General features: G+C 46.2%; 1 protein-coding gene and 1 long non-coding RNA gene across 5 annotated transcripts; one reads left to right on the top strand and one right to left on the bottom strand.

Moving 5' to 3' along the window:
* Positions 1-14,141: 14,141 nt before the first annotated feature.
* On the bottom strand, positions 14,142-49,578 carry GOSR2 (golgi SNAP receptor complex member 2). Of its 3 annotated transcripts, XM_048829833.2 has the most exons (7): positions 49,444-49,556; positions 45,256-45,320; positions 39,868-39,932; positions 37,123-37,231; positions 23,608-23,740; positions 18,047-18,187; positions 14,142-14,822 (listed from the first exon to the last, which is right to left on the bottom strand). In XM_048829833.2, the coding sequence occupies exons 3-7, from the start codon at positions 39,905-39,907 to the stop codon at positions 14,661-14,663; spliced, it is 585 nt and encodes a 194-aa protein (XP_048685790.1). In that variant the 5' UTR covers positions 39,908-39,932; positions 45,256-45,320; positions 49,444-49,556; the 3' UTR covers positions 14,142-14,660. The 3 variants fall into 3 exon arrangements, with proteins under 3 accessions (XP_048685790.1, XP_048685791.1, XP_074979826.1); XM_048829834.1 differs by lacking the exon at positions 45,256-45,320 and having other exon boundaries at positions 49,444-49,578; XM_075123725.1 differs by lacking the exons at positions 18,047-18,187; positions 45,256-45,320 and having other exon boundaries at positions 49,444-49,578.
* A 336-nt stretch (positions 49,579-49,914) lies between these two features.
* LOC125626631 (uncharacterized) lies at positions 49,915-70,092 on the top strand. Of its 2 annotated transcripts, XR_012666216.1 has the most exons (4): positions 49,915-50,724; positions 53,865-54,004; positions 62,481-62,563; positions 69,556-70,092. It is a non-coding gene; the product is annotated as an uncharacterized LOC125626631 (long non-coding RNA). The 2 variants fall into 2 exon arrangements; XR_007353810.2 differs by lacking the exon at positions 62,481-62,563 and having other exon boundaries at positions 49,917-50,724; positions 69,887-70,092.
* Positions 70,093-71,575: the final 1,483 nt, after the last annotated feature.

The following is a 71,575-nucleotide window of genomic DNA, read 5'->3' as shown; positions in this document are numbered from 1 at the left end:
CGGGAGACTGTCCACAGTAGATGTCGCAAGAAAATGTGGGAGCCAAGAAAGAGCTCCTGAACACTGGGAAAGGAAAGTACTGAAGAGCCCATTGAAAATAATGGCAATGAGATTAACCCACTCAAATTCTGGCTCGTTACAATAATTTAGCAAAATGATTACCCTGGCTATTTACAGGGTTGTAGCCTACTTAAACTCACAGAAGGTCTATGTACTGCAACATTTGATCACTCTAAACACAGCAGGAGAAGCAGCACTTATTCAGAATCAAGCAAATAAAAGGCATAAAAGAATAAGCCCTGAGAGCCACACATGACCCCGGGGGCTTGAAGCAGCTACAGCAGAGTGAGATCACACAGAACATGGTGGGCTACTGCCTTAAAAAGCCAGGGTCTGCCTTTCATAGAATCATAGAATATCAGGGTTGGAAGGGACCTCAGAAGGTCATCTAGTCCAACCCCCTGCTCAAAGCAGGACCAATCCCCAATTAAATCATCCCAGCCAGGGCTTTGTCAAGCCTGACCTTAAAAACTTCTAAGGAAGGAGATTCTACCACCTCCCTAGGTAACGCATTCCAGTGTTTCACCACCCTCCTAGTGAAAAAGTTTTTCCTAATATTCAACCTAAACCTCCCCCACTGCAACTTGAGACCATTACTCCTTGTTCTGTCCTCTTCTACCACTGAGAATAGTCTAGAACCATCCTCTCTGGAACCACCTCTCAGGTAGTTGAAAGCAGCTATCAAATCCCCCCTCATTCTTCTCTTCTGCAGACTAAACATTCCCAGTTCCCTCAGCCTCTCCTCTTAAGTCATGTGTTCCAGACCCCTAATCATTTTTGTTGCCCTTCGCTGGACTCTCTCCAATTTATCCACATCCTTCTTGTAGTGTGGGGCCCAAAACTGGTCACAGTACTCCAGATGAGGCCTCACCAGTGTCGAATAGAGGGGAACGATCACGTCCCTCGATCTGCTGGCTATGCCTCTACTTAGACATCCCAAAATGCCATTGGCCTTCTTGGCAACAAGGGCACACTGCTGACTCATATCCAGCTTCTCGTCCACTGTCACCCCTAGGTCCTTTTCCGCAGAACTGCTGCCTAGCCATTCGGTCCCTAGTCTGTAGCTGTGCATTGGGTTCTTCCGTCCTAAGTGCAGGACCCTGCACTTATCCTTATTGAATCTCATCAGATTTCTTTTGGCCCAGTATTCTAACTTGTCTAGGGCCCTCTGTATCCTATCCCTGCCCTCCAGCGTATCTACCACTCCTCCCAGTTTAGTATCATCTGCAAATTTGCTGAGAGTGCAATCCACACCATCCTCCAGATCATTTATGAAGGTATTGAAAAACCGGCCCCAGGACCGACCCCTGGGGCACTCCACTTGACACCGGCTGCCAACTAGACATGGAGCCATTGATCACTACCCGTTGAGCCCGACAATCTAGCCAACTTTCTACCCACCTTATAGTGCATTCATCCAGCCCGTACTACTTTAACTTGCTGACAAGAATACTGTGGGAGACCGTGTCAAAAGCTTTGCTAAAGTCAAGAAACAATACATCCACTGCTTTCCCTTCATCCACAGAACCAGTAATCTCATCATAGAAGGCGATTAGATTAGTCAGGCATGACCTTCCCTTGGTGAATCTTTAAAAGAGGCACTTTAATTCTGTGAATAGAAAAGGAGTACTAGTGGCACCTTAGAGACTAACCAATTTATTTGAGCATAAGCTTTCGTGAGCTACAAGTGAGCTGTAGCTCACGAAAGCTCGTGCTCAAGTAAATTGGTTAGTCTCTAAGGTGCCACAAGTCCTCCTTTTCTTTTTGCAAATACAGACTAACACGGCTGCTACTCTGAAACCTTTAATTCTGTGCTGACAGAAAGCTCAAGTCTCATCTTAATACAAAGGCTATTCACAGGTAACTACACATAAATGCAGAGTTCAGGCTGCCCAACACTGCCTCGTGCCCTTCCAGAATGTGGATTGTGGCTAAATTTAAAACTTCTGAAAACCAGGGATTATAAAGTTCTGTTACACACTGTCTCTGCCCTGCAACCTGAACTCTACCCCTGGAGCGGGCACTGGCCACTCAGAATAAACGTTTAGTTCAGCTAGAGCTGCCCCACAATGAACAGACATGAGGACTGACTAACCCAAATGCCCCACACACCTGCATTCCCTCCTGCCCTCCGCTCTTAGGGGGACCTCTCTGGAATGGTGCAGGTGCCAGACATCTGAAAAGAGAAGCAGCTGCACCTAGAGGGATCCAGGATTCCTCATTTGTGCACTAACTTGGCTGTGTGAGAAGCACAATGGTAGATTCTTGCAGTGGGGATTTCTAGCCGTCTGGTAGCAGACATCAGAGGGCGATGAACATGTCCCAGAGGGAATCCTTATGCCCAGGGTCAGGGGCCAGTAACACCTGACCACTCTGCGGTAGTTTGTTGGCATGGGGGAAGTGGCCAAGTGGCCAGGTGTAGCCAGCTGGTGTCATTCAGCTCAACCCAAATATGATTTTTGCTTCAGTGAAGACAAGGTGTAACACCTTGGAGCAGGGGGTTGGACTAGGTGACCTCCTGAGGTCTCTTCCAACCCTGATCTTCTCTGATTCTATGAATTCTCCTACAGTGCTCCTGATCGGTCACTATTGTGCTCCACATCCCCTGAAGGGTAGAGTGCAGTCTCATCTGCCACCGCAAATTGTGGGGTCCTTCGGAGAGGAGAAAGTTCAGGTTGTGGGGGAGGGGCGCGGTACGTGCATTTTAACAAGTTCCTGGGTTATAAATATTTCCATGTGTCTACACTTGACATTCTAGAAGGGCACGAAGCACGTACATTTCTATTGCTGCCTAAATTTCCACTGGGGGGCACGTGCAAACCGCCTCAGTCCTGACAACTGGTGTCTAGCTCAAGTCTGTGCCCTGGCAGGCTCCCAGACTAGGTGTCCCCTTGTAGATCTCACCTGTGGGGCCTGATCCAGTAGGTGTGCTCAGAGGAGATATGTGCAACCGACGGCCTCAGCACAGTTCAGGAAGCCACTCCCTCAAAGCCTGCTATTATTTCACAGACATTTCCAATCTTTCACAGCAATGATTGCCTTGCAAGCCTCCATCACCACAGCACAGCAGTTGACTTGTTGATGCCAAACTGATTAGCCACTGGCCGGTAGCAGTCTTGGGATGCGGGGGAGGTGGTGGGGAGAAAGGGCTCTGAGGTGGGGCTGGCGATGAGGAGTTTGGGGTGCAGGTAGGCTGCCCCGGGTCTGGGGCCAGAGGACTCCCCCATCCCTCTCCCTGCCGGCAGAAGCTAGCTCCAGGGAAGGGGCCTGTCTCTCCCCTGCCGGCAGGCATCACAGGAGCTCTGGGGCTGGGGCCCACAGCAGCCCTGCAGACCCCAACTTGCGTCCCTCCCCAGTTCCAGCCCACCCCCTACCACTCTCCTCTCCAGGTCCCTGCTGCATGGCTATTTATAGCCTCCTCCGCGGCTGCACAGCTTAGAGGGAATTTAGGAGAGCCGCACTTCGGGTCGATGGGAGCCGCCACTGGTTTGCGGGCCTTACAATGAAGAGCACTGATCTAGTGCTTCATACCCTCTGGGGGGTTGAGTCTGTGATGTCAGCCGGGCCGGAGAGTAGAGTCACTCAGAGAGGGCAAAGTAAGACGTACACTTTAACTCAGTAATTGCTGGTTTTGATAGGCCTAAGCTTAGCTGCCTCCAAGTTCTGGAAGAGCATGAAATAGCCCTGAAAGAGCACATGAAAGAGCAACCTTCACTCTAAGTTAACAGAGTTTTCTGGCAGTGAATATACATGGAACGCTTCACATTTCCAAAGCACTACACACCCAGCGACTCACTCGCCACACCACCTTCGTCAGGCCCTGCTTGCCCACGGGGAAACTGAAACGGCCAGAAACGTGAAACGCCCTATTCCAACTCCGCTCAGCCTCCGAGCAGCAGTGCCAGCCTAAACACTCAGCTCAATCCTCCGGGCCAGGCTGCTTCTCTTTCTAATCTTTACTTCAGGTGAGCTGCTCAGCCAGCATCTACAGCGTTCTTAAGGACCATCAAACAAACCAATTGTGGCCAAGGTTACAAACTCGAGGCTAATTTTCACCTTCTCTATACAGCAGACCAACTCTTTACCATCTATTCATTTTGTTTTTCAGATGTCAGGAATGCAGGGTAGTCTAGTGGTTAGAGAAGGGGACTGGAGTTAACTACTCTGTTGGGTTTAGTGTGCAGGGACTGGATGGTGTTGGTAGCCTATGATATACAGATGGACTAGACCAGCAGTGTCCAATACATTCGCCACTAGCCACATGTGGGAATAGGCTATTGAATTGTGGCTAATGCATGCGGCTTTTTTATAATGTGGCTAAAAAGAAAAATTCAAAACCACAGGTGTGGCTTGCATCGAATTTCTATTGGACACCGCTGGACTAGACGATCTGGTGGTCCTTTCTGGCCGTGTACTCTAGGACTCAATCCCATCCATTTTTTTCATGATCCAAACTTGTAGCACAGCATATGGCTCTTTACACTTAACAGGATTTTTATGTGATCCAGTGCTTCACAGGAGCTTCTTACTGGACAGTTCCAATACAATCCTATCTGGTAAGCCACAGTGTCAGCCGGGGGAGGCAGATCTCCCTCTCGCCCAGACGACCGATTGGTCTCACAGGGAATGATCTCCACTTGCTCTTGGTGAGAGGAACAGGCAGCAATCGAACAGAAGCCACCCTTGAGGCACAGTGCAGATCCTCTGCTGTGCCTGCCCCACTACTGCCCTGACGTGCTTATCCTGAAGGCCCAAAGGGCTGCCCCCCAATGTCATTTCATCAGTCTGGATGTAACAATATGGGGCTGGGGCTGCCAGAACTGCCACATCAGGCATCTTGCATGAACCATAGATTCATAGATATTAAGGTCAGAGGGGACCATTATGATCATCTAGTCTGACCTCCTGCACAACGCAGGCCACAGAATCTCACCCACCCACTCCTGCGATAAACCTCTCACCTATGTCTGAGCTATTGAAGTCCTCAAATCATGGTTTAAGGACTTCAAGGAGCAGAGAATCCTCCAGCAAGTGACCCGTGCCCCATGCTACAGAGGAAGGCGAAAAACCCCCAGGGCCTCTTCCAATCTGCCCTGGAGGAAAATTCCTTCCCGACCCCAAATATGGCGATCAGCTGAACCCTGAGCATGTGGGTAAGATTCACCAGCCAGATACCCAGGAAAGAATTCTCTGTAGTAACTCAGATCCCACCCCATCTAACGTCCCATCACAGGCCATGGGGCCTATTTACCATGAATAGTTAAAGATCAATTAATTGTCAAAATCATGTTATCCCATCATGCCATCTCTTCCATAAACTTAGCGAGTTTAATCTTGAAGCCAGATAGGTCTTTTGCCCCCACTGCTTCCCTTGGAAGGCTATTCCAGAACTTCACTCCTCTGATGGTTAGAAACCTTCATCTAATTTCAAGTCTAAACTTCCCGATGGCCAGTTTATATCCATTTGTTCTTGTGTCCACATTGGTACTGAGCTTAAATAATTCCTCTCCCTCTCCAGTATTTATCCCTCTCATATATTTACAGAGAGCAATCATATCTCCCCTCAGCCTTCTTTTGGTTAGGCTAAACAAGCCAACCTCTTTGAGTCTCCTTTCATAAGACAGGTTTTCCATTCCTCGCATCATCCTAGTAGCCCTTCTCTGTACCTGTTCCAGTTTGAATTAATCCTTCTTAAACATGGGAGACCAGAACTGCACACAGTATTCCAGGTGAGGTCTCATCAGTGCCTTGTATAACGGTACTAAAAAATCCTTATCTCTCCTGGAAATACCTCACCTGATGCATCCCAAGACCGCGTTAGCTTTTTTCACGGCCATATCACATTGGCGACTCATAGTCATCCTATGATCAGCCTATACTCCAAGGTCCTTCTCCTCCTCTGTTACTTCCAAGTGATGCATCCCCAGCTTGTAACTAAAATTCTTGTTATTAATCCCTAAATGCATAACCTTACACTTCTCACTGTTAAATTTCATCCTATTACTATTACTCTAGTTAACAAGGTCACCCAGATCCTCCTGTATGATATCCCGGTCCTTCTCTAAATTGGCAAAACCTCCCAGCTTTGTATTGTCCGCAAACTTTATTAGCACACTCCCACTTTTTGTGCAGAGGTCAGTAATAAAAAGATTAAATAAGATTGGTCCCAAAACCGATCCCTGAGGAACTCTACTGATAACCTCCCTCCAGCCTGACAGTTCACCTTTCAGTATGACCCGCTGTAGTTTCCCTTTTAACCAATTCCTTATCCACCTTTCAATTTTGATATTGATCCCCATCTTTTCCAATTTAACTAATAATTCCCCATGTGGCACCATGTATCAAATACCTTACTGAAATCTAGGTAATTTAGATCAACTGCGTTAACTTTGTCTAAAAAAACTGTTACTTTCTCAAAGAAGGAGATCAGGTTGGTTTGGCAAGATCTACGTTTCGTAAAACCATGTTGTATTTTGTCCCATTTACCATTGACCTCAATGTCCTTAACTACTTTCTCCTTCAAAATTTTCTCCAAGACCTTGCATACTACAGATGTCAAACTAACAGGCCTATAGTTACCCGGATCACTTTTTTTTCCTTTCTTAAAAATAGGAACTATGCTAGCAATTCTCCAGTCATACGGTACAACCCCCGAGTTTACAGATTCATTAAAAATTCTTGCTAATGGGCTTGCAATTTCATGTGCCAATTCCTTTAATATTCTTGGATGAAGATTATCTGGGTCCCCCGATTTAGTCCCATTAAGCTGTCTGAGTTTCGCTTCTACCTCAGATATGGTAATATCTACCTCCATATCCTCATCCCCATTTGTCATGCTACCATTATCCCTAAGATCCTCATTAGCCTTATTAAAGACTGAGGCAAAGTATTTATTTAGATATTGGGCCATGCCTAGATTATCCTTGACCTCCACTCCATCCTCAGTGTGGATCCTCAGCGGTCCCACTTCTTCTTTCTTTGTTTTCTTCTTATTTATATGGCTATAGAATCTTTTACTATTGCTTTTAATTCCCTTTGCAAGGTCCAACTCTACTTGACTTTTAGCCTCTCTCACTTTATCCCTACATGTTCTGACCTCAATAACGTAGCTTTCCTTGCTGATCCCTCCCATCTTCCACTCCCTGTAGGCTTTCTGCTTTTTTTAAATCACCTCTCTGAGATGCTTGCTCATCCAGCTTGGTCTACAACTCCTGCCTATGAATTTTTTCCCCTTTCTTGGGATGCAGGCTTCCAATAGTTTCTGCAGCTTTGACTTGAAGTAATTCCAGGCCTCCTCTGCCTTTAGATCCATAAATTCTTCAGTCCAATCCACTTCCCTGATTTCCTTAATTTTTGAAAGTCAGCCCTTTTGAAGTCAAAAACCCTAGTCGCAGATTTATTTTTGTTTATCCCTCCATTCAGTTTGAACGGAATTAGCTCATGATCACTTGAACCAAGGTTGTCCCCTACAACTATTTCTTCTATGAGGTCCTCACTACTCACCAAAACCAAATCTAAAAACCATGTGCACCTCCACTGCCCAGACTGAATGCCACACATCTGGCTGAGTGCAGGAGTGGCTGCAATTGCAGTTCATAGCCGCCTGAAGCTGCTGTTGTTCCTACTGAGTAGTTAGCTAGAACACTACCTCTGGACACCTTCAATCCCCCACCCCCCATTCACCACCTATCCAGCTACAGTTGCCAGGTTCTGTGCAGTTCCACTTCCTTCCTCTGTGACTGCTTGGGGTAGTGCATTAACCTATTCACTACTACACATGCAGCTGCACAAAACATGGCAGGCACTGGCTGCTGGTGACAGAGGGCGGGGTGGTTTTGCAGCCCACAACCAAGCCCCTTGCATTGGGATGCTTGCCATTCAGTTTGCTGTGCCTTGCACCCTGGAGAAGTCACAACATAATTGATGGGACGATGCCTTAAATCAATGGTTTTCAAACTTTTTTTTCCTGGAGACCCAGCTGAAGAAAATTGTTGATGCCTGCGACCTAATAGAGCTGGGGATGAGGGTTTAGGGGTGAGGAAGGGCAGAGGGTTGGAGTGAAGGGTGGAGCCAGGAATGAGGGGTTCAGGGTGTGGGATGGGGCTCTAGGCTGGGGCAGGATGTTGGGGTGCAGGAGGGGGTCAGGGCTCTGGGTGCAGGCTCAGGGATGGGGCCAGAGATTAGGGGTGGAGGGGGCTCAGGGATGGGGCTGGGGTTCGGGGTTCAGTTTTACCTTGGGTGGCTCCTGGTCAGCAGCGCAGCGGGGGTGCTAAGGCTGGTTTCCTGCTTGTTCTGGCACCATGGACCACGCTGCGCTCTGGAAGTGGCCAGCAGGAGGTCCAGCTCCTAAGTGGAGACATGCAAGTGGCCCTGCACAGTTCTCGCCTGCAGGCACTGCCCCCACCCCCAGGTTCCCAGCCAATGGGAGTGCAGAGCCAGTGCTCGGGGCAGCGGCAGCGTGCGGAGCCCTGTAGCCCACCTGCCTAGGAGCTGGACCTGCTTCTGGCCGCTTCTGGGGCACAGCACAGTGTTAGTACAGGTAGGAACTAGCCTGCCAATGGGACTTATACTGGCCCGGTCAATGGTGCTGACCAGAGCCACCACGATCCAGTATTGGATCGGGGGGGACAGTTTGAAAACCACTGCCTTAAATGAAAAACCCTCCCTAGCTGATGGCAGGGCCTTTTCACTAGTGGATCTTCAGCTATTGAGATTTTCCCTCTGGCAATGCAGCAGAGGCAACATTTGGCAAGCTTCAGGAGCCAGAGGCAGGACCATGGAGACCCAGTAGGACTTACAGACCTGGGCATCTTTCAATTTACTAACATACAAAATAACTAGGGCTGTCAAGCGATTAAAAAAATTAATCACGATTAACCAGTTAATAATAGAATACCATTTATTTAAATACTGTTGGATGTTTTCCACATTTTCAAATATATTTATTTCAATTACAACACCGAATACAAAGTGTACAGTGCTCACTTGATATTTATTTTTTATTACAAAGATTTGCACTGTAAAAACAAAATAGTATTTTTCAATTCATCTCATACAAGTACCATAGTGCAATCTCTTTATCATGAAAGTTGATCTTTCAAATGTAGAATTATGTAAAAAAAGCCTGCATTCAAAAATAAAACAATGTAAAACTTAGTGCCTACAAGTCCAGTCAGTCCTATTTCTTGTTCAACCAAACAAGTTTGTTGACATTTGCAGGAGATAATGCTGCCCGCTTCTTGTTCACACTGTCACTTGAAAGTGAGAACAGGCGTTCACCTGGCACTGTTGTGGCCGGCATCGCAAGATATTTACATGCCAGATGCGCTAAAGATTCATATGTCCCTTCATGCTTCAACCACCATTCCAGAGGACGTGTCCTTGCCGATGATGGGTTCTGTTCAGTAACAATCCAAAGCAGTGCAGATCGACACACGTTCATCTTCTGAGTCAGATGCCACCAGCAGAAGGTTGATTTTTTTTTTTTTTGGTGGTTTGGGTTCTGTAGTTTCCGCATAGGAGTTTTGCCCTTTTAAGACTTCTGAGAGCATGCTCCACACCTCGTCCCTCTCAGATTTTGGAAGGCACTTTAGATTCCTAAACCTTGGGTCAAGTGCTGTAGCTATCTTGAGAAATCTCACACTGGTACCTTCTTTGCCTTTTGTCAAATCCGCAGCGAAAGTGTTCTTAAAATGAACAGGTGCTGAGTCATCATACGAGACTGCTATAACCTGAAATATATGGCAGAATGCAGGTAAAACAGAGCTGGAGACACACAATTCTCCCCCAAGGAGTCACGAATTTAATTAACATTTTTTAAACAAGTGTTATCAGCATGGAAGCACGTCCTCTGGAATGGTGGCTGAAGCATTAAGGGGCATACGAACGTTTAGCATATCTGGCACATAACTACCTTGCAATGCCGGCTACAAAAGTCCCATGCAAAAGCCTGTTCTCACTTTCAGGTGACATTGTAAATAAGAAGCAGGCAGCATTATCTCCTGTAAATGTAAACAAACCTGTTTGTCTTAGTGGTTGGCTGAACAAGACGTAGGACTGAGTGGATTTGTAGGCTCTACAGCTTTACACTGTTATGTTTTTGAGTGAAGTTATATAACAAAAAAAAAAATCTAAGTTTGTAAGTTGCACTTTCACAATAAAGAGATTGCACTCCTGTACTTGTATGAGGTGAACTGAAAAATACTATTTCTTTTATCATTTTTACAGTGCAAATATTTGTAACCAAAAATAATATAAACTGAGCAGTATACACTTTGTATTCTGAGTTGTAACTGAAATCAATACATTTGAAAATGTAGAAAAACATCCACAAATATTTAAGAAATTTCAGTTGGTATTCTATTGTTTAGCAGTGTGATTAAAACTGCGATTAATTTTTTTAAGTTAGTTGCGATTAATCTACAGCCCTAAAAATAAGTATCCAATCCTCTCCATTGCTTTGCAAAACCTACATTATTCACACACGAATCACATGAACAAGTGGGATGGCTACTTTTCCTTTTGCTAAGCAGGTAGGGCTGGTCAGAAATGGGGGCAGCAGGACTTGCTTCAAAAGCAATAAAATTTTCATAACAACTGGAACATTACCAAGGCCATGGAACTGGCTCAGAAGCAGGACATCATTTCTGCTGATTAGACTGAATCCTGGGCAAGAAGGAGGGGAATTTTACACACAGCACATGTACGATAACCGCTGTTTCAGGCCGATCCTGGTTTATGATCTGACAAGGGCACAGGAGGTGGTTGGTAAGAGGGCCAACAGGACTGAAAATGCCAGCTCTAGAGCAGCCATCACTACTAAAGCTGGCTAGATAAAATTTTTCAAACACAATACAGGAGAGAAAAAGCTTTAGCTATCATTCTCTTCCTCCTTTAGTGACTGTTTAAACAAGCGCCAGGAGGTTCCACAGGTGACTGCTGAAAGAGGTACAAATACAGAACAGTATTTGCACCCTCCACCCCATGGAGAAAAAAGGAGATTGACAAGGAGGTAGGCAGAAAGAGGAGCCTGGAGTCTAATTTCATTTTTAAAATAAACTGCTACCTAGATGAGCTCGAAGTAGCACCTATTGACCTGCAGAGAGCACAGTCCAGGTTGTGCCTAGAAGAAGGGCATTAGCACACCGATCACGATGAGGATTTATTGCAAGGATTCTTGCCTCCACAAAAAAAAAGGAAGGTCTCCTTAGTAAAACAGAAGGACTCTTAACCACACATATTTTGAGGTCAAAGAACTTCAGTTCCAAAGGATTTTATTTCCACAGCTGCTGCTTCAACCCAAAATAGAACAGAAGCGATTTAAACTAAAGGGAAAATGGCATCCTTGCCCATCTCCACTCTCAGCTTCCATCCCAGACTGCTGGATGGCAGTTGTATATGCAGTTGGACTAAAAAACAGAAAACTGAGCAAGCCAGTGTGCCTGAATGTACAGTAATGATCTAAATGACAGCAAAATGTGCAGCTTGCTGGGGAAGGAGTCCTGCCTCATTATATGATGAACGCTGCCATTTTAGGTGCAGCACTGCAAATTTCATGGCCAAATGGTGCCCATATGAGCATAAAGTCCACACAGACTCAAGCTGTAGTTCTTTCTACGGACACTTTCTTCTCAGCAACAGACCTAGTTCTGCCACCAGTCAGATCCAAGGAGCCCCACTGATCCACAGAACTTCAGCTCATACGATGGCAGAAGCCTCCCCTGTGATTCTATAGATTTGGCCAAAGTAGCTCTGCTGCAGGCCCTTATTCCTTGCTCCTTTCTTCTCTAAGGCTCAAGGGTACACGGAAGGGCTGAACCAATTTTTCATTTTCTCAGCTGCTCTCAAGTTTTCCTGACTTGATAACATCTTTCGAGCACAACGTCATCTGCTAGAGCAGATGAAAGGGCGGACTAGAAAGCTAGAGTGCTCACAAACATAAACAATGCTTGAGAAGCATGGAGCATTCTGACATACACAGCTCAGGGACTCTGGGTTTTTTCCACCTTACTCTGCGGGATGGATAGCCTAATGCAGTGATTCTCAAACTTTTGTCCTGGTGACCCCTTTCACAAAGCAAGCCTCTGCGTGCAACCCCCCATATAAATTAAAAACACTTTTTTATATATTTAACACCATTATAAATGCGGGAGGCAAAGCAGGGTTTGCGGTGTAGGCTGATAGCTCATGACCCCCACATCATAACCTCACGACCCCCTGAGGGGGCCTGACCCCCCAGTTTGAGAACCCCTGGCCTAATGGGATCATCGGGGCAGGTCTCACCTGATCGATCCCCTGCACTGCAGGGGCATCAGGCAGTGGTGGCACCTCAGTTTCTTCTGTTTTCTGCCTGGGGCACACAATGGCTCAGTCAGTCAACTCATTAAGCTCAATACAGGATGAAATGTAACAGCCTGTGAAAGGTCAGACCAGATCCCTTCTGGCCTAGACTGTAGGTACCAGTACTGTGGTAGTTCATACTTTACTTCAGGTCTTTAACTCATTGCTGAAGCCAGTTTTCTTGCCCACAATAACTAGACATTTAAGTGGATATGAAAAATGTATCCTTCTTTTCCAATTTTCAGCAGGCTACCTAACACTGCAGTGTACAGAATGCAATGAACAGAAGTACACCCATTGCATTGGGGGAGAGGAACGTCGTGCTTATTAGTGATTTGTTTGTTTGTTTTTTTTAACAAGGTACCGTTGCATCTGGTACAGAAAACTGAATGGGTTCCCAGGAAGACACAAAACATGTGTACGTTATGGCAGCTCAGAGCATGACGACCAGAGACCTGGAAGTCCGGGAAGCGCCAGTGAAGGTTGTTTAAAGTGGACTCCTCCCAAGTTCCGGAGATGACTATTCTGTGACAGAAACCTGTCAACTGGGGGGAAAAAAATGGTGATGTTACAATGAGACACTGCTTTCCTTACTACACACATTTAAAATTGGGTAAAGTTCTGTGGCTAAATCGTCATCATGTCTCAGCCAGCTGTTTCCTCTAACTCTCCTTCAGGTGCAAAGATGCTTTTCAGAGTTCTTTGACAGGCAGCCGGGGTATATATATATAAGGATAACCCTTCCTCCAAGGCTGGGGGACAGGAATTTCCTTTCATTTCTGGGCAGAAAGCTTTAGGAACAGCACTCTTCCCCTTCCCTCCACCCCAGTGGCTGTAAGTTTGAGGTTTGCTGCTCTAGTTCCATTCATCTCTCTGATGTGTTGTGTGAGGTGCACGTTATTAGCCAGGATGGGCAGTGATGGTATCCCTAGCCTCTGTTTGCCAGAAGCTGGGAATGGGCAATAGGGATGGATCACTTGATGATTCCCTGTTCTGTTCACTCCTTCTGGGGCACCTGGCGCTGTCGGAAGTCAGGACACTGGGCTAGATGGACCCTTGGTCTGAACCAGTTTGGCCGTTCTTATCCCAATGCTAAAAACCCACCAGTCCCACATAGGAACTCGCCAGGCTGCATTTCAATTTCCTTCCAGAAACCTTGTCAAAGGTTTCCTTCCAGAGATCCAACAGGGAGGGAGACTGAAACTAGCTTGCCAGGGCAGACTGGCTGTGCAAGCAAGCAAAGTCTTGTGGTTGTTGGAGGTTGAACTTGATAGAGAGACGACATGGATGAAGCACAGAACTTCTTTTACAGATACAAATCTACTGAGGTACATCCCTACTCCCCAACTGAAGGCAAGGGGATGAGAGAGCGGTTCCTAAAAAGTGGTAGGAAGAGGAAGAAAAGTGGAGGTTAAACTAGACATTTAAAAGCTTTCTACTGAAGAGTATTCTCTGCTTCTGGATTGCAGCACTCAGCATTCACTGGGAAGTCAGCGTGGGAAAGCGAAAGGCCTTTCAAAGACATGCAGGGGGTGTGGAAACAGACTCAGAAACACGGGAGCAGCAGCAGCCACTGAGCCTGAGGCAGGAAGAGCCACGCTGGGTTAAAACTGTTGTTACCTTAAAAAAGGAACTTGGCAGCGGCCGCGGTGATCGTGCCCTTCCTGTGAGAGCTACGCCCCACCTCTGCAGAGGGGTCCGTTTCCATTCGGGAACCACAGAACTCACACTGCACCCCCCTCCATGAGTATATGCTCTGCAGGGCAGGCCCCTGTAGGGTTTATTACTTTCCTCACAAGGCTTCTGCGTGTGGCAAATAACAGAGAGAGCGAGCGAGCGAGAGACCGACCACCAGCACAGGGAAGGCACATCACATTTTTCCTTACAGTTCTTATCTCCTCCATCCCCTCTCCACTCCCCGCTCCCCCATAAAAAAGCAAAGGTTATCACAACCATTCCTAGTAGGAGAGCTGATCAAAAACATTCATTGCACCTAGCTCCTGTGTAGCTAGAGTCTGCAGTATACAGGCAACAGGCTAACCGCATTAAAGGCTGGGCTTCTATTTCCAGCTATGGCATCCTCAGCCACATTTGCTCTCCTCTGCATGGCTCACATGTGATTACATCTGAGTGTCACTTGGCACACACTGCAGTTTACAGAGCAGGACTAACCCAAAGGTCACAATGAACTAGGCAGTACATTTGGGGAGGGCAGTCTGTCGTCATCCAAATGGGTCTCTCCTCTGGCTCTAATTACCAGCTCACGTCAGGTACTGCACCACAAGGAACATGACCACGCAGCTCAAGAGCATTCCGCCGATCATGAAGTATTTGTCCTGGAAAGCCCGCTTCTCAATCAGTCGCATCACTGTGTTCGATAAGCCCAGCATGTTGGCAACATCTAGGATTTTCTTGTGAGTGCCCTGAGAGTGACCAGGAGTAAAAAAACCAAACCCGTTAGTTTTGTGTCCCAGCACTTTTCATACCTCATGTTAAGGACATTTCAGCTCTGGAGACAGATGGCTGCCTATTTGATCCCCACATAGGGGATGGAACTCCCCACTGACCAACAATTCTCACCACTCAAGAGGGAACAGGACACTTGGGAATTAACTGGGACAGAACACATAAAAATTAAGAACAAGAGTGAGATCAAAGGTCCAGAATGAAGGATCCAGAAGGGGACGCCACACTGAGGATCTCAGACAATGTCCACTGCTCCAAGAAGATGTTAAGGGAACCATGTCCTAGAACTTCTGGGTGGAGACCAGATATATGATCTAACAAATACATGCAAGATTTTACAGTCAGACATACCTCCCTAATCCAGCTTCTTCCTCCCAGACTGATGGATGACCAATGCTAGGAGGCTGACAACATCTCAAGACTTGTGGGGGCCATTGATAGGGTGTGTAAAAATGAAAAGGTGTATGAGAAATGCACCCAGAATCTCAATAAGAGGATCTGGAGGAGACAGAAGAGGGCCTGCAACCTGGTGCACCACGCCTGGCATGTCCCACGGATTCCCTCCTGCTGCTAAAGGGGGTTGGACTAGATGACCTCCTGAGGTCTCTTCCAACCCATATCTTCTATGATTCTAAAGGGGCAGGTATGGGGGTATCTGAACTGCACCCGCCACACCCCCATATTCACAGCTATGTGAAGGAGCCACCAATTTAAACTCTTGGAGAGCCCTGGAACCAGGGGGGATTAGTAACTGGCCCACTGGGGATCTTCACCATTGCATGGTGGCAGTATGCTCTGCCACTCAGTGTTAGGCGGGACTGAAGGGCGAGGAAGTGTACAAGAGAATAAAGGGTGACAATTACTGACAATGGTGATAGCAACTTTGGATTTGAACTGGACTGAGACTGAAACAGCCATCTGACAGTAACTAATCTAGCCAGGTTTGAACAGGCCACCATTACTACTCCCCATCATCTGTGTAACAAACAGAACTGCATATTGCAACAGATACCAATGTTATCACTTGTGTACACAGAAGCACTGGTATTTGCCCTATTTGTTGAAATTAGTTTCTTCTCCCCAGCTGATGACACTGCTAAGATTCCTCCTCCCCATCCCTTCGGGCTCACATTAAAATTTGGGAACACTGCACCTTCAAATTCAACCTTCTGTCTGCCTCTGCAGCAGCCTATAACACTTCAGCCTCTTTCAAAGAATCCTTGCTGCATCAGAAAAAACAGAAGGAGCAGAACCCAAAGAAGTATATAGCTTTGCCTTGCTTGGAAAAAACGAGCCTATTAGTGGTCGTTCCTGTCAGACCAACCAGAAAAGGCTGTAGGTACACTAGCTGAGACTACCATGTTCCCAGGGCCACTCCTATTCATGAGTCCAACCCACTTCCCACCATCCGCAGCACAGAGAGGAAAAGGGCTGAGACCAAATGAAAAGACACTAGATATTTATGTAAACTGCTCCCAAGCACTTTCACCCTTTGCAAATTTGAGATGTGGCACTTCGTCAGCTGGTAAGCACATTATGGCTAGACTCCTTCAGAGCCAGGATGGGAACTTTCAAGGTTTGGCCATGAAACCAGTCTTATTTACAGCGCAGAGTGCAAAAATTCAGGACTAATAAAAAAGTTTAGTACTGACACCCTTTGAGTCCTCTGGTCTGCCAGAGAAAAGGCCCAGTATACCCAGCAGCAATGTACGCTTTCCCAAAGTGTTTCTGTGTCAATATGCCTCAATCCTGGAGAGAACATGTCCCTAAGGGTGAGAAGAGCTCTACCACCATGGCTCTTTCAGTTCTTGGTTGATCTGAGCAGAGTGCCAGCAAGAGGGCCAATTCATGACAAACTCTGATGGTGTTTTTGGTGATGTGCACACTCGTTTCCTGGAAATTGGATAGACCACGAGCACCACACAGCCATCAGATAGTAACAATTTTAGGATCTTACTGACCTGGGCTGGATGTGACTCAGTGATGTAGAGGTGAACAGTAATACAGGGACAGCTTGAGTCACACAGTCCCCCAAAAGGAAGCAATGTCAAAACATTTAAGGAGGCAGTTAAGCAATTCTCCCCAAGTTTAGCTAGGACTTTTGAAAGCTGTCATGATACAACAAGTTTGTAAGTGTAAAAGCTTAAAATGTTAACCCATAAATATCATGCTAATGCATTTGAGCGCGCTGCACCCCCCCCCCCCCGCCATCCTCTGCACCGGTCCAGGTTCCCTTGGTCATTCTCTCTCATGTCCCATGAAAGAGTTAATTCTGTATCTTTGAGCAGCTGACTGTCACATTTGAACAGAGCCTGAAAATAAGGGCAAAATGCCCTACTGATCAAGGGACATCAAGAGATATGGCCCCTTTCAATACAGAAATTCAGACAGGGATAGACTGTTCACATGTGCTGGCTCTTTGAGACAGCATCTTTATCACATATCTCAAAAAAAAAGACAATTATTTACAGCAGCCTTAATATAAGTAGCTGAAAGATCTTTCCAGACATTAAGGCCTGGTCTACACTTAAAACATATACCGGCATAGCTATGTTGATTAGCGGGGGTGGGGTCTTTTTTTTTTTTAAAAAACCACCAAACATAGCTATGCCAGAATAAGTTATAATGTAGACGCACTTATACTGGCATAAAAGTGTTTTTGCCGGTATAGCTTATGTCTCTCAGGGAACTGGTATAATAAATATATATAATAATATATATATATGGCAAATAAGCTGTATCTATACTAGAAGGGTTTACTGCTGTACCTAACCAGCAAAACTTTTCTGGTGAAGACAAGGCCTTAGTCTCAGAATCCACCTATAAGGTATGCATTATTTCCCCATTTTAGAGATGGGTAGACAAGATAAAAAGAGAAAGTGACTTGATCAACGCCCCATAGCAATTCAAGAGCACAGCTTCAGAATAGCATCCAGGGGCCCTGATTCCTAGTGTCCTGCTAAGGCATCCTATCTCAAAAAGTTGTTTCAAGTTATTGTCTGTTACTGCCTAAAACAAGTTTCGAGGGTTTGAACTTGCAGGTCAGTTGAAGTGCAGGACTGTTCTTGCCCAGCACTCTGAACCTGAAGTGCTGGGTTTAAACAAACCAATGGGTGTCTATTAGGCCTGGTCACCATAAATGAAGAAACTTGGGGTCTTTTTGGTAAAAGGGATGCCCCACCTTTAGCGTCATTCTCTGGTCCCTCAGCCCATGCAGAATGCTGGTCCCACTGCCAATAAGATCATCCATGCCACGATGGGCATTCTGGAGGGATTCATTAAACTGTAATGTTTCGTCGATCGGTATGGTGGTGTCAGAGTCCTGTGGGGAAATGCAGGGTCTTGGTTACCTCTCCAGCTTGGTGAGTCGCGCTCCTCCTCCCCCAACCCCTAGGCAACTGTTGGATCCAGAATGGACAGACAGAAAATGAGCAGGGTGTGGGGGGGAAATCTTGGGGCAAGTTGTTTTGTTTTTAAGGGAATGAACTACACAGATAGGATGGCATCAACACGAGGAAACTGGTTCAGATGAGCCTAAGCTGACAATGCTTGAGGGAAAGGTTGACCAAAGAGATCAGAGTTGGTCTAACTCTGCTCTCTGACCAAAAAGGGAGCAGAATCAGGCTAAAGCTGGGTGCTTTTGAAACCTCCACTTTAAGGCCATGTAGAGTAGAGTACTACAATATGGAGCACTGAATGTGTCACTAAGCAGCAGAAAGGGGATTTACAAGGGAGTCACTTTATCATGGTCCGTAAGTATCCACAGGGGAAAGATTTCTGACAGCAGAGGGCTCTTTAAAAAAAAAAAAAAAAAAGAGACATAAGATGTAATCGCTGAAAACTGACGCTGACATTCAGTCTAGAACAGGGGTGGGCAAACTACGGGCCGCGGGCCGCATCTGGCCTGCCAGCCATTTTAATCTGGCCATCGAGCTCCTGCTGGGGAGTGGAGTCTGGGGCTTGCCCTGCCCCGGCGCAGGGTCAGGAACTGCTCAGAGTGGCTCCCGGAAGCAGCAGCATGTCCCCACTCTGGCTCCTATGCATAGAGGCAGCCACAGGGCTCCACACACTGCCCTTGCCCCAAGCACCGCCCCCACAGCTCCCATTGGCCAGGAACCACAGCCAACGGGAGCTGCGGGGGTGGTGCCTGTAGACAGGGCAGCGCATAGCAAAGCCGCTTGGCCGTGCCTCCTCGTAGGAGCTGGAAGAGGGACATGCTGCTGCTTCTGGGAGCTGCTTGAGGCAAGCGCTGCCAGAGCCACCCCCTTGTGCCCCAACCCCCTGCCCCAGCCCTGATCTCCCTCCAGCCCTCCAAAACTCTCGGTCCCAGCCCGGAGCACCCTCCCACACCCCTCATCCCCAGCCCCACACCCCCAGCCAGACTCCTTAGCGCCCCCTCCTGCACTCTGAACTCCTCATTTCTGGTCCCACCCTGGAGCCCGCACCCCCAGACACAGCCCTCACACCCTCCCACACCCCAACCCCAATTTCATGAGCATTCATGGCCCGCCATACAATTTCTGTACCCAGATGTGGCCCTCAGGCCAAAAGGCTTGCCCACCCCTGGTCTAGAACAAAGGCGCAAATTTTTTAACAGCAACGATAACTGGAACGCACTGCTCTAGGACTCATCGATTAAGTGTGAGCTAGAACATTTGTTTTAGCAAGAAACATCCAATTTATAAAGTTCTGGGTTTGACACAGGAATCACTTGGTGAAATTCTAGGGCCCGTTGTGGGAAAGGTCAGAGTAGGCGATCACAACGGTTCCCTCCGACACTAAAAAATACATTAAAATACAAAAAAAAAAAAATCTATGAATCCTATCTTCTCTGGACATATGGCAGATTAAAAACAAGCCAGGCAATAGACAGTGAACCATGACAGAGAGATCATGCACTCCCATCCTGTTTTAAAAACAGCATCCCTTGTGGCACTGTAAAAAGTGGGTATGGGAAGACTGTTCCAGCTGCTTCCTTGTACTCTGAATGGCAACAGCATCACCCCTTTTCACTCTAATGGGAAGTGTAACATGTAAGAACTAAATAATAACATGGACCCCTGAGAATGCCCTGTGGCTTTATTGTGTAGGCTTGTGGCATCACACTTGTCCAGAGCGGATTCTGATGATTATCACAGTGATACACTGATATGGTGCTGAAGGTGCTTTAAACATGCTCATCATTTGACCACACTTTTCTTCTGGCTATAAAGAAACAACAACCAGAAAAAGGGGGTTTAATTTCAGCTGAGGTTCTCTTCAGTCAATGGAGACAGAGTTTGGGAGTTCAAATTATTTGTATAAGTAGGGGCATTGCCAGCAGATCGAGGGACGTGATCATTCCCTTCTATTCAACATTGGTGAGGCCTCATCTGGAGTACTCAGTCTAGTTTTGGGCTGCACACTACAAGAAGGATGTGGAAAAATTGGAAAGAGTCCAGCGGAGGGCAACAAAAATGATTAAGGGACTGGAACACATGACTTATGAGGAGAGGCTGAGGGAACTGGGATTGTTTAGTCTGCAGAAGAGAAGAATGAGGGGGGATTTGATAGCTGCTTTCAACTACCTGAAAGGGGGTTCCAAAGAGGATGGATCTAGACTGTTCTCAGTGGTAGCAGATGACAGAACGAGAAGTAATGGTCTCAAGTTGCAGTGGGAGGTTTAGGTTGGATATTAGGAAAAACTTTTTCACTAGGAGGGTGGTGAAACACTGGAATGTGCTACCTAGGGAGGTGGTGGAATCTCCTTCCTTCGATGTTTTTAAGGTCAGGCTTGATAAAGCCCTGGCTGGGATAATTTAGTTGGGTATTGGTCCTGCTTTAAGCAGGGGGTTGGACTAGATGACCTCCTGAGGTCCCTTCCAACCCTGATATTCTATGATTCTATGATTCTATGAAGAGCAGGGCCGTTGACTAGCAAAGGCATCCCTTATACCAAACATTTATTAGGCACTGGACTTCAATTAAGTGTTCATGGCTTTGAAGAAAGAGTCCAACTGCAAATCGCTCAGTGATCAGTCTCATGGATTGTCATTATCCCATGAGTCCATTACGCTTCGGAGCAAAACTACCTTAATTTCCAATGCAAGAAATTTTTCAGGCCACCTTTATACATTACAAATCATCAAGAAGAGGGCATAAGCCTAATTTTTTCTTCTTTAATTAGGACAACAGCATAATGCTAATACGATAAAATCATGTTATTTCTACAGGATGGTGCAGTAGAAGCTTTAAGATAAAGATGAAATTTAAATATCTGTAAATCAAACAAAAGGTCGCAAACAATATTATAGTTTTCAAGAGTCCCATTTTCCATCCTAAAGAGCTTGATTCAGTTTGGTTATATACTTATCCCACACAGTTTTGCTTAACACGACCGCATAAAATACAATACTATGGGTAACAGGAAAACGCAGAATTATGTAGATCATAAACTATCGAATTTTCAGGGACTTTAGAGTCCCAAAAGGTAAGTGCTGCAGCTGAACCAAGAATTTTATCTATTTGTGAATTAAAGGGACAGGCTAGAGCTTTAAAAGCGATAGCCTGAACTTTCTTTTTAAAAATGTGTTGTTAAAAGTCTCACTGAACATGTAACTGAAAAAGTTTAGAGGAAAACAATCTCTCCATATTCCAGTTCACATTTTGCATCTGACAGCCCTTTGTACAGGTAGTGTTACTGTCACTCTATTGTCAGTTTCCTCTTCTGTGGATTTTTCACAAAACCAGGGAGAGAAAAATCAATGTTAGGAAAATGCAATTGTAAAGATATAAGAATTTGCAGGGGAACTCAATGGAAGTCATAGCACCCAAAACTGTAACTTTTAAAAACAGACTACATTTCAAGTTGGCATTCTTCAATGGGACAACCATCTATAACTTTGGGATGGCCAAACAAAAAGCTAAATCCTCGAGAGGTGCATTTACTTTGGCCTTGGCACAACTGTCATGAAAATTTAACAGCTCAGGCCTCTGTTTTGCTTGACCTCCCTTTACAATAGTGAACGAGGACAGGAAAAATCAATGGTATTTTATTTGTCTGAAAAAAGTTACTGGTCCTGGCTCGAAGGAACAGAAATCTGGCAGCTTGACCTAACTCTGTTGTTCAGAGCAGAATTTCTCTGTGTGTTCACATGGTAGTAGATTCTCACCATGTAGAAGCTAAGAACTAAACTGTATTTAACACTTAAAAGCAGCATTTGAGACTAAAAGGCAGCTGCCATCTTGCAAGAAAGTTATGCTTATGGCAGAGGGAGGTAGGGGACCCCAGACTCAAACTTAAGTCTGTTTCCACCTAATTCTTGTTTGAATCAGAAAAGCTTCTGCACAGAAACACTCTTCCAACTGCACAATCTTACCCCAGACAGATGAGAAATAACTGGCAGTCACCGGCACTGAGGTAAGTAAAATACACTGTTAAATGATACCACTTTCCAACCAGAATGCAGCTCAAATGCTATTTTTAAAGGACATTTCAAAGCCTATCTGTGTTGTGGAGTGCTTACATAAACTCTCATATTCCTGTACTGGAAATAACCTTTACATTTTTAACAGTGAGGGTAATTAATCATTGGAACAATTTACCAAGGTTTATGGTGGATTCTCTATCACTGGAAACTTTTAAATCAAGATTTGATGATTTTCTAAACGATTTGCTCTAGTTCAAACAGGAATTATTTTGGGAAGGCTCTATGGCTCATGTTATGCAAGAGGTCAGGTTAGATCACAGTGATCTCTTTTGGCCACTGAATCTATGAATCACTACAAAAAGCACAACAGGGGTGGTTCTTTCTAGAGAAATTCTCTCTTTTGTGCTTGCCATTTTACAGTTTTGACTTTGCTTTTAAAAAGTTGCCTTACATCCAAATCCAGTGTTTTCTTTTTCTACTTTCATAAACATTTGCATCATCTCGCAGCAGATGCTTTATGGCAGGGGGGAGGCAAACGTTTTGGCCTGAGGGCCACATCTGGGAATAGAAATTGTATGGCGGGCCATGAATGCTCACAAAATTGGGCTTGGGGTGCAGGAGAGGGTGCAGGCTCCAGGGAGGAGCCAGAAATAAGGAGTTCAGGGTGCAGGAGGGGGCCCCGGGCTGGGGAGTGGGGTGCGGGGGGGGGTGTGTGTGAGGGCTCTGGCTGGGGGTGTGGGCTTTGGGGTGGGGCTGGGGATGAGGGGTTTGGGGTACAGGAGGATGCTCCAGGATAGAGGGGTTTTTAGAGGGTGGGAAGGGGATCAGGGCTGGGGCAGGGGTGAAGGGAGAGGCTCATGGGTGCAGGCTCTGGGTGGCATTTACCTCAAGCGGCTCCCAGAAGCAGTGGCATGTCCCTTCTGCGGCTCCTACGTGGAGGTGCGGCCAGAGGGCTCTGCTACACACTACCCCGTCCACAGGCACCGCCCCTGCAGCTCCCATTGGCTGTGGTTCCCGAGCAATGGGAGCTGCGGAGATGGTGCTTGGGCCAGGGGCAGCGTGCAGAGCGGAGCCCCTTGGCTGCCCCTACGTGTAGGAGCCAGAGGGGGGCCATGCCACTGCTTCCAGGAGCAGCATGGAGCGGCCCCCGACCCTGCTCCTCGGCTGGAGCGCGGCAAGCCCCAGACCCCGCGCCCCAGCTGGAGCTTGAGGGCCAGATTAAAACGGCCCGCGGGCCGGAGTTTGCCCACCCCTGCTTTATGGTCTAATCCTGTATCCTCCACTCCATCTCCTCCCCAAACCTTGATATAAAGGAAGCTCAAGGGATATTTACATTAGCAGTGAAAGTGCGTGCCAGGAGCTCCTCTCGCTGTTTTTCCTGCTGCTCCCGATTGTAACGGCGATGCTGGAAGTTCCTCAGTGCTGACTGCAGGTGCTGGACATCATATTTCAGCTGGTCAACTCGGCTAGAAAGGATCAATGAGAAAAAGATGATAACCCAAGGAAAATTCACTGACAAAACACATTGTTAATGCAGAGTAAAGGTTACCCAGAGGTATCTCATGCTCTTCCAGAATATCAAATTCAGCAAACGTGAAAACCAGGAAATACAATCTGCTTAAGTTACACACCCACACAACCTACACTCTGCCCTCTTTGAGCAATGCTTCAACATGCTCATAACACATACTTGCACTCTGCCTTTGCACGGTATTAAACAGGAGCTGCCTACACCTGCTCTACACTCAAACACCACACTGCTAAATTTTACAATTCCAAGCCCTTTACAATCTCTTCATTTTTATGCGCTTGATGCCATCTAACAAGATACTTTCACTTACCCTTCATTAAAACTACAGACTGCACTCATCTCCCATCTAACTGCTGACAATCTCCATAGCAAGACCATCCCATGCCCTGCTACTGACACTCATAGGAAAGGCCATGCTGGGTCAGACCAAAGGTCCATCTAGCCCAGTATCCTGTCTTCCGACAGTGCCCAATGCCAGGTGCCCCAGAGCAAATGAACAGAACAGGCAACCACCAAGTGATCCATCCCCTGTCGCCCATTCCCAGCTGCTGGCAAACAGGCTAAGGACACCATCCCTGCCCATCCTGGCTAATAGCCATTGATAGACCTATCCTCCATGAATTTATCTAGTTCTTTTTTGAACTCTGTTATACTCTTGGCCTTCACAACATCCTCTGGCAAAGAGTTCCACAAGTTGACTGTGCACTGTGTGAAGAAATATTTCCTTTTGTTTGTTTTAAACCTGCTGCATATTAATTTCATTTGGTGACCCCTAATTCTTGTGTTATGAGGAGTAAATAACACTTCCTTATTTACTTTCTGCACAGCAGTCATGATTTTATAGACCTCTATCATATCCCCACTTAGTGGTCTCTTTTCCAAGCTGAAAAGCCCCAATCTTATTCACCTCTCTTCATACAGAAGCTGTTCCATACCCCTAATCATTTTTGTTGCCCTTTTCTGAACCTTTTCCAATTCCAATATATCTTTTTTGAGTTGGGGCGACCACATACTGCATTATTCAAGATGTGGGCATACGATGGATTTATATAGAGGTAATATATTTTCTGTAGTATTATCTATCCCTTTCTTAATGATTCCCAACATTGTTAGATTTTTTGACTGCTGCTGGACATTGAGTGGGTGTTTTCAGAGAAGTATCCACAATGACTCCAAGATCTCTCTCTTGAGTGGTAACAGCTAATTTAGACCCCAACATTTTATACTCAATGCAGTCCTGTAATGAGGTGTACATGATCTCTCAAGGTACACATGCACCTCTTTTCTTTGATCTCACACACCCTGGGGTCAGGTAGAGGGGCTCACACACACCCAGAGGGGCACCGCCCCTCCAGATTGCTTCATATCTGGAACAGAGCTCTGCCAAGCTGCTCCAGCTAATCCCATTCAATACAGTTACACCTAACACAGCAAATGCAGCTGGAGTACATGCAGGTAATTCCCAGTGGCTACTGCCAGTTTCAGTGGAGCAGAGTTAAGGTTGTGTGGGCATGTACCTTAGCTCTTCATTGACTGATTTTCAAAAGTTTATGTTTTCTGGTCTTGAAGGGCACAAGAAACCACCAGGCAACCTTAAATCTGCATTAATTTTTTTGGTCAGCAAATCGCTGTGCTTTAGTTCCCCGTCTGCGCTACAGAGACGATACTACTTTCTTTTTTTCCTCATGTGTTGTCTGTGTCACCCCTTTCTAACCTAAGCACTTAGTCAAAACTTGGGGTCCTGTGGGTTATTTCAGCTAGGAAGAGAAATCAATGTTAGAGTCAAGTATTTCCTTTGATACAAGGTGTTTATTTAGAGAAACGTACCAAATCTTGCTTCCCTGTATGCAGCAGAAATCGAACAGAAGATCTTTATTTTATTCTGGAAGGGCATGAGAAACCAGCAGGCAATCTTAACTTTGCGTTATCCAAGTATTTTGTCAATGAATTTCCTAGTTTTTTCTTTTTTTTTTAAACAGAAAGAGAAATGTTGGTAGAAGTTAGTGGTCACTGAGGCAGTTATGTAGGTTTGCAGCTGAGATGCTACTATAGTTCTCAAAGAACTTTACTGTAAGGAGGGAAACATTATCATCCCCATTGTACAGATGGGAAAACTGAGGCCTAGTCTATACTACAAAGTTGACATAATACGTTTTACATCTAGTTATGCATGTCTATACTGAAATCTGTCTCCCACTGCTGTAAGTGCCCCGTTACGCTAACATAGTAACGTCATCTCCCCGAGTGGCGCAAAACCATGGTCGATGTATGGAAGTTGACACAGTGTAAGCGTAGACACTGCGTTACTTATGTGATCCCTAACAGTCCTCCAGCAGCTATTCCACAATGCCTGATACTGACTGCTCTGGTCACAATTGTGAGCCCCAGTGCCCAGGGGTCATAAAGACTGGAACACCCCACCCCCACCCCACTTAAAAACCCCTATGAATTTTTGAAATGCCTTTTCCTGATTGTCCAGCTGAGCAGCAGTCTACTGTTGTGTGCAAATGCCCAGCTGACTATGCCAGCTACACGATCCAGACATGTGCCTGCCTGGAGTAGACAAAAGATATTGGACATCTTAGGCCTATAGGGAGAAGAGGCTGTGCAAGTAAGTATAGCTCCAAACCAGCCGTAGAAACGTCAACATCTACAAGCAGATTGCTCGGGGGATGCCAGAGAAGGGGTATGACAGAGAGTAGCAGCAGCGCCATGTGAAAGCCAAGGAGCTGCGGCAGGCAGACCAGAAGGCCAGGGAGGCCAACAATCAGTTGGGTGCAGAGCCATAGACATGCCACTTTTACAACATGCTGCATGCCATACTTGGCAGAGACCCCCACCACGACCCCACACACCACCATGGATCTCTCCAAGGAGCTCAAGTCACAGGCCCCTGCTGGGAACAGCAAGGAGGTGAACAAGGAAGAGGAGGAGTGTGGGGGACAGGTGACCAGGGGATCCAGCTGTATAGCAAGCCAGGACCGGTTTTTGACGCCATGGCAGTCCAGCCAGTCAAGCACAGGAGAGCCCAGTGCAGGGGAAGGAACGTCAGGTAAGTTTGTAAATAAAATTTCCATTGCAAGGGTGGTTACCCCCAAATTAACAGGACAGAGATTTCAACTTTTCATTAATTTACTCACATCAGCAGAGGTAGTGGTACAATAAAGGAAGGGAGTGTTGCTAACTGCTTTTCATTCCCCTGCAGAGTTTGGCAGCAGGGGCCATGCAGAACAGTTTGTTTATGGACACGGGGATGTCCCTTGAATCCTCCTGAGAGATCTCAATAAAACTTCTCTGGAGGTACTCTACAATCCTCTCCCAAAAGGTTTCAAGGGAGGGCTACCTTATTTCTTCTTCCGCGATAGGACACTTTCTCACGCCAGGTGGCGAGAACTTCAGCAGGCACCATTGCTATTGTCATAAATATAAAGGGAAGGGTAAACCCCTTTGAAATCCCTCCTGGCCAGGGGAAAGCTCCTCTCACCTGTAAAGGGTTAAGAAGCTAAAGGTAACCTCGCTGGCACCTGACCAAAATGACCAATGAGGAGACAAGATACTTTCAAAAGCTGGGAGGAGGGAGAGAAACAAAGGGTCTGTGTCTGTCTGTAGGCTGCTTCTTGCCAGGGACAGAACAGGAATGGAGTCTTAGAACTTTTAGTAAGTAATCTAGCTAGGTATGTGTTAGATTATGATTTCTTTAAATGGCTGAGAAAAGCATTGTGCTGAATAGAATAACTATTTCTGTCTGTGTATCTTTTTTGTAACTTAAGGTTTTGCCTAGAGGGGTTCTCTATGTTTTGGAATCTAATTACCCTGTAAGATATCTACCATCCTGATTTTACAGGGGGGATTTCTTTATTTCTATTTACTTCTATTTTTTATTAAAAGTCTTCTTGTAAAAAACTGAATGCTTTTTCATTGTTCTCAGATCCAAGGGTTTGGGTCTGTGGTCACCTATGCAAATTGGTGAGGCTTTTTATCCAACATTTCCCAGGAGAGGGGGGGTGCAAGTGTTGGGAGGATTGTTCATTGTTCTTAAGATCCAAGGGTCTGGGTCTGTAGTCACCTAGGCAAATTGGTGAGGCTTTTTACCAAACCTTGTCCAGGAAGTGGGGTGCAAGGTTTTGGGGAAGTATTTTGGGGGGAAAGACGCGTCCAAACAGCTCTTCCCCAGTAACCAGTATTAGTTTGGTGGTGGTAGCGGCCATTCCAAGGATAACGGGTGTAATATTTTGTACCTTGGGGAAGTTTTGACCTAAGCTGGTAAAGATAAGCTTAGGAGGTTTTTCATGCAGGTCCCCACATCTGTACCCTAGAGTTCAGAGTGGGGGAGGAACCTTGACATGGTGGCACAGTGGTGGGATTAACCTGAAATCATTTGAGATCCAGTTGAGATTTTTTGAACTAGAAATACAGATTTTAAAAAGGAAATTTTTTTTTCTTTGGAAAGAAAGTCCAGAAAGCAGCTTTGAAACTGAAAGCAGCTTGGTTTCTCTCTGCTTGTGGCCAAGCAGAGACAAAAGGGGATTATCTTGTGAATTGCAGGTTTTCTTTGCCTGGAGGCAGGGTACTTAACTCCTGCAGGGAAATTCACAGTCTTCCAACCCACAGGTTTTTTTTTCTTTTCTTCCTAAAAGTAAATAGGGGGTGTGTGTTCTACCCATTTGCTTTTTCTTTGGGCTGGGTAAGCAGGTTTCCAAGTAGTTGGAAGTTTTTTGCTTTAATTTGGGCCCAGAGCAGAGACAAGGGAATTGTCTTTTTCTGTAGGCTGACAATCACTATCAGAGAATAGGTATTCTATTCCAGCACAGCAAAATTTTACAGCCAAGTTTTGTTTGTTTATTTCTAAACCTCGGGTGTAAAGTTAGTAAAAACAGAGAGGTTAGAATGGCAAAATCCGCGGCTCGACTACAGCTCGAATTAGCCAAATTTCAGGCTGAGGAAAGACAAAGGGAACATGAAAGACAGATAGAACTCATGCAGCTGAAGAAGGAACAAGAAAGGGAGGCAGAACAACACCAAGAGGCTGCCCACAAGAGGGAAATGGAGGCAAGGAAGCATGTGGAGGAGGAGAGGGAAAAAGAGAAGAAGCATGTGGAGGAGGAGAAGGAAAAAGAGAGGAAGCATGTGGAGGAGATGGAGAGGATAAAGGCCCAGCAGAATATACCAACAAACCCTAGCAATCCTTCTCCAGGTACCACTTCCCATCCCAGAAAGTTCCCCACCTACAAGGCAGGTGATGATACTGAGGCCTTCTTAGAAAACTTCGAAAGGGCCTGCCTTGGGTACAACATCTCTACTGACCAATACATGGTAGAGCTGAGGCCGCAGCTCAGTGGACCCTTAGCTGAGGTGGCAGCTGAAATGCCTAAAGAACACATGAACAAGTATGAACTGTTTAAATCCAAGGCGAGAGTCAGAATGGGGATAACACCCGAGCAGTCTCGTCGGAGGTTCAGAGCCCTAAGGTGGAAACCAGACATGTCATTTACCCGACATGCCTACCACATTGTAAAACATTGGGATGCCTGGATATCAGGAGCAAGTGTTGAATCTCCAGTAAATTTGCCCTTCCTAATGCAAATGGAACAATTCTTAGAGGGTGTTCCTGAGGAAATAGAAAGATACATCCTAGATGGGAAACCCAAAACTGTAATTGAGGCAGGAGAGATTGGAGCCAGATGGGTGGAGGTGGCAGAGAAGAAGAAAACTGGTCGCAGTTGGAGCGGAGACCAGAAGGGACCACCCCAGACCACACCCTATTACCGGGGGCCGCCCAAAGCCCCACCTACCTCCCAAAGAACCCTCCAGACCCCTTATCGTCCCACCACCCCGTTCTCCAGCAACCCTCCTCGCCCCAGTGACCCGTCAGCTGGACGATGTTTTAAGTGTAACGAGCTGGGGCATGTAAAGGCCAACTGCCCCAAGAACCCCAACAGATTACAGTTCATTGCACCGGAATCACACCAGAGGTCCACAGGCCCAGATACCTCCCAGATACCCTTGGAGCGGAGGGAAACTGTGAGTGTGGGCGGGAAGAAGGTCACCACGTGGAGGGACACCGGAGCACAAGTGTCAGCTATCCATGCTTCCTTAGTGGACCCCAATTTAATCAACCCAGAGATCCAAGTGACGATTCAACCCTTCAAGTCCAACTCTTTCAATTTGCCTACAGCCAAGTTGCCTGTCCAGTACAAGGGCTGGTCAGGAATGTGGACTTTTGCAGTCTATGATGATTATCCCATCCCCATGCTGTTGGGGGAAGACTTGGCCAATCATGTGAAGCAGGCCAAGAGGGTGGGAATGGTCACCCGCAGCCAGGCTAAACAAGCCGTGAGGCCTAGCTCTGTTCCGGAAACTTCTATCAGGACCCAGTCAGAGGTGATGGACCTGGACCCCAGGCCAATGTCTGCAACAGCAGTAGTGGATCCAGTCCCAGAGACCCAGACGGAACCAGTCCCAGAACCGGAACCAGCCGAACAACCAACACCAGACCCCGTGTCAGCACTGAATCCAGTACTTGCAACCTCAACACCAGAGGGCCCCACCGAACCTGAACTGGCAGCAGCCGATAACCCGACCCAAGAGGCTCAGCCGGAGCCTGAATCCCAACATAGTGCACCAGCGGAGAGCGGTTCACAGTCAACAGAAACAGCTCCATCCCCTATATCGCTTCCAGAGGGACCAAGCCTAGGTCCACAATCCCATGAGGAACTGATGTCTCCAGCATCAAGGGAACAGTTCCAGACCGAACAGGAAGCAGATGAAAGCCTCCAGAGAGCTTGGACGGCGGCACGGAGCAACCCACCGCCTCTCAGCTCTTCTAATCGATCCAGAGAATTAAAGGTTTGTCAGTTTACAGCCCAGGGAGGAGACGACGCTGAGTGGCCTGAAGGTGTTTACTACGAAGGGAAATGTGCTGGTGGTGTGGAAGAGGTGAACCTCTCCATGACCCTTGGGCGTATGCAGCGACAGCAGATCCAGGAGCTGTGCACTAGCTACGCGCCAACGTTCTCAGCCACCCCAGGACTGACTGAACGGGCATACCACTCCATTGACACAGGTAATGCTCACCCAATTAGGGTCCAACCTTACCGGGTGTCTCCTCAAGCTAAAACTGCTATAGAACGGGAGATCCAGGATATGTTACAGATGGGTGTAATCCGCCCCTCTGAAAGTGCATGGGCATCTCCAGTGGTTCTAGTTCCCAAACCAGATGGGGAAATACGTTTTTGCGTGGACTACCGTAAGCTAAATGCTGTAACTCGCCCAGACAACTATCCCATGCCACGCACAGATGAACTATTAGAGAAACTGGGACGGGCCCAGTTCATCTCTACCTTGGACTTAACCAAGGGGTACTGGCAGGTACCGCTAGATGAATCTGCCAAGGAAAGGTCAGCCTTCATCACACATCTCGGGCTGTATGAATTTAATGTACTCCCTTTCGGGCTGCGAAATGCACCCGCCACTTTCCAAAGACTTGTAGATGGTCTCCTAGCGGGATTAGGAGAATATGCAGTCGCCTACCTTGACGAAGTGGCCATATTTTCGGATTCCTGGGCAGACCACCTGGAACATCTACAAAAAGTCCTTGAGCGCATAAGGGAGGCAGGACTAACTGTTAAGGCTAAGAAGTGTCAAATAGGCCTAAACAGAGTGACTTACCTTGGACACCAGGTGGGTCAAGGAACTATCAGCCCCCTACAGGCCAAAGTGGATGCTATCCAAAAGTGGCCTATCCCAAAGTCAAAGAAACAGGTTCAATCCTTCTTAGGCTTGGCCGGTTATTACAGACGATTTGTACCGCACTACAGCCAAATCGCTGCCCCACTGACAGACCTAACCAAAAAGAAACAGCCAAATGCTGTTCAGTGGACCGGAAAGTGTCAGAAGGCCTTTAACAAGCTTAAAGCGACACTCATGTCTGACCCTGTACTAAGGGCCCCAGACTTTGACAAACCGTTCCTAGTAACCACAGATGCATCCGAGCGTGGTGTGGGAGCAGTTTTAATGCAGAAAGGACCTGATCAAGAATTCCACCCTGTAGTGTTTCTCAGCAAAAAACTGTCTGAGAGGGAAAGCAACTGGTCAGTCACTGAAAAAGAATGTTACGCCATTGTCTACGCTCTGGAAAAGCTACGCCCATATGTTTGGGGACGGCGTTTCCACCTGCAAACCGACCATGCTGCACTAAAGTGGCTTCACACCGTCAAAGAAACTAACAAAAAACTTCTTCGGTGGAGTTTAGCTCTCCAAGATTTTGATTTCGACATCCAACACATCTCAGGAGCTTCTAACAAAGTGGCTGATGCACTCTCCCGTGAAAGTTTCCCAGAGTCAACTGGTTAAAATCGTCCTTGAGATGTGGAAAATATTGTTAGTCTTTCTGTACTTGGTAGTATATTTAGAGATGCATATGTCTTATTAACTCTGTTTTTCCTAGAGTTCAGGAAGAAATCCCAGCCAGTGTTTCACCCTAGCTGAGATTTGGGGGGCGTGTCATAAATATAAAGGGAAGGGTAAACCCCTTTGAAATCCCTCCTGGCCAGGGGAAAGCTCCTCTCACCTGTAAAGGGTTAAGAAGCTAAAGGTAACCTCGCTGGCACCTGACCAAAATGACCAATGAGGAGACAAGATACTTTCAAAAGCTGGGAGGAGGGAGAGAAACAAAGGGTCTGTGTCTGTCTGTAGGCTGCTTCTTGCCAGGGACAGAACAGGAATGGAGTCTTAGAACTTTTAGTAAGTAATCTAGCTAGGTATGTGTTAGATTATGATTTCTTTAAATGGCTGAGAAAAGCATTGTGCTGAATAGAATAACTATTTCTGTCTGTGTATCTTTTTTGTAACTTAAGGTTTTGCCTAGAGGGGTTCTCTATGTTTTGGAATCTAATTACCCTGTAAGATATCTACCATCCTGATTTTACAGGGGGGATTTCTTTATTTCTATTTACTTCTATTTTTTATTAAAAGTCTTCTTGTAAAAAACTGAATGCTTTTTCATTGTTCTCAGATCCAAGGGTTTGGGTCTGTGGTCACCTATGCAAATTGGTGAGGCTTTTTATCCAACATTTCCCAGGAGAGGGGGGGTGCAAGTGTTGGGAGGATTGTTCATTGTTCTTAAGATCCAAGGGTCTGGGTCTGTAGTCACCTAGGCAAATTGGTGAGGCTTTTTACCAAACCTTGTCCAGGAAGTGGGGTGCAAGGTTTTGGGGAAGTATTTTGGGGGGAAAGACGCGTCCAAACAGCTCTTCCCCAGTAACCAGTATTAGTTTGGTGGTGGTAGCGGCCATTCCAAGGATAACGGGTGTAATATTTTGTACCTTGGGGAAGTTTTGACCTAAGCTGGTAAAGATAAGCTTAGGAGGTTTTTCATGCAGGTCCCCACATCTGTACCCTAGAGTTCAGAGTGGGGGAGGAACCTTGACAGCTATAAACTAACTAGCGGCATACAAGCCTAGGCAGCTTCAGAATGCCAGCAGCAGCTGTGCTGTCTCTACCTTGGATACTCTCAGGAGTGAGATATCAACTAAAATCACCAGCGCCTGTGGAACATGGTGCCAGTATTCAGTACCATTGCCCTACATTCATAGTTTCATGCAACCGAGCAATTTCCTCATCTGCTCCCACACCCCTGGCAGATCATACTCACCATAACTTGAGTTGAGAGTGGATCCAAAGCAGAAGTGTCAATATTCTAATCTTGTTTTACACTTTTGGGGAGCAAGAAAAGGGGGGATTTCTGCATCTTCCATTCCTACTATCCTGACTATACCTTGTGTGTGTTTTATCTAGCTGTGGTCACTTCAGCCTTGAAGGGGACTCTTCACACAAGTGGAACGACTGACTCAGATAAGGAGGAGAAAAAAGGAGGATGGTGGGAGGACATGTTCTGCAAGACTCTTCCAGCCAGTGCTGCATCAGACCTTGACAGAGGGCTTGGAGGGTGAATATGGCAGGCCGTACAGAGAAGGAAAGACCAGGCAGAAGACAGGCTCAGGAAAAGGAGAGGGAGATACACCATAACATAACAGAGCTTCTCCATCATCAAACTCAGATGCTGCATATTCTTATGGATCTCCAGGTTCAACAACCTTGGGCTCGAATGCCATTGCAGTCGTGTCGCATTGCAGCACTGTGCCTCCCTACACCCACCCTCAGCATCCTACATGGCCTCAGGGCCAGCATGCCTACCCCTGCCACTTCACCCTGGGGGAAATCATGGACAACCACAGCTTCACATACATCTGCCGTGGCTCCCACAGGTCAGCATATGTGTAGCTACATTTCATTTTCTGCTTTCTGCCAAGGGGTGGGTTCAAATTACCATGCCTGGATGTTGCTAAGATTCAACAGCTGTAACGTGCCCCCTTCAACACCCAGGTCCTATAAGTCCTGGCTGGCTAGCAAATCTCTTGGGTATTCTGTCTGCTTAACTTTTTAATGCGGTTTTCAATTTTGTCCGCTCAAAGTTGGAGTGGGTGCCATACACCAGCTGGTGTAAGGTGTAAATGTCAAGCAACCAAGACCATTTCAGCCCCGATCAGAACTGCCGTGTGATCCCTATGGCTGCACACACATAGACACACACACACAAAGGTAGAAGTTGCTGTCAGCCTTAAGACATGCTATTTTGTCCTGGGGCTGTATCTTGGGAACCTCTTGCTCAAACCACCTCAAATTTGGATCACTAATCCTACTCTGCTCCTCAGTGAGGCACACCAAATTTCAGAGCACTATGAGTAAGTATGTGGATTTTAGAACACTTAGGAGTCAACCTTTAAACAGAAAGGAGTTCTCAACCTTAACTATAGCAGAACAAAAAGAAAAGGCACCTTAGAGACTATAATGCAACAGGAGGCAACCAGGAAACCTTTCTTGGTCTTCAATGTGTGAATAGGTATTAAAAATTCACTATGATCAGGCTTAAAAATAGTATTTTGTACTTATCTAGCACATTACAGAACAATTAATGAAGTCTCAACACCCAAGAATTATAATACCTGCTGGGCCTCAGTTGTGCAGCAAAACAGAGAAGTGATGTAGACATGGTCAGTGGCAAATCAGACCCGGACCCCTGAGCTGTCTCAGGCATGCTCCCTGACTAGACCACACTGCTTCCAGACGAGCATTTAAAACCCAGTTTCAGATAGATTTTTGAAGGTAGGAATTGAACAGTTTTTCTTGTTTACTTCTTGGCCCATGAATCCAAATGCATCATTTCACCATTAGTGAAATGGAACAGGGTTCTGAAAATGCCTAACTTTTATTAAAGCCCTTTCCCTAAGGCTAGGGTTTTCAAAGTTCCCTACAGGTTGAAGAGCAGCACTGGAGTGAAGTGTGTGGCAAAGTTCATAGAACAGAAAGAAAGGTGTAAAGTTCTGACTACAATCAGACAGGAGATATGCTTCTCATTACCATTATATGAGCAGAAAATTAAGAACAAGAGTTACTCTTTCAAATAAAAACCTGAGAGACCACAAATCATAGCAAAGCCACCTAATCAACCGGGTAAGAAAGGAGGCCTCTGAATTGGAGGAGAATCTCTCACAGAAGTCTTCCACATTCAGGTTGTCTCTCAGAAAAATACCGATCTCAGGGTAACATTCCAAAGCAGTAAGAGGGAGGTAACAACCAGCCTGTTTTGAAACATATCATTTGGGCAGCATTCTGAAGATGGTGACTCCCTTAAGACCATTTGTTGCATGACTCTTAAGGAGTGAGGAGAAAGATTTAAGTGGGGAAAAAAGTTTCTCTTTCATAAGATCACAGACCTAAAGGCAGAACCCACAAGTGTTCCTGACCATTTATAAACTCATCTAGACTTTAAGACATATGGATAGCACACTTTTCAAATTTGGTTGCCTAAGACGGGGCAGCCAGCCAAACTAGCATATAAGTCAGTATTACGGTATCTAAAACAGGTGTTTGGGACCTAAATGTCAATATGACCAAAAACTTTGGTGCTTAAGTTTGAAAACTGGGCAATAAAGTAATATGAATTCGAAGCATTAAGTCATTCTCTTCCCCAACCCCACAAAGGTCATCTAAATCTCTCATGGAAGAACACTGCTCTTTTTAAGCATGACAGGAGTGTGGAGTACAGAACAGAACAGAGACAGGAGTCCTAGGTTCTATCACGATCTTTGATATAAACTTGGTGTATGACCTTGGGCAAGTTGCTTCACCTCTGTACCTAATTTCCACCACCTATAAGATAGAGATCATCTGCAAAATTCAGGTCTTCAAGGGATGAGAAGGGTGTCCATCTGATGCCTCTTGACACATCTTCTGTTGTACGCCACATTACCCAGTTGATGGCAATGTTGAAGAGGATTGCAGACATGACACACCCCTGACGTACTCCTGTTTTGACTTCAAAACTGAGCTCACTGTGATCAACACTGCGTGTAAAGTTGGCATAGAAGCTTTTGACAATGTTGATTATACGGAGAGGGTTTCCATATGCCCGCAGAATGCACTATTGGCTGGTCCTGTGAATGCTGTCAAAAGCCTATCACATACCCAACATCACATACAAGAAAAAAAACTATTAGACTACACATTCAGCCAGCAAATCAGACTGAAAATCAATCGTGCCTCACCATCGCTAGTACGAATAGAGGATCACATTCTCCCCAATGTAGAAACATTCACATACTCGGGCAGCAGCAGCCAGGGTGGTGCAACAAGCCAGGACATCCGAAACAGAATCAATAAAGCCAGGAACATCTTTAGAAGCTTAAGCGCAATCTGGAAATAATTAAAATAAAACGCCAAAACCGAACTCAAGATTTATCAGTGCTGCGTACTTTCAACACTACTGTATAGTGCAGAATGATGGGGAATGACAAAATATGACATGTCCAAACTCTCTTCATTCCATACAACCTGCCTCAGAAAAATCCTCCGTATCTTTTGGGTCAGAACAATCTCAAACCAATACCTATTCACACAGTGCAGCCAAGTAGATATGAGCACCATCATTACCAGAAGGCATTGGAGACGGATTGGCCATGTACGTTGGATGGAAACTGATTCCATCACCAGAACAGCAATAAGACAGACACCTGAAGGCAAGCGAAAATGAGGCCGCTTGAAAACAAAATGGTGAAGAGCTGTGGAAGCTGAGCTGAAAAACCTGGGGCACAGCTGGGGAACCACTGAAAGGCTTGCTAGAAACAGACAGGAGTGGAGTAGCTTCATTGCTGCCCTAAATGCTAGAGGCATAATGGTTACTAACTAACTAAAAGATAGAGATAAGAAGGCTCAATATTACAAAGTTGAGATCCTTTGGAAAGGAAAGCACGCACTTACAGTTTGGCATTCTGTCGTTTGTTGGCAGGTTCTTTGCTAGATAGGATCTCTAGGCGTTCCAGGTTGCTGAATATTCTGTCTATTCTTGCCTGAATCTCATTTTCTACCACTGTAAGGAAAAAAAAGGAAACAAGTTGTTGGAAGAGACTAAATATACAATGCACTGTCTTAAGGAACTGGAGACACGTTAGTCCAGATTTGGAAAGATATTTAGGTGCCTAACTCCCACTGAAAACAAGGAGAGTTAGACACCTAGACACTTCTAAAAATCTGTTCTATTGTATACCACAGCCTCAAAACATCTGAAATTAAACACAGACTGAGCACACTAAGACAAAGAAAATGAACCTGCATGTTTGGCTCAATGAACCCTGGGTCAATTATTCAATAAAATGTGTACTTCTGTGGCACTTCCCAGTCAAAGATCTCAAAGACTCAGATCATTCCTGCAAGATAGGTTAATTAACCTATCATCTCATTTTACAAAAGCAGAAATGGAGGCTCAGAGGGAGACTCGCATAAGAGTATACAGAGAGAGCTGAGAATAAGACCCAGATCTCTCAGTTTCCAGACCTGCTCTTCAGCCAAAAGACCAGCACTATCCTCATGAATTCCTCAAGTTCACAAGAACGTGTGCTGTATGCCTCACTGGATTTATGGAGCAGTGTATTTACTGTTTTACAAATACAAAAATCCTGGCCCCACATCAATCTAATTTAATTATGTAATTACTGGCATAATGATGATACTATCATTTAAAAAAGTAGCAACAAACCCTGGATTTTTCCCCTCTTTCACAAACTTTAAACTGACACAGATTAAACTCTGAAAAGCAGACACCTGAATTTGCCTAACTTCTCCCGAGAACAAGTTCTCAAGTACAAGTTTGTATGTTTGCACACGCTCACCTGCAGAGGCAGAAATTGACTCTATACCTTTATTTTTGAAATCTGTAACACCAGTGTAATGGTCAGGAAATTCACCTCCATCATCAGAGTACCAATGATTTAGGAAGATATAAAAGAGAAGAGGTTTTGGCAGCTAAATTTATAGCTTGTAAGGCCAGAAGGGACATATGTGATCATCTAACCTGACCTCTGTATAACACAGGCCACAGGATTTCTCTGAATTAATTCCTTAAATTGAGACTACTAGGGAGAAGGCTTAGGTCTAGGGGGTCTGTGGTAGATCTCTCTGAAATGCTTCCAATTTCATATGCAGGTTCAGCTAGGCAAAGGGAACTTCAGATCTCAATGCATGATTGAGACGATGGTGTAGAGAAAAGGGGTTTCAATTTCTTAGGCAGAGGGTGCTTTTGGGGAAAGGAGGAGATTATACATTTTGGAACGGGGCCCCTCCTTTAATCAAAATGGAAGCAGACGGTGGCACATAAAATAAAAAAGGTGTTGACTTAGGTTTAAACTAACAGCCAGAGGAAAGCTGACAGGGGCCAAGGAGCACGTATGTCAGACAGACATCCATCAAAGACAGTGTTAATTGTGAATCTAATAAAGGGTCGGACACAAAAAACACAACTGACCTAGAGCAAGGGCAGCAAAAGAACACAAACTTCTGAAACCCTACTGACATCGCAGATTAATAAAAAGAGGCACCTGGGCAGCAAGAAGAACTATAAATGTTCTTTACAGAAACAAGAGCCACTTAAAACTGAAAGCAGGCAATGCCTCACAGCAGATAAGGACTTCGACCTTTTGGAAGCCTGGTGGAACTATAAAAATCAATAGGATACTATAAAACCTGGGAGAGCTACAAGTCTTCTGAGGATACTCAGGGCTGTGCAAAGATTCCTGTTCTTTCCATGGCCCTGTGGGGCTGTATGTGGCCTGTGACTGATTTATTCTGTGGGTCAATGGCCCCAATAGAAAAAAAGGTTCCCCACTCCTGGACTAGATGAACAATGGGTCAATCTATCAGCCTGTGTCAGATCTTACTACTTTAAAAAGATATTACAAAGGATTAACAATCCAATATAAAATGAAAACAATTTGAAACTTGACGCAATCACACTCATAAATATCTGGCATCCTCAGTTCCAGATTTTTGCAGCGTCAGATCTGCACAACCATACCAAACATCAACTCTCCATTATGAGGATTTTCATAATAGGAAAGCTGCTGTTTGGAGGATAACTTAACTGAAAAAATACTAGGATTCGTGTCTTTTTCTGACCCATCCTTCAGAAAGCCTTGGCCTTATTTAAATCCAACATAAAACTGAACTGAGTAATTAGATTTTAGTTTTGTGATGTGGACCATTGCTTCATTCCCAGGAGGCAAAGACTGAACTCCTTTCACAAAGAACAGCTAATAGAATCTTAAAGTATCTGAGTTTAAATGCTAATAGGAAACCCAACCCATGAGCATTAGATCAGCGGTTCTCAAATCTGGTCCGCCGCTCGTTCAGGAAAGCCACTGGCACGCCGGACCGGTTTGTTTACCTGCCGCATCCGTAGTTCGGCCGATCGCGGCTCCCACTGGCCGTGGTTCGCTGCTCCAGGCCAATGGGGGGTGCGGGAAGCGGCACGGGCCAAGGGAGGTGCTGGCCGCCCTTCCCGCAGCTTCCATTGGCCTGGAGCCACGATCGGCCGAACCTGCGGACGCGGCAGGTAAACAAACCGGTCCAGCGCGCCAGGGGCTTTCCCTGAACAAGTGGCATACCAGCTTTGAGAACCACTGCATTAGATCACACCAACAGTTGAGTTGCCTTATTTAGTTGTTAACTTACAGTGCACTGACTGCTTGTCGGAGATCTCCAGATGACCCATGTAAGACTGAACCTCATGGACTTGCCTATCAAAGGAAGAGAAGGAAGAAATGGGAATTAGAGTCAATCAACAGCTATTAAATCTGGAAAGAGATTTTTTTTAGTACAAACAAGTGGCAGACTTGAAATACTAAGAAATATATAGTGTAACGTAACATTCAGAACTAGTAACCATTCAGAAAGGGAACTAGGTTTCCATTATTCTAATGCAAACACCATACAGCTTTTCCTAAGAGCGTGAGGGCACAAAGAAGACCTTAAGTGTCCAGAAACCAAAGTTCCCTCTCAATATGTACCTGTCACAGCAGTATTTAAGGGGTAAAGACCAGAGTAAAAATCCAATTGAATTGACAAAGGTTATTCCGAACGTTTCCTCAAAGTTAATAGAGTAACAAGAGACCCCACTCACTTTATATTCCATAAAGTGAGCCAACACAGTTACCTTGTATGTGTCAAGAACCACATACAAAACAAACAATGTGAGTGGTATGGTGGGAACCACTAGCTCTGCCAACAAGACCACCTGTTTTGGAAAGACTAAGAATATTAGGCCAGAGGGTCAAAAAGGGCAAAAACAGGGAAGTTCTAGCTGTCAAAGGAGAGAACTGCTGCTCTGCCCTTCAGCACCACTAGGAAAAACATACATAATGGAGCCCAGATTGTACCCATCAAGAGGAAAACAATTTTCAAATCAAGATTGGATGTTTTCTGGCCTGTGTGATACAGGAAGTCAGTCTATGAATCTAAGGAAGTATCCCATTGTGACCATCTGACCTCCTGTATAACACAGACCAGAGAACTGCCTCAAAATAGTTCCTAGAGGAGATGTTTTAGAAAAACATCCAATCTTGATTTATATTTGTTACTAATAACATTCCCTATCTTCCATTTGTTATGTATTCTTTTCATTGCTTCCTTCACTTCCTCTCTCAACCAGGTCTTTTTTTAACCAATAAGACCTTCTTCCTTGATTGTGGATTTATGGACATTGAAAAGTGTTCTAAAACAATCAGAGAATTGAATTGGTAGATCTAGTCCTCGTTCAGTTATTGGTTTCATGGGAATGCTCTGGATCTGGGGGAACAAGAGATTATCTTGAATACTGAGTTCCTGTGAAATCAAACAAATTGACAAAAATCTACAGCCAAAAGCCAGCTCAGGTGACATGACCATTCAGCAAGTGGACATGGGAATGGGAGCAACACAAGCCTAGCCCCTTCATTACTTACGATCAATAATATTATTACTGATTTTTCTAAAGCACTAGCAGAATAATAGACTAGCCAGCCCTTCCCTATTGAAAAAAGAAAAGGAGTACTTGTGGCACCTTAGAGACAAACAAATTTATTTGAGCATAAGCTTTCGTGAGCTGCAGCTCATTTCATCGGATGCATGCTGTGGAAAATACAGAGGAGAGATTTTATATACACAGAGAACATGAAACAATGGGTGTTACCACACACACTGTAATGAGAGTGATCAGGTAAGGTGAGCTATTATCAGCAGGAGAGAGAAAAAAACCAAAACCTTTTGTAGTGATAATCAAGGTGGGCCATTTCCAGCAGTTGACAAGAATGTGTGAGGAACAGTAGGGGGGAAAATACACATGGGGAAATAGTTTTACTTTGTGTAATGTTTTTCCACTGAATGCATCCGATGAAGTGAGCTGTAGCTCATGAAAGCTTATGCTCAAATAAATTGGTTAGTCTCTAAGGTGCCACTAGTCCTCCTTTTCTTTCTTCTTGTAATGACACAACCACTCTCAGTCTTTATTCAAGCCTAATTTAATGGTGTCCAGTTTGCAAATTAATTCCAATTCAGCAGTCTCTCATTGTGTTTGAAGTTTTTTTGTTGAAGAATTGCCACTTTTAGGTCTGTAATCGAGTGACCAGAGAGACTGAAGCGTTCTCCCACTGGTTTTTGAATGTTATAATTCTTGATGTCTGATTTGTGTCCATTTATTCTTTTGCATAGAGACTGTCCAGTTTGGCCAAGGTACATGGCAGAGGGGCATTGCTGGCACATGATGGCATATATCACGTTGGTAGATGTGCAGGTGAACGAGCCTCTGATAAAAAGAAAAGGAGTACTTGTGGCACCTTAGAGACTAACCAATTTATTTGAGCCTCTGATAGTGTGGCTGTGATTAGGCCCTATGATGGTGTCCCCTGAATAGATATGTGGACACAGTTGGCAACGGACTTTGTTGCAAGAATGTGTTCCTGGGTTAGTGGTTCTGTTGTGTGGTGTGTGGTTGCTGGTGAGTATTTGCTTCAGATTGGGGGGCTGTCTGTAAGCAAGGACTAGCCTGTCTCCCAAGATCTGTGAGAGTGATGGGTCGTCCTTCAGGATAGGTTGTAGATCCTTGATGATGCGTTGGAGAGGTTTTAGTTGGGGCTGAAGGTGATGGTTAGTGGCGTTCTGTTATTTTCTTTGTTGGGCCTGTCCTGTAGTAGGTAACTTCTGGGTACTTTTCTGGCTCTGTCAATCTGTTTCTTGACTTCAGCAGGTGGGTACTGTAGTTGTAAGAACGCTTGATAGAGATCTTGTAGGTGTTTGTCTCTGTCTGAGGGGTTGGAGCAATTGCGGTTGTATCAGAGCTTGGCTGTAAACAATGGATCGTGTGGTGTGGTCTGAATGAAAGCTGGAGGCATGTAGGTAAGTATAGCGGTCAGTAGGTTTCCGGTATAGGGTGGTGTTTATGTGACCATCGCTTATTAGCACCATAGTGTCCAGGAAGTGGATCTCCTGTGTGGACCGGTCCAGGCTGAGGTTGATGGCGGAATGGAAATTGTTGAAATCATGGTGGAGTTCCTCAAGGGTTTCTTTTCTATGGGTCCAGATGATGAAGATGTCATCAGTGTAGCGCAAGTAGAGTAGGGGCATTAGGGGACAAGAGCTGAGGAAGTGTTGTTCTCAGCCAGCCATAAAAATGTTGGCATACTGTGGGGCCATGCGGGTACCCTTAGCAGTGCCGCTGATTTGAAGGTATACATTGTCCCCAAATGTGAAATAGTTATGGGTGAGGACAAAGTTCAGCCATCAGGTTTGCCATGACATTATTGGGGATACTGTTCCTGACGGCTTGTAGTCCGTGTGGAATGTTGGTGTAGAGAACTTCTACATCCATAGTGGCCAGGATGGTGTTACAGGAAGATCACTGATGGATTGTAGTTTCCTCAGGAATACAGTGGTGTCTCAAAGATAGCTAGGAGTGCTGGTAGCATAGGCCTGAGGAGGGAGTCTACATAGCGAGACAATCCTGCTGTCACGGTGCCAATGCCTGAGATGATGGGGCATCCAGGATTTCCAGGTTTATGGATCTTGGGTAGCAAACAGAATACCCCAGGTCGGGGTTCTAGGGGTGTGTCTGTGAGGATTTGTTCTTGTGCTTTTTCAGGGAGTTTCTTTTGGTAACCCTCAGCGGGATCAGAGGGTAATGGCTTGTAGAATGTGGTGCTGGAAAGCTGCCTAGCAGCCTCTTGTTCATATTCCGACCTATTTATGTGGATGACAGCACCTCCTTTGTCAGCCTTTTTGATTATGATGTCAGAGTTGTTTCTGAGGCTGTGGATGGCATTGAGTTCTGCACGGCTGAGGTTATGGGGCAAGTGATGCTGCTTTTCCACAATTTCAGCCTGTGCACGTCGGCGGAAGCATTCTATGTAGAAGTCCAGTCTGCTGTTTCGACCTTCAGGAGGAGTCCACCCAGAATCCTTCTTTTTGTAGTCTTGGTAGGAAGGTCTCTGTGGGTTAGTACGCTGTTCAGAGGTGTGTTGGAAATATTCCTTGAGCCGGAGACATCGAAAATAGGATTCTAGGTCACCACAGCAGTGTACCATGTTCATGGGGGTGGAGGGGCAGAAGGAGAGGCCATGAGATATGACAGATTCTTCTGCTGGGCTAAGAGTATAGCTGGATACATTAACAATATTGCTGGGTGGGTTAAGGGGAAATGTTGGAAATGGCCCACCTTGATTATCACTACAAAAGATTTATTTTTTCTCTCCTGCTGATAATAGCTCACCTTACTTTATCACTCTTATTATAGTATGTATGGTAACACCCACTGTTTCATGTTCTGTGTATATAAAAGCTCCCCACTGTATTTTCCACTGCATGCATCCAATGAAGTGAGCTGTAGTTCACGAAAGCTTATGCTCAAATAAATTTGTTAGACTCGAAGGTGCCACAAGTACTCCTTTTCTTTTTGCGGATACAGACTAACACGGCTGCTACTCCGAAATCTTCCTTATTGAGTTACTATTTGTATTAGAGACACAAGGTAGGTGAGGTAATATCTTGTAATATCTTCTGTTGGTGAGAAAGAAAAGTTTCTGAGCCACACAGAAGTTGGTCCAATAAAAGATATTACCTCATCTATCTTGTCTCTCCAATATCCTGGGACCGACATGGCTACAACTACACTGCATACTCTTTGTATTGTCTTTCAGCCTGATTTAGGTCCAACAGATGTTTTGAGAAGAACTTTGCTCTTTTCCCGTTTAGCACTGAAGGTCCCAGACACCCAATTCAGCATTCTGTACCACTGCCTCAACAAGCTGCAAGCACCATGTATGTAAAAGACTTGTGCTAAAGAATTCAGATGGTGATATGCTATTACTCTCAGGGAAGCCTCTTATGGGACATCAAAAGGCTGTCCATAGGCCATTATAATGTACCACTATGATGTACATTAAGAATACTCTTAATAAATCAGCTGATTATGAGTTTGCAATTATCTAATAAAACAGAGACTTCATTTTCTTTTTTTAATGAATCTTTTTTCATAGGGAATTGTCTCGAATTTTGAACTTTAAAATCCGAGCTCATTGGACAAACAAAGGCTGCCATATTGTTTAAAAAGTTAACCGGTTAAACAATTAAAATAATATCAGTTAACCAATTAAACAGAGAGGGGCTGGGGCTGCTCTGGCCAGCAGGGGGCCAGTGGAGCCTGCTGCTGCTTCGGCCGGCTGGCTGGCACAGCCCGTGTAGTCTTGGGTTGGCTGGGGTTGGGGCTGGAGCTGCTCCAGCTGGCCCGGGGTTGGGGCTGCTGCGGCGGACCGCAGGTTAACGGTTAGGCTGGGTTAACCAGTAAGATTAATGCTTACCAGTTAATAGATCACTATTTTACATCCCTAAATTCCAACGTTGCTCACAGTAACAGTGTCCAAAGTCCTAGCTTGCTTATGGAATCAGTGAGGAGCATCACGGTTCAGCTATTTCAGGGATATGGAAGAACATTTAATATGATGCCAAAGGTCAGTGTGTCTTAGTAGCTAGCCTCCATAGACAGACAGATTAGACATTTATTAGCAGTAAAATGGAGCAGGGAGATTACACTACCTCTGTATTCCATAGGTGCAACTGCGACTGGAATACTGTGTACAGTTCTGGTGTCCACAATCCAACTGGAGAGGGTTCAGAGAAGAACCACGAGAATGATTAAAGGATTAGAAAGCATGCCTTATAGTGATTCAGCCCCTCCTATCTATTGAGCTTAAAAACCAGAAGGTTAAGGGATGGCTTGATCACAATGTACAAGTACCCACATGTGGAACAAAACCTTTTGTCACAGGCTCTTCAATCTAGCAAAGAAAGATATAACACAATCCAATGGCTTGAAGTTGAAGCTAGCCAAATTCAGACTGGAAATAAGGCATATTTAACAACGAGGGTAATCAATCATTGGAATAATTTACCTAGAGTTGTGATGGATTCTCCATCACTGGCTATTTTAAATACAGATTGGACGTTTTCCTAAAACATATGCTGTAGCTCAATCAGGAATGATTCTGGGGAAGCTCTACAGCCTGTGCTATGCAGGTCAGACTAAATGATCAAGCTGTCACCTTCTGGCCTCAGAGTATAGGAACATTTATGTCTAAGGGATACTGGACATAGTAACTGGTCTAAGATAGTTAAGACTCTACACAACCTCAGAGCTTCTTCAAGTCCCTCTTTAAAACATCTTGTTCTAAAGGGCCGAATAATTGTTTTTATTAGTTAAATAAAAACTACCTTAAATGTGCTAAATGCATAAAAAAGTAAGTTTATCATAACATGTTTTGCATTTAAAACCAATGGTTTATTAAACAAAGAAAGTATTATCAGTAGTTAGTGACCTGAACTGACTGCTTTTGACTGCCATGTGCTTCCAGATTTTAGAAGCAGATCTCATCCTCTCATACCTCATTTTAATTAATAGATTGGAAAAGAAAAACTAGCTTTCCTGCTTTTTTCATCTCCCAAATGGTTTCTCCATTTTGAACAAACTAGTCATTGAAATGAACTGAAAAAGGTGAAATGAAGAATCCTCTCTTTGCACCTGCAGAAGAGGCAAATGGATGTCAAAAGCCTCTTTAGCACAAACTCTGCATGCAGTTCAGTGGTTTTACTTTCTTTAAAACTTCATCAGCAAACATATTACTTCATTTTTTATTTATTTTATTTGAATAGGTTATAGTAAATTTAGGCCTTAACATAGGTTGTCATAAATTTATTCAAAATTAAATTTGAAATTTTGCAAAATTTGCAGACAATGCAAAATTACTCAAAATAGTTAAGTCCAAAGCTGACTGCAAAGAGTTACAAAGGGATCTTACAAAACCGGGTGACTGGGCAACAAAAGGGGAGATGAAATTCAGCGTTGATAAATGTGTGTTACTATTAACGCACATTGGAAAACATAATCCCAACTATACATACAAAATGATGTGTCTAAATTAGCTGATTACACTCAAGAAAGAGATCTTGGCATCATTGTGGATAGTTTCCTGACAGCATCTGCTCAATGTGCAGCAGCAGTCAAAAAAGCCAAGAGCGTATTTTGAGCCATTAGGAGGGGGATCAATAAGAAGACAGAAAATATCATAACGACACTATAAATCTTATGCTCAAATAAATTTGTTAGTCTCTAAGTGCCACAAGTACTCCTTTTCTTTTTATAAATCCAAGGTATGCCCACACCTGGAATACTACATGCAGTTCTGGTCACCCCATTTAAAAACAGATATATTAGAATGGGAAAAAGTACAAAGAAGGGCAACAGAATTGATTAGGGATATAGAACAGATTCCATATGAGGACAGATTAAAAAGACTGGGACTGTTCAGTTTAGAAAAGAGACAACTAAGAGGGGATATGACAGAGGTCTATAAAATCATGAGTGGTGTGGACAAAGTGCACAAGGAAGTTATTTACCCTTTCACATAACACAAGAACAAGTGGTCATCCAATGAAATTAACAGCCAGCAGGTTTAAAACAAATATAAGTAAGTATTTCTTCACACAATGCGCAGTCAACCTGTAGAACTCATTGCCAGGGGACGTTGTGAAGGCTAAAAGTATAATTGGGTCAAAAAGAATTAGATTCGTTTATGGAGGATAAGTCCATCAATGGCTATTAGCCAAGATGGCCAGGGACGCAAACACATGTTCTGTATGTCCCTAAACCTCTGACTGCCAAAAGTTGGAACTGGATGATGGGATGGATCTCTTGATAATCACCCTGTTCTGTTCATTCCCTCTGAAGTACCTAGCACCAGTCACTGTCAGAAGACAGGATACTGGTCTAGATGGACAACTGGTCTAAGCCAGCATGGCGAGGCTTGAACTATTTTTTTTTTTTTTTAAAAACCCTGTATTTAAATAGGTTTCAGAGTAACAGCTGTGTTAGTCTGTATTCGCAAAAAGAAAAGGAGTACTTGTGGCACCTTAGAGACTAACCAATTTATTTGAGCACGAGCTTTCGTGAGCTACAGCCGGTTATGAAGTGAGCTGTAGCTACATCGGATGAAGTGAGCTGTAGCTCACGAAAGCTCATGCTCAAATAAATTGGTTAGTCTCTAAGGTGCCACAAGTACTCCTTTTCTTTTTGTATTTAAATAAAAACCCAAGTTTTGATTAATAAAAATAACCAATTTTTATCCACATTCCTGCCAATTTATATTCACCAAGCTTATCTCTCCTCCAAAATACTTCCGAACAGACACCTGGTTTTTGTAAAGTGCTTTAGTAATAACTCCACTCTGTTCTGTGTTGTATCCACTAGTGCTTTTCAACAGTAAAATCTTGAGACAGATACTCATATACTCTATACATTATGGTATCATCCAGAAGCCCCAGTTGGGAAGGGGGTTCCTTTGTGTTTGCTGTACAAATGCATAGACACTGTTCCTTCCTTAAAAGAGCTTACAATGTGGTGCTACATAAATAGCAGCAAATATCGTAGCAAGTCCTGTGTATTCCAAGGACATTGATGCTTGTTGATACGAAAAGAGGGTACACAACATTAAAACCAATCTTTCTTATCTACCCTTGCTCCCATTTCCAAAAGGGATGTAATAACAGAAGAAGAAAGCCATGGATTTTACAAAGAGAAAGACAACACTACTGTAAAACTACTATTTAAATTGTGACACTTTGGTTAAATTATTATCACAACAAAAGTATTGATACTAAAAACACTAACGCAGTACCATGGCCAGCAAATTAGCTCACATCTGCCCACTGCAAGGTTTCTTGCACCTTCCTCTGAAGCATCTGGTGCTGGTCTCTGTTGGAGACAGAATACCAGACTACACAGACTTCAGGTAATTCCTGTGTTGTCCTCTTTCTTCTAAACTTTCTTAGTTATGTCAATTCCAAGACAAGCTATTTGTTTGTTGGCACTTATTCATAGGACACCATTTTTTAGTGTTCCAGAGTCATTGTGCTGATACCACTTATGCCAGGGGTTCTCAAACTGGGGGTCGTGACCCCTCAGGGGGTTGCAAGGTTATTACATGGGGGGGTCCACAAGCCTTCAACCTACACCCCAAACCTTGCTTTGCCTCTAGCATTTATAATAATATTCAATATAAAAGAAATGTTAATTTATAAAGGAGGTCACACTCAGAGGCTTGCTGTGTGAAAGGGGTCACCAGGACGAAAGCATGAGAACGACTGACTTATGCCATAAACACCAACCCTTACAAAGAATCAGCACAGCACTTGTCAGCTGAAATACTGCATCCTGGAAGTGTGGTGGTGGGCGATGTGTTCACTCTACAATAACTAGCCTAACATCCCTTTAAAGCTTCCTGCACGATTTCATTCTGTCCCTTGCTGCAAATCAGGAGATAGAAATTTGGAGAAAAAGTGAAAAATGAGGTTCCGGACGCTAGAGAGCCCAGGGCACTTCCTATGGCTGGGCACCCCCCAACTTCCAGTCTGGACCATTGTACCTCGCCCGCTCCCACGCCCACCGCCTCAGCAGCTCACATCGGACAAAGCCTCTTTCCTCGCAGCGGGACACGGCTGAGCCGCGACACGCTCCCAGCCAGAGGAGGCTGCCCGGGGCGGTGCGGGAGGGGCTTCCCGCACGCAGGAGAGAGCCCGAGCCCGGCCCCGGCCCCGGCCCCGGCCCCGGCTCGCCAGGCTCCGAGCGCTGCTACGGAGACGGGACCGGGGCTCCGGCCCCACAGGCTCTGCCCGCGGGATTCAGCCCGGCTCCAGGCTCCCCCGCGGGATGCGGCCCGGCCCCTCTCTCACTTGTTGGTCTGGTGGTAAAGAGCCTCCATCGCGGCCGCACAGCCCGGCCCGACTCCCTCCCGGCGCCGCGCGACACGTCAGCGCCCGCCACTTCCGGCTTCCGCTCGCGCGAGGCCCGGCTCGCTTCCGGCGGGAGAGGCTGCCCGGGCTGCTGCCTGACGGCGGGGCGCGGCGCGCGCGCGGTGCAGGCAGCCCGGCGGGGGCCTTCGGGGGCCCGGCCGCGCGAGGAGCGTCCTGGGCCACTGGGGGGCGCCGCGGGGCTGCGCGTGGGCGGCCGGGCCGGTCTCTCAGCGCGCCCGGCCGAGGGACCCCGCGGCCTGCTCTGAGGCACCGCGACAGTGGGGTGCTGGCAGCCCCGGGCTAAGCGAGCGGCGTGAAGGCCGCCGAGCTGGGGCCCCCTTCCCAGCCTGCGCTGGCGGCGTCCGCTGCCGCCGGCCGCCGCCTCTCCCCAGGCGGCAGTGGCGGTGCAGGCCCGCGTGAGGCCGGGTGCGGTCAGCCGGCCCCGGCCCGTGGGACGGTGCTGCCCGCCCCCCCAGCGGCGGGAGGGCGCGATAGGGCCCTGTAGAGAGAGCCCCTGGGCTGGCCTCCCCGCCCCCTTGCCCCTAGGCACGGGGTGAACGTCAGACCGTCACAAGGGCCAGACTGGGTCAGAGCCAGGGTCCATCCAGCCCAGTGTCCTGTCCGGCCAGGGCCAGGTGCCCCCGCGGGCATGAATGGGGCAGGGAGTCCTCGAGAGATCCGTCCCCCGTCGCGCATTCCCAGCTCTGGCAAGCAGAGGCTCGGGACACCCTGCCTGCCCATCCTGGCTAATAGCCATCGATGGACCTGGCCTCCATGAACTTGTCTAGTTCTTTTTTTAACGGTTATAGTCAGATGACCCTGCTGATCATCAGCTTGTGGGGCCCTTGGCAGGGGAGATGACAGCGGAAGAGGGAGAGTGACCGCTTGTGGGGGGAGATCATAGAATCATAGAATATCAGGGTTGGAAGGGACCCCTGAAGGTCATCTAGTCCAACCCCCTGCTCGAAGCAGGACCAATTCCCAGTTAAATCATCCCAGCCAGGGCTTTGTCAAGCCTGACCTTAAAAACCTCTAAGGAAGGAGATTCTACCACCTCCCTAGGTAACGCATTCCAGTGTTTCACCACCCTCTTAGTGAAAAAGTTTTTCCTAATATCCAATCTAAACCTCCCCCACTGCAACTTGAGACCATTACTCCTCTTCTGTCATCTGCTACCATTGAGAACAGTCTAGAGCCATCCTCTTTGGATCCACCTTTCAGGTAGTTGAAAGCAGCTATCAAATCCCCCCTCATTCTTCTCTTCTGCAGGCTAAACAATCCCAGCTCCCTCAGCCTCTCCTCATAACTTATGTGTTCCAGACCCCTAATCATTTTTGTTGCCCTTCGCTGGACTCTCTCCAATTTATCCACATCCTTCCTGAAGTGTGGGGCCCAAAACTGGACACAGTACTCCAGATGAGGCCTCACCAATGTCGAATAGAGGGGAACGATCACGTCCCTCAATCTGCTCGCTATGCCCCTACTTATACATCCCAAAATGCCATTGGCCTTCTTGGCAACAAGGGCACACTGCTGACTCATATCCAGCTTCTCGTCCACTGTCACCCCTAGGTCCTTTCCGCAGAACTGCTGCCTAGCCATTCGGTCCCTAGTCTGTAGCTGTGCATTGGGTTCTTCCGTCCTAAGTGCAGGACCCTGCACTTATCCTTATTGAACCTCATCAGATTTCTTTTGGCTCAATCCTCCAATTTGTCTAGGTCCTTCTGTATCCTATCCCTCCCCTCCAGCGTATCTACCACTCTTCCCAGTTTAGTATCATCCGCAAATTTGCTGAGAGTGCAATCCACACCATGTGGCCCCTGATGTGGCCCCTGCTGGCAGATTCCCTCTCACCGGCTGACTCTGGTGGTGCTGCATGGGAGATAGCCTCGGGGGCAGGCATAGAGCTAAAGCTAAGCACCAGGCTGGAGCATAGCTGCTTCCCTTCAGTTCTGGATCAGGTTTCCTCTTGAGGGGTTGGGGGCAGTGCTGCTGCTCTGCCCTGTTTACTGCCCCCCCCCCCCCACGGGGGAAAGTGTAGTGGGAGGAGCTGGCTGAGGAGCAGGGTTTGGGGTTTGTTTTTTTTTTGTGGGGGCGGGGTTTATTGGTGCTGTCCCTCCCCTAGAGGAGCCCATTGTGAAGGAGTCTGCCTGTGTCCTTAACATCTGTCCCCGCAGTTGGTGCCAAGATTGAGATTTCTGCCTCACCAGTGGGGCAAACTCTGTGAGTGGGGATCTCTCAGACTGTTTGGGAGCGATCAGGGCTCTGGGTCTAGCTGACCTATGTGGGGATGACCATCTCCCTAGTCTGGGCACTGAAGCTATTATGGTGACACCTCTCTTCCTCCTCCTGCCCTACCCTGGAGGCGCCCCCCAAACCCTGGTCTCTGCCCAGTAAATGATGGTGCAGGCCTTTCAACCGTTGAGCCCGTTGTTGTAGCAGCATTGGCTGGCACCGAGCAGTGAGGTGCCAGGCATTCTGAGATGTCCTCCTCTAAGGCGGAGCAGCTCAGTCTCAAGCCCATTCAAGATCTAGGGTCCAGGGCCTTCCAAGGGGATTGGTGATGCTGGATTCATGGGCTCTGAGCCTGTTGAGGTGGCACCAGCTCCCAGCCCTGAGCCCCTTTAACTCAGCACTTGGGGCAAGAATGAAGGGTCTGTTAGTTCTGTTGAGCCTAGCATGGTAGTGTTGCAGACACTGCAGCCCTGAGGGGGGTTCTAGACGTATGCCCTCCATCAATGACCAGTAGCTGGACCTGGGGAGCGGTGCCGGGGACTGGAGGTAATTAGACCCAGACGGACCCTGGGAGTGAAGTCAACGCCTGTGAGGAAGAGTGAGCTTGCCTAGGAGTTGGGACTTATATAGGGGACCAAGGGGCAGGGGGCTGGAAGAGACTACAGCCAAGCCCAGGCTGAGGGTCGACTGACTAGTGGCCACCACTAACATCCTCAGAGGGATTCTTGACCATCATGCCTTGGTGGGTGTTTGGCACAACCGGCACCCAGACAACGCCACCTCCTTCAGCTTTGTCTGGGTGGAATTGCGCCAATCACAGACAGAATTTACATTTCATGCTTTAACATGGGCCTGTTCCTCTGACATTCGGCTGACCCCCTACTCAGACTATCATTTAGTTTTTGTGAATGTTGCTCTTATACCTGAGTGGTTGGGGCTGGCTTATTGGCATTTTAATAACAGCCTGTTGGAGGATGTGGGCTCTGTGGAGTCCTTGTAGGAATTTTAGCTGACTTGGCAAGGGAAGAGGTATGCCTTTCCCTCAGCATGGACAAGCTCCAGGCCATTGACGGCCATTTGGCCCATGGTACTTTTGTCTGGTTGTGTGTCCAACCCCTTCAGGAGGTGGATCACAGCTCCCACTTCTGTGCCCTGGAGAAGAGGATGGGTGCTAAATAATACCTGTCTTCTGACAGACGACAGTACCTCTCTTACAGATCTGGAGAAGATGCAAGAAAGGACTAGGGCTTTCTATGCTGACCTTTTCTCTCTGGATTCGAAGGCAGTGCTTGTGGGGTCCTGCCAGATAAACTCCCAATGGTGAGCATGGGTGACTAGGACTGGCTGGAGTGTCCTCTCACTCTGGCTGAGTTCTCAGAAGCCCTCCATCTGATGCCCACTAACAAACCTTGTGCATCGACAGGCTGACTGTGGAGTTCTACTGCACGTTCTGGGAGGTCCCTGGCCTGGACCTTGCTACCGTTTGGGCTGAGTCCCTGGAAGTTGGTCTCTGCTGTCATGTAGGCAGGCTGTGTTCAACCAGCTACCAAAAAGGGGGGACCTCTGCAACTTGAGGAATTGGCACCCAGTATCACTCTCCAGCACAGGTTATAAGGTTGTAGCTAAAGCCATCTTGCTGCAGCTGAAGTCTATTCGGGCAGATATGATCCACCCCAACCAGGCATACACTTTTCTGGGCTGGACTATTTCTGACAACCTTTATCTGATCTGGAACCTTCTCTGGATAGAATGTAGAGTTGGTCTGTCTCTTGCCTTCCTGTCCCTTGATTAGGAAAAAGCATATGACAAGGTAGATCACTGTTCTCTCATGGGAATCCTGCTGTTAAACCCCCAATGGGTTGGAAGAGAAGCCAGGAAATAGTTCCCCCTTCCTCCTTACTACAGGTACCCCTTGGTCTGTCTCTGATCACCAGTAGCAATCCCTTTCCTCACCCCCAGACCTTCCTGCCAGAGGAAGAGTACTAGGCAATTACTGGGGTGCAAACAACAATAAGATTTATTACAAATAACTTGGTTAACACACAAATTGGCATAAAGCCAGGACCCCAGAACTATAAGTGGGTTAACAAGATAAACAGGTAAAACTGTATATCACCATTTCACAGGGATACCAGAAAGGGAACAGGGATGCTACAACAGGATCAGGACCACAGCTGGAACCAGAACAGAAGAGGACAACAACCAGGAACACAACAGACTGGATGATGAGGATTAGGAACAGGATCAGGACCACACTTGGGAACAGGTGAGTTGATCTTTCTTGATGTTGCTTCCTTTGGGAGGGACAGCACACTTCACAGGGTGTGCTGGGCTTTTATGCTCTCCTGTTACTAGGCAGGCTATTCCCAAGTCACATGACACAATTTTCCTGCTCTTACAGAAAAAGGGTGGTAATTGATGAACAAGAAGGGGGTCAAAGACGGAGGGCAAACAGCCACTTATACAAAACAAAATGGTGAAAGCTAAAAACAAGCCTTACACTGTGGGCATTTGGCTTCAGTCCCCATTTTGTGGGGTTCTTCCAGGTACTGGAAGCCTTTGCAGAGTGTATGGTCAAGCTCAACTGGACCTGTTTCGACTGGTCAGCTTTGGTCAGGGAGTGTATCAGGGCTGCCTTCTGTCTGACCAGTTATGTGCCATTGCCATCAAGTCCTTCCTTTGTCGTCTTTGCAATCAGTTGAAGAGATAGATGCTTGGTGACTTGGCCTTGAGGATAGGCCTGTTGGCGTATGCTGATGACGTGCTCCTTATGGCCCAGGACCCGGAAGACCTGCTGCACATAGTCTTTCCAAACAATCCACTCAGCAGCCTCTTCTGCCCAGCTGGGTCGAGAGCTCTGATGGTCGGGGATGGGTGGCAGGTGGGTTCCCTCCCACCTGCTCTCCACAGTATCCACTGGGTATGGGTTTGCTGCTCTATCTGGGTATCTACCTGTTTGCCATCAATCCCTCCCACTGTATAATTAGGCCAACTTGGAGGCCATGGTAATTGACCAGTTGCGGGCATGGGTGGGGCCTTTCCGTTTGGAGGAGGGCATTGGTCATCAACTAGTTGGTCCTGTCTATGCTTTGGCATTGGTTCAACAACCTTAGCCTGCCCCCAGGTACCCTGGCCAACCTCCAGAGGAGGGTCCTGGAGTTTCTTTTGGCTGGGGAAACACTGGGTCTCTGGAAGTGTCCTGAGCCTCCCTCTTAAAGAGTGAGGGCAGGGCCTAGTTTGCATTCACAGCCAGGTCCCTACATTCCACCTTCAGCCCCTGTAGAGGCTCCTTTATAGTGCCTGTAGTCTGGAACGGAGCTGGTCAGGGGATGTCTTCCTCCGCCGCAGATGAGCCCCCTGATTGAGTCTGTACAACCGTCACTTGTCTTGGGACTTACCTATGGGTAAAAGTTGATATGGCTGCCCACTCTCAGGGCTGTTTTGCCTAGCAGTCAGAGCCAGTAGGGCTGTCCTGTTCAGCAGGGCTGTGTGGCCTATTGGCCAGAGTCAATCTAACAGCCCTTTCTCAGGGCTGCGTGGCCCAGCGGCCAGAGTCAGTATAATGGCCCTCTTCAGTAGGGCTGTTCGGCCTGGCAGCCAGTTGGGGGATTGGGCCGCCGCCTGGGGCTGGGGGTTGGCTGCTGGGTAGGGGGACCCAGGCCCTCCCTTCTCAATGGGGTCCCAGTTCAGGGCCCTGTCAGGGAATCCGCCCGAAGCACACTGACCCCACGTGGCACAATAACTGGTCCCTATGAGCTACTTCCTACCATGTTCCTGATGCGGCATCCCCGGGGTCTCTGGGCTCCTCGGCCAGTGCGGCTCCCAGCAGCTCTGAAACTCCTTGGGTGTCCTCCAGAGTGTCAGTCTGCCATCTGGGGCTTCCGTGGTTCCCGGCCTGGAGCTCTCTGCGTGCATCCTCCCTCTTCAGTGGTCAGCCCTGAATGAACCGAGCTGCTACCTTTTATATCTAGTCTCCAGCCAGAGTATGCCCAGCAGGGCTGCAGGGGCATGGCCTCCTCGGTCCAGAGAGTAGAGTTAACCCTCATGGTACCAGTGCGGGGCAAGTGCGCTCTGTCACAAGGGGTAATTAAGCACCCAGATTAGACAAACACCTGACAGTGATGGTCTAGATAATACTTAGTCCTGCCTTTGTATGGGGGACTGGAACAGATGACCTATCAAGGTCCCTTCCAGTCCTACATTTCTATGATTCATGGTCCAGCAAGCTCCTGAGCCTGCTCTTTTAAAATCCTTGGATGCAAGTTATCTGGATCTGCTGATTTAAAAATGTCTAACTTTCCTAGCTTCTGTTTAACATTGTAGCAGAGTCCTCGGTGGGAGAACTTGATCACACCCGGTTATCTAGACTGGGTGGTTCCAACATAGGCTCCACTTCCTTACTGTTTGCAAGGGAGGCTCTTCCGTTTGTGGGCCTCCTTAAGTCTCTGCAGGTGGGGAATTAAAATTTAAGTCACAAATCTCAGTGCATTCAGGGATACCCCCTGTCACAAACATCCTCCAGAGATACTAGTGGAATGGAAACCATTAACATTACCATATAATGAGACTATATCATCATTTCCCCCCCCCACCCCCCCAAGTATAGAACAATATTGTTAAACACTTCTGTCTTTTCTGCATTATTATTGATAATTCTACCATTTCCATTTAGCAATGTACAAATACCATGTCCGGATTTTTTGTGTCCCTTATATATTTAAAAAATTCTTCTTAATTGTCTTTAACTCTGCTGGCCATAGATTTCTCTTTAAAAAAAAACAAAAGGAGGACTTGTGGCACCTTAGAGACTAACAAATTTATTTGAGCATAAGCTTTCGTGAGCTACAGCTCACTTGTCCCTTGTCTCCCTTTATCAAATTTCCACATTTCCTAACTTCTGATTTATATTCATTGCTATGAACTTCCACTTTCTTCCATTTATTGTATATATCTTTTTATTTTTTATAGCTGCCTTCATTCACCTCTAAACCAGGTCAGTTTTTTTAACCAGCACAACCTTCTTCCTCAGCTGTGGTGTTGTGGCTTTTGAGGCATCTAGTAAGGTGTTCTTAAATTATTCCCACTTACCATTCACACTTTTTTTCTGGCTAAATTCTTCCTCCCAGCTGATTTGGCTCATAATTGGTTTCAGCTTTATGAAATTGCCTCTATTAAAGCACCAAGTATATATATTACAGGTCTGGACTTTGTTTTTCTTGCACATTATAAATTTGATCAAGTCATGGTCACTTGTACCTAAGCTACCATTAAGTTTTAGTTCTGTGATCATTTTCTCTTTACCTGTTATTCTAATAAAGAATTCCCACATGTTGACTTCAGTGCATTTTGAGTTAGGAAATTGTCATCTATAATATCTGTTAGTTCTCAGGATGTTTTAATATTGGCAGCATGACACCTCCAATATATGTCACTTAAATTGAAATCCCCCATGCTCATGCAGCATTTCTTCCTACACGTAGGTAGGTGCATAAGTAGCCAGTCATCCTGATTCCTAGTGTGATGTGGTTGCCTGTAGCAGACACCAACTAATACCCCATACTGTGCTTTATATGTTAGAACCTAGATCTATAAGCATTTAAGATCATATTCTTCCAAGTTATCAGTGAGTTGGAAACAGGTAATGCCATTTTTGACATAGAGTGCTACTTGCCCTCCCCTTTAGCCCATTCTGTCATTTCTAAATATAATCCATTTTTAGAATTTCAGACGTGCAAATCATCCCACCAAGTAATATCAACTAGATCAAATTTATGCTCATACATGAGCAATTCCAAATCCTCTTGTATGTTACCCAGTCTCCTAGCATTGGTGTACAGTCAATTAAATAATTTCTTCTCATCAACTCCTTTGGGTCCTTGCTTAATTTTGTTCTCAACATCTTGATCTTGTGCTGAGTGCTCATATCTTCCCTCTTTTTACCCTCCCATTTTGCAATTAGTTTAATCCTCTCCTGTCCATTGTCGCCACCCTTCTCCCATGGTGGACCCCATTCAAACTATACAGCACCATCTCCCCAGAGAAGGTAGACAAAACCACAAAATCAAAACCCTCCTCTCTACATTACTTATGTAGCCAGCTGTTCACTTCCAGAATCGTCTGTCTTCTGTTTTCCTTTGCTCATGGTCCAGGAAGGATCTCAGAGAAGATTGTGTGGACATTCTTTTTTTTTTCAGTATGTTTCCAAGTTCCATTAAGTCATCTAATTTCAGTGGGGTATCCCACATTGCAGTGTCCTTAGGGCTGATAAGAACCATCATCAATGGATCCTTGCCCGTCGACTTCAGAAGCTTATGCAGTCATAGAGTGATGTCTCATGTTTTAGCTCCAGCGCATCATACTGTTGTTTGTCTGGCCCTTGTAGAATATTCTTTCAATTCTTTTGAGTATTGAGTCTCCCAACAAGGATTGTCTGTTTTCCTAGGATAGTTGGAGAACTCTTTACAGAGAAGCTTGATTTTCTTACAGGTTGGGATGAACTGCCATCCATGTGTGTTTCCCACACATCTCTCTGTTCCCTTGGACTGGCTGGATATTGACAGGTATTTTCTAAAGTTTCCACATTGAGGACCTGGTATTGACTGGAAACTTCTAGCTGCGTGGAATTCCTCCCAGTCCTCTTCTCTCTGCTGCCCACAGCCTGCCCATCCTCATCTGTCTCCGGTCATGCAGAATGCTGTCGTGACCTCTTGCCTCTGGTGATTACAAAGTATCAGGCCTCCTCTCTGATTTCCACTCTCTCTGATTCCTTGGTGGCCAGTTCCATTCTTACTCAAACCTGGAGTACTGATCATAGAATCATAGAATATCAGGGTTGGAAGGGACCCCAGAAGGTCATCTAGTCCAACCCCCTGCTCGAAGCAGGACCAATTCCCAGTTAAATCATCCCAGCCAGGGCTTTGTCAAGCCTGACCTTAAAAACCTCTAAGGAAGGAGATTCTACCACCTCCCTAGGTAACGCATTCCAGTGTTTCACCACCCTCCTAGTGAAAAAGTTTTTCCTAATATCCAATCTAAACCTCCCCCACTGCAAGCTGAGACCATTACTCCTCGTTCTGTCATCTGCTACCATTGAGAACAGTCTAGAGCCATCCTCTTTGGAACCCCCTTTCAGGTAGTTGAAAGCAGCTATCAAATCCCCCCTCATTCTTCTCTTCTGCAGGCTAAACAATCCCAGCTCCCTCAGCCTCTCCTCATAAGTCATGTGTTCCAGACCCCTAATCATTTTTGTTGCCCTTCGCTGGACTCTCTCCAATTTATCCACATCCTTCTTGAAGTGTGGGGCCCAAAACTGGACACAGTACTCCAGATGAGGCCTCACCAATGTCTAATAGAGGGGAATGATCACGTCCCTCGATCTGCTCGCTATGCCCCTACTTATACATCCCAAAATGCCATTGGCCTTCTTGGCAACAAGGGCACACTGCTGACTCATATCCAGCTTCTCGTCCACTGTCACCCCTTGGTCCTTTTCCGCAGAACTGCTGCCTAGCCATTCGGTCCCTAGTCTGTAGCTGTGCATTGGGTTCTTCCGTCCTAAGTGCAGGACCCTGCACTTATCCTTATTGAACCTCATCAGATTTCTTTTGGCCCAATCCTCCAATTTGTCTAGGTCCTTCTGTATCCTATCCCTCCCCTCCAGCGTATCTACCACTCCTCCCAGTTTAGTATCATCCGCAAATTTGCTGAGAGTGCAATCCACACCATCCTCCAGATCATTTATGAAGATATTGAACAAAACCGGCCCCAGGACCGACCCTTGGGGCACTCCACTTGATACTGGCTGCCAACTAGACATGGAGCCATTGATCACTACCCGTTGAGCCCGACAATCTAGCCAGCTTTCTACCCACCTTATAGTGCATTCATCCAGCCCATACTTCCTTAATTTGCTGACAAGAATACTGTGGGAGACCGTGTCAAAAGCTTTGCTAAAGTCAAGAAACAATACATCCACTGCTTTCCCTTCATCCACAGAACCAGTAATCTCATCATAAAAGGCGATTAGATTAGTCAGGCATGACCTTCCCTTGGTGAATCCATGCTGGCTGTTCCTGATCACTTTCCTCTCATGCAAGTGCTTCAGGATTGATTCTTTGAGGACCTGCTCCATGATTTTTCCAGGGACTGAGGTGAGGCTGACTGATGTTTCCTGAACCTGTCTGTCTAGGAACTCCTAAAGCTTCTTTGTTTCTCAGCAGTGTCTTTACTTGTCCCTTGAATCCAAGAATCTTCTCTTTTGGCACAGCCATCAATTTGCACTTCATGCACATGAAATCCTTCATGCATATGAAATGTCTTCAAGCAGGAAAAAGAACATGGTTCATCCACTGCAGCTCATTACCACTGTTCCATCACTGGCCATCCTGATATCACACACAGTGCTGAATCTGGAAGGAAAGCCTCTCGCATTCCCTCTCTCAACTCCCTCCAAAACTCTGCTGTTGGCTGCCTCTGTTCGCAGCTTTGGAATTTGCCTAGCAAGTGACTTTTTATACCAGTTCTTCCCTGTGTCACTCAGCTCAGTTCTGCCACTCACCACCAGGGAGCGATTAACCACTCAGAAACTCAAATGGCTGGGCTGATCTGAACTCCAAGAGTTAGAGCCTCCTGGCCTTTAGCAAGGCACCCTGGTTCCTGAGGCCATACACAGAGTACAAACGGTCAACCAAACTGCACTGCTCACCATGTCCTGCTACCTCCACGCACAGTCGGCAGCTAATCCCTCTGAAACTCCCTTTAGCAGCTCTTAAGTTCGCTTAGCAAATGACTTTTTATACCAAATTCTAATGAAATGGATGCACAGCGCTTCTTCCTCCTCTGCATTATACTGAAAAAAGCCTTTTGTTTCTATTCATAGACAGGGAGAACCTGTCTGTTGTAAAGTTCCTTCTTTACCTTCAGATGGGTTTGACTGTTTACATTGGCCTCTGATGGTTTTCTACTGAAAGTCTTGATACTGAGCAAGGCAAAACTGCGCAGGGTGACAACTCCCTCCTGCCTGAACCGGCGGCCCTCACTGAGACATATTATCCCCTGGTGACTAAGAGCATATTCCTAATATAATTACATTATTTCTTAAATATTACCCATACATACATCTTGCAATGGTTTGAATTGGGAAAATTTACAAGCTTTCTGTAGATGCCTTACATTATTATTCTTTGTGGATAAATATCCTGTAAGATGTGTTTGGAATGGTGAGCTGGTCAGTCTGAGGTGAGAGTTATTTGCAAAGAACAGGGGACCCTTTGCCAAGGAGCCTCTGTGTCACACAGTGAAGTTAAGGTTTAAAGAGTTAGTGGTTTGATTAGTTTATGGGCTTTTTTACATTAAAAATCAACTGAAGTTAAATTGCTGCGTATTTTCTTAAATGATCTTTTGTAATGCTAGCAGGCTGGCTCCTCAGCCGGTGTATGTTGTCACAGCTAGACTGACCACAAGGGAGCTAAGCTCATCATATGCCAGCTGAAGATCCATCACCGTCTGGTCTGCATCCTCCTCAGATGTTCCCAAAGCTTTCAGAAACAGCACCAAGCCTCAGCTGAAGTTAATGATGCCAAAACATAATGAGAGTAAATAAATGAGATATCACCTGTCCTCACAGATGCCAACTTTCTGATTTCCCAGGGGTGCTCCACCCATCGCTCTATCCCAGGCCCTGCCACCACTCCATCCCTTCCCCTAAGTCCCCACCTCTGCCCCACCTCTTCCCACCCCTGCTCCTTGTTAGTTACCTCTTCCTGTCCTGTTCTTCCCCCTCCTCTGAGCACGCCTTGCCATAGGGGACTGATGCCTCCCCGTACTGGGGGGGGCCACAATCTAAAGGGGAGGTCACATGACTGGTCACATGTACCCACACCCAGCCCAGGGCCACCATGCTCTCCCCGCCCCACATTACCTGCAGGGGAAGGCACTCTATCCTCCCGCTGTGCCTGCCCCCCCCCCCCCCGAAATGCTCCACCGCTCTCCCTGGTGGGGGGAAGTCACTTCTAATGCTGGCCCCTCCCCCGTCACTGCTCTGCAGCCCAGCAGTTGCCTGAGCGTGCCTGGATGGGGAGGAGGTGACTCCCGCTCCCCACCCAGAGTAGCTTGCCAGGGATCGTGGTTGAGCGAACCAGAAATGTGTCAGAGAGGAGGGGGGAGCTCTGGCTCGCTCAGCTGCGGTCCCTGGTAGCCAAGCTCGGGCAGGGAGAGGAATCCACCTCCTCCACAGCTAGGCTGTCTCAGGCAGCCGCCACACTGCACAGCAGTGTTCCAGCAGCTGGAAGGGGCTGGTCCCACCCCTTCCTCTTCTGGCCCCCCCCGTCCCTTCCACTCCTCAGCCTCTGGGGAGTCGTCCCCCCCGACGCGTTGCCCAGCCCCGTCCTCATTCCGCCTCTCCCTGCTCCCGCTCCCCCTTCTCCCCCCCAGCACCTCCTGCATATCGCTGAACAGCTGATCCTCGGTGGGCGGGTGGCGCTGGGGGGAAGGAGTAGGAGGGACCTGCTGGTGGGTGCTGAGCCCCCACTATTTTTTTTCCATGGGTGCTCCAGCCCCAGAGCACCCACAGAGTCGGCGCCTATGCCTGTCCTGATTTACAGTCCATGTTTCTGCTGAGTGAAGTGAGGCCCTACACTCAACGCAATGACATTTCTCTAAATAAAGGGCTGGTTCTAGTGTGCGGAATCCATTTAGTTACTAATGTTCCAACTGTTTCATTCTCTGACATGTATCATCAACAGAACTGCCAGTTAAGTGCTAAATCCGGGATTTTTATAGCAAACATTGATGTAAGAAGCAAGCAGGATTCACTTTGGAATTTCAGGTAAGTGTAGCAGGAGTTAGAAAGCTCAGATTTGCTTTAAAACAGAGAATTTGGCCTGGAAGTTGCAAAGGAGGGAATAAGTGGATCAATTTTACAAAGGGTCATTATCCTGAACTGCTTCACTAATAAGTGAAGTTAAACCTGCTGAAGTCAAATCCAGTCTCCTCATGGATCCATCTTTTCTGTTCCTAGCTGATCCATCAAATTCTGAACAGTAACACAACAGGCCAGGTGCAGTTCTTTGGAAAAAGAACCAATCCCAAGTGTTCCAAAATCAGGAATCAAGCCTCCCAGAATCAAGATGCATGAGACAAACAAAACAAAAAATGAACAAATATGTTGGGTTCTTTTTACTTGCCTTCCAGTGTCAGAGCCTTTCGGTCACACTCAAGTCACATTTTAAAACTTTTCTCTGAAAACCACAAGGGCTAGAAACTCACTTAAAAAAACCAAAGAAACAAAAAAACCCCATACCAACCAAAAAACAAAACAAAACAAAACCCCACCCCCAAACCAAAATACTTAAAAACAACCCTGAGATTCTCCCATAGTCACATGCCTCTAGGAGCTGTGGCTTTAAGAAAATGGCCAGATATGTTGGCAGCACTGTAATGTTTTTCTGCCTTTCTTTTGTGGAGAAAGTGTTTTTTCTGAAGGCAAGCTGGTATGCTTGTTAGACTTTGAGAGACAAGGTAGGCGAGCTAATATCTTTATTGGCCCAACTTCTGTTGGTCAAAGAGACAAGCGTTCGAGCTCCACAAAGCTTTTTTTCAGGTCTCTGGAGGCTAGACGTTGAGTCCTTCCAGGGAGAGCCTGTCAGCAAATTGGCTCATTTAGCGACAACAGCCAGGTGCATGGAGGGTAAAGAGGAGTTTTGTTCAAGGAAAGCCCCTGTATTGTAAACAGGATAAAAGGGGATGGAAAGAACCACTTATCACTGTCTAATACATCCCCAGGTCATTCCTGTGCTATCTCCTAGTGGAGGAAAAGGATTTCGTGTTAACAGGTCTTGTTAACTCCAAGGCCAAAGGTTGGGATTTTTTGATTGTTGAGCAACCAACAGCCGTAATGTGCCTTGAGAAGAGCCGCTCAAACTCTCCTTTAGCTCTGCACTGCCCCCTACTCAGAGCTGTGGCTAAAGTCACAATGGCACCCATAAGGAAATCCAACTCTTGGCAAAGTCACCTTTGTCTCACTACTATTTCAGGATGTGACCCAAGTCCACAGTCAGCAGAGCATGGCAGGGGCAGAAGAGGCTTGTTCTTGCCCTGCCCGGCCTCGCCCCATAGGAATCTTTCTGAAGAGAAGACCTTGTCACTCTGTTATGATCAGACCCCAATAATAGGGCTGTTTTTCTAACCCCAGTCCCCAGCATGCTGATAGCGAGACACGTATATGCACACACCCACACAGGCACTCTCTTGCACTCTCACTGTTCCCGAGGTTTCTAGGAGATGAGCGTGCCTCCTTAATACTAATAACTGTGGAGCTTTGAAAGCAAGGAATGCCAAACCTCAGGGCATGCTGAAGGAACGAGAAATGTAGATGAGTGCTTGATAGAGACTCATCACTCAATCCAGCTCCAGGCTATGGGACCTGCATGTCCGAACTTTGACAGGCTCTCTTTTACATAAGCCAGACCTCACAGAGTGCCTCACAGCACTTTGGGAGCATTGGGGGAGGGAGGGAGTCAGAAAAAGAAAACATGAGAAGAAAGTCAGAGGCTTATCCATCAAGATCCTTCAAATGCTGGGCAGCATGCTGATCTCAAACCTGCCTGAGCGCTGACCTTTGTAAAGGTGCATGGCACCACCTCCCTTCTCTGAATGAAGCACATTTCCCCCAGTAATGTGTCTGGGAGGTGGCAGTAAGATTGGCTGTCATGCCCACCAGTTTGTAGGCAGTTTGCCATTGTGCAAGAGACAGCAAAGGGGCAGGGCATGGGTGGGGACTGGTATGTCTAAGGAGACGTGGGCTAATGCACCATCCTTCTTAGGCCAACAAGATGTTTAGCTACATGCTCCCCTCTTCAGCCTCCCTCCTGCCACTAGCACGGAGTAATATGGCAGCCATGCAGCCGTGCTCAGTAATGCAGGATCGAGGTACCTTGTGTCCAGGCTGTCCCACTAATCACTTCTCACCTGGCCCTTAGAAGCAGTGGTTAAAGTAGCCTCAACAGTCATCACCCCAGTCAGAGGAGGGGAGCTGTTAGGCAGTTCTGCTGCTCTCCAGAGCTGGAGATAGCAGGGCAAGCGCTTGAACCCTGCCTGACCACTTGAACCCTGCCTGTGAGTGCAGCGCTTTGCTCCCATTTGGGCAGGATCCAGCTCTTGTTATGAGCTTTTGTGACCTACTGCTGTGAGATGGAATTCCACATCAAACCCTCCCCATGATGGTGGTGTTACTCAGCAGAGCTAGGAGTGGATCAAACAGACAAAAGGCATTTCAGGAGCTTTGGAGATTCTTTGCAGTGAAGCTGGCATCAGACCTGGTTAGTCTGGGCTTGGTTTGCACCAAAGGCCAGAATTTTCAAAATGCTCAGCACCCACAATTGGAGCTAGATTTTGAAAACAGCTCAGCACCTGTTGTGGGGAGGGTACACCCCATCACAGCACCTTTGTAGGCAGTAGAACAAGTGGTCAGATTCCCCAAAGAACAGTCTGAATAAAAGTGTCACAATGGGAATTGCTGGGACCAAGGTTCCTGAAAATCTGTTCTCAGTTGTAGCGCTCACTACTTGAAAATGTGCCCCACATTTCCATTAGCCTGACTAGTTCCTCTCATGAGCAGCCCACCCCTGCTCTGCCAGCAGATTTGCTGATGTGTTCCTCAGGCGGAATTTTTGTCCCAATAATAATGTCACACTAACCTGGTGCCTTTCATCTGGGGACCTCAGGCTGCTCTGCAAAAGTGTATACTATTATCCCCATGACACAGAGGAGGAAACTGATCAGAGAGAGGCTGAGCTGCCCACAGTCATGCAGTAAAGCAATAACAGAGTGAGGACTAGAAACCAGGGCCTCCATGGTCAGAACTGAGGAGTGTTTTGGGGGACTCAGTTGGAGATACCTTGAAGAAGCTGATTGTCAGAGGGAGGGTGCTCCGCACTTTCTGAAAGCGCCCCCCCCCGCAGTTTCTAAAATTAGGAATCCAAACACTGAATAAGGAGTTACGTTTGGAAGTCATAGGCCCGGCTCTTCTGGTCTCCCATTCAGCTCACTAAACAGTGCTTTTTAGGACAAGTGTTGTCAAACTAATCCAGATCTCACAGAGCTGCTTTATTGCTTGACACAGGAACCAGATTTGAAGATCATGCCAACAAGTGTAGCCTAGTGGGCCAGCTTACCTCTATTACATTCACTGCTTTGCATTATATTCTACTCTATTATATTCAGCAGTAATGCAAGGAAACCTACAGGCTTGTATCCTGTAAGACGCTGGCTTCAGCAGTTAGCATGAGGCTTAAGGCCTGCGAACTTTGGCATAATTAAACTTAGGTAACTCATAAGTTTTAGAGAACTGGAAGTAGAGTGTAGGGCAGGGATTTTTGTCCATAATGACATCAGCCATCCACTGAACATGAACTGACACCACCTTCTGGAAGGTTTTAGATGGAACATCTGACTGCAAGAGTGCCATGGCAACGAATTGACATATATGATAAAGGGGTGAAATCATAAATACACCAACCTATAGAAAAAGGACATCTTAACATTGGTAAGGGGGGGAAATACAAATAAGAAAGAGGGGAGAAACCCCTCTTGAATATGCATTAGACATGGTAACGTCAACGTAACATACTATAAAAGTGGCATCCCAGGGCAGTTGGGAAAGCGATGTGGCCCTTGGGAGGGGCCAGAATGATGGTAACAGTGATGAGGAAGATAATGGCTAACATTTCAGGTTGTTTTGCAAGGGATGGTGGGAGTATGGATGTTCAGATGTACTTTCTGTATTACCTCTATCTACCTTACTGAGTTAGAGTGTGTGAGACTTCGCTAAATGTATTAATAAATTATTTATTTGTAAATCTAAAAGAGTTCCTGTAGTGTGAATGTTGCACCTGTGCACATCGGGGTTCCCAACTATATAATAATTTTAATAATACTGGGCCTGATCTTGGGACAAGAACCTGTGAACCCTCAAAGTGATTACTGGGAATTTGTATTCATAATCTATAGATCAGGCTACACAGGGTATAACCCTATTCATTGGAGGATTCAGATATAAGGTAAAACCACAGGAGAGTTGAAAAGACATCTACCCGCATCACACTAACCCAGTGGTTCTCAACCTGTTTACCACTGTGGGCTGCATATGCAGCTCTCTATGTGTTATATGGGCCACATCCACACAATATATACACTACCTTTATAGCCCTGAGGATGTCACATGGGCTGCAGCTATTTGCTGACTGGGCCACAAGCGGTTCACAGTCCGCAGGTTGAGAACCACTACACCAACTTTTTGCTACTCTGTTTGCAGCCTTCAACTACCTGAAGGGGGGTTCCAAAGAGGATGGAGCTCGGCTGTTCTCAGTGGTGGCAGATGACAGAACAAGGAACAATGGTCTCAAGTTGCACTGGGGGAGGTCTAGGTTGGATATTAGGAAAACTGTTTCACTAGGAGGGTGGTGAAGCACTGGAATGGGTTACCTAGGGAGGTGGTGGAATCTCCATCCTTAGAGGCTTTTCAGGTCCGTCTTGACAAAGCCCTGGCTGGGATGATTTAGTTGGGTTTGGTCCTGCTTTGAGCAGGGGGTTAGACTAGATGACCTCCTGAGGTCTCTTCCAACCCTAATCTTCTATGATCCTATGTTGTGAATCAGTACAGCTGCAGGACTCATGACTTTCACTTCTGCTCCCCATCACAGTCTTAACTTTCACTAATGTGGTTGCACCAGAAGAAACCATTCTGGAAAATCTTAGACACCCTGAAGGAAGAGAATGCAAGTGAGTGATTTGAATGTTGAGGCTACTGCTAGGACTGCATCGGGAGAAACTCCCTATCTGAGATATACATAGTAAATATATTATGTATATCAGTGATCACATTATCCTTTGCACTTGCATGGCATCTTGAATCCTAGAATCTTGAAATATTCTGCAAACATTACAGATTAAGTCTTGTAATCTTTTTACAAATTTGAAAACTGAGGCACAAAGAGAGTGAAATGACTTGTCCAAAGTCGCACAGAGAGTCAGTGAGATAGGTTCTCATCCTATCTCTAGACTGCTCTCCAGTAATGGACTCTTGGTACAGTATCCCTGACTGCAACCTAAAATGTCAAATTAAACTACATACAAGGTTGTGAGGTAATATCTTTAATTGGACCAACTTAAACTAAAGTCACCATTCATTTTCCTCTCCTTGCTTCGGCGGTCTCCGCCATTCCAGACAGCTCCTGTTCTGCTCCCTTAGCTTGTCATTTTGCATGCTAGCCTGGGCACTCCAGGGGCTGGGGCATGTTTTTTGTGAGAACTTCCTCACACAGAGAGGCCCGGGGACTGCTTTTCTGTCAACCCAGTCTGGAACTTGGTGGTAGAGAGAGAAGCCTTGCTGCGAGCAGCATCCTGCCTGGATCCCCTTTGCAAACAGGCCTGAGGGGAGCAAATCCCTTCTCTGGATTGTTTGTTTGGCAGGGACGGAGAGAGTTTTCTGAAGAATGTTATAGAGGAGCTTTTGCTAAAATCTTGTGTGATGTTATCTAATAAAATATAACCCTGTAGATCAGGGGTCTCAAACACGCAGCCCGTGGAGTTATTTCCTGCTGCTCGCCATAGGCGCCAACTCGGTGCTCCGCAGCTGGAGCACCCACGGGGAAAATTTAGTGGTTGGTCTGCATCCACCAGCAGCCAAGCTCCCCTTGAGCTGCGGGAACGTGGCGTGCTCGGGGAGGAGGCAGGGCCAGGGCGGGGATTTGGGGAAGGGGTTGGAATAGGGGCAGGGACGGGACGTGTTTTGTCATTTGAGTGAGGTGGTTTGACATTCTGCTTTGGCTGCTGTCTGCCGAAGGTGGAAGGTTTGCAGTGCTGTGGGATGAGCGATTTGGGTGGGAAGTTCTCTTCAGGGTGGGGTTTGGATGGTTTTGTTTCCTTGAATCAGATCAATGTGCCTCTATCCTCTATCAGGACAGCACCTCCTGCCTCCTGTTATAAGACATGCTCACACGCTGCACATGTTTCCTGCCTACAAACTGCAGCTGACTGCTGCCTGCCCCTTCAGCATTTTCATTCTTTTGTGTACATGAACTAGGAGGCTCTTCCCCCACACGAATGGTTACAACAGAACATCACCTTGTGGAAGCTAGTGTCCTCTTTGCTTTTAACCCCAGTCCAGGTGCTCAGAGCTGGGGGAGTCTCAAGGATTGCATCCTGCACATGTTGCCATACCTCTGGCCCCAGAGCCCTAGACTACCTTTAAATCAACAGACAGGAGTCCCAAGAGACTTGACCACCAGAGCCTAAGCTGAGACCAGCAAACTCATATCATGTAACATCAGTTTGGCTTTAAATCCTAGACTCAGGAGGTGAGAACCAAGTGTCTTGCCCAGGCTCTCCATTTTCCCTTTCAGATCAAAACCCTCTTGGTGCCTCCAGAGTAGCTGACGGGGCAGGCGAGCCATGATATGTTCAGCAGGACTCCACAGGTCTCATTTAGCTGTAGTTGTTCATTTTTTTCATTTTTGACTATACTTTTGTATCGTTGTATGAAAAGGTTTCAGTGATGTGGCCCTCAGGCCAGTGTACTAGTCCTCATGTGGCCCTCGTGGTCATTGGAGTTTGAGACCCCTGTTGTAGATGATTCTCGCTACCACTGTTATATAATTGCAACAAATCTTGTATAAATTGTGTCAAGTAAGGTGTCTATGGAAGGGTAATGATTTGCTGAATATGGTTATGCTATTTGCACGCATATATAATTTTTGAATCTGAAGTTATGAGTATTGGCGCTATATCTGCATTTCTAATGTGTTTGCTTCTGGGAAACAGCAACAAGGTGTTTAGCCAGCACATTGTGAAGAAACTATTCAAGTTAAGTGGCTCATAAAAAGGACACCTAACTCACAATGGAAGACGCCCATCTACACTGAATGGACGGATCTGTGAATGTTCTGTCAGGTATTGGTAGTGGCTTTTCCTGTGACTAAGTGAAATCACTCAGGGATATGTGACTTGCCCATGTGACTCCAAACTCCATCTTTTACCTGTAATTTTCCACTAGCCATGCTGAGGGCTTTGTTTGAGACAATGGATTTCCTTCCCTCCACATGGCAGAAGCTATAAAAGGTGCTGAAAACATCTCCATTTTGTCTCTTTCAAGCTCCAGCCTCTTTCCTGCTCAAGCCTCTGGACTATGGACTTGTACTAATGGGAGCATTTTGTGACACTTCCAGTGATTTGGAAGCAACCAGAGACTTGACTTCAGCCAGCAGTTTATTCCATCACTGCTACAAGACTGATCCAAGACCTTTGCAATTATTGTATGTATTTGATTTCTTTAACCAATTTTAATTTATTTTCTTTCTTTCTTTCTTTCTTTCTTTCTTTCTTTCTTTCTTTCTTTCTTTCTTTCTTTCTTTCTTTCTTTCAATAAACTTCTAGATTTTAGATACTAAAGGATTGGCAACAGTGTGATTTTGGGGTAACATCTGAGTTGTATATTGATTGGGGTTTGTGGCTGGTTCTTTGGGATCAGAAGAACCCTTTGTTTGATTAAACTGGTTTTACAGAACCACTCATCTTTAAGTCTAGTGTCTGGGTGTTGAATCCACATCTGGAATGCCTGAGGAAATTGCTTTTCTGACTTCTTGTTAGCCAGTGTGGTGAAACAGAAGTTGACTTTTGTTGCTGGTTCGGTATATCTTATAGACAATAACCACCAATTCTGGAGTGTGTTTGCCCTATTTCTCAGCAGTTTGACCTGAATTTGATATTCTCAGTCGTGACCCACGAAGGCAGGTGACACCCTGGACCAAAATCCTCCCGTCCTTGCTCATGGTTTACTCTGCCAAATGCCCAGGATAAGCCTAAGGACTGAGTAAACATTCACTGTGGACCTCACTATTTGGCCTTCTAAGTCCAGGGAATTTGCAGTCGAATCCACGTTGTTAACTCCCATCTCAGAGGAGTCCTGGTCAGCAGTGCTCCCTGAGGTGCAGGGGCTGGCCAGGAAGGTACAAACACTATTGTGCTCAGCACTCTCACTGGGACAGGATTTTCAGAGTTGTTCAGTGTTACAGGTTTGATCTATGGTCCTCTAGATGACAGTGGCAAGGAAGCACCACTGTGTCATAGAATCAGAGAAGATCAGGGTTGGAAGAGACCTCAGGAGGTCATCTAGTCCAACCCCCTGCTCAAAGCAGGACCAACCCCAACTAAATCATAGTTAGGTTATGACACCTCTTTAAATGTCAATCTTCCCTAAGTCTTTTAAAATTGACTTAGGGTTCTCTGAAATTTGGTGTGCCTCAGGAGAGTGCAGGGTAGTAGAGTGACTCACATTTGCAGTGATTTGAGCCAGGGGTTCTGGAGATGGAAGCCCCCAGATATAGCCATTTTAATAAAAGTTTCCAGGTGGGGTTTTTTGCTCTGAGTTAGAGATCAAGCTGTTGATGAGCTATGGGTCAGAATGGTCGCAATCTTAGAATCATAGAATCTGTCCAGTTTTACCCAAGATAGTGCATGGGGCCCACTAAATCTTTGGGGAGTCCAAATTAAGAACAGTAAGATGGAGGTTGTGGAATCTCCATCACTGGAAATTTTTAAGAGGCAAACAGCTCTCAGGGTTGGTTTAGATTACACTTAGTCCTGCCATGAGTGCAGGGGACTGGACTAGAATACCACTCTAGGTCCATTCCAATCCTACAATTCTCTGAGTCCATGATTTAAGAAAATATACATTTTTACACTGTGTATGCACCATTACAGAAAAACAGCTAGAGGGTTTCCACTCCCACCATTTTATGACTTTTAAAACTCAACTTTTGTAAGTGCTTTAAAATAGGAATGG

The sequence above is a fragment of the Caretta caretta genome, chromosome 27, assembly GCF_965140235.1.
Source record: "Caretta caretta isolate rCarCar2 chromosome 27, rCarCar1.hap1, whole genome shotgun sequence".
Lineage (NCBI taxonomy): Eukaryota > Metazoa > Chordata > Testudines > Cheloniidae > Caretta > Caretta caretta.
This window is presented reverse-complemented; position numbering and strand designations above follow the sequence as displayed.

Bases quoted from the DNA above. Each gene is read 5' to 3' on its own strand.
- GOSR2 (XM_048829834.1), bottom strand. From the start codon at position 49,472: ATGGAGGCTCTTTACCACCAGACCAACAA. The intron at 37,232-39,867 runs GTAAGTTAACAA...TTTTCCTTACAG, and splicing joins CGACAAGCAGTCAGTGCACT to TGGTAGAAAATGAGATTCAG. The intron at 18,188-23,607 runs GTAAATATCCCT...ATTTCCCCACAG, and splicing joins CACGCACTTTCACTGCTAAT to GACTCTGACACCACCATACC.